This window comes from Sciurus carolinensis, chromosome 4, assembly GCF_902686445.1.
Source record: "Sciurus carolinensis chromosome 4, mSciCar1.2, whole genome shotgun sequence".
NCBI lineage: Eukaryota > Metazoa > Chordata > Mammalia > Rodentia > Sciuridae > Sciurus > Sciurus carolinensis.
Window position 1 is genome coordinate 62,724,120 of NC_062216.1, and position 72,089 is coordinate 62,796,208.

The 72,089-nt window shown below is 37.7% G+C and overlaps 1 pseudogene; it reads right to left on the bottom strand.

Moving 5' to 3' along the window:
* Window positions 1–31,249: 31,249 nt before the first annotated feature.
* On the bottom strand, window positions 31,250–34,511 carry LOC124982717 (forkhead box protein K2-like; annotated as a pseudogene).
* Between the last annotated feature and the right edge of the window lie 37,578 nt (window positions 34,512–72,089).

Here is a 72,089-nt window from a genome sequence, read left to right on the forward strand (position 1 = left end):
GGGATACGAATAGGAAAAGAAGAACTCAAATTATCCCTGTTCGCTGATGATATGATTATATATTTAGAGGAACCTGGAAATTCCACCAGGAAACCTTTAGAACTCATAAGTGAATTCAGTAAAGTAGCAGGTTACAAGATCAATGTTCATAAATCCAAAGCATTTTTATACATAAGTGATGAATCTTCAGAAAGAGAAATTAGGGAAACTACCCCATTCACAATAGCCTTGAAAAAATAAAATACTTGGGAATCAATCTCACAAAAGAGGTGAAAGACCTCTATAATGAGAACTACAGAACACTAAAGAAAGAAATTAAAGAAAACCTTAGAAGATCTCCCATGTTCTTGGATAGGCAGAATTAATATCGTCAAAATGGCCATACTACCTAAAGTGCTATACAGATTCAATGCAATTCCAATTAAAATCCCAATGATATACCTTGCAGAAATAGAGCAAGCAATTATGAAATTCATCTGGAAGAATAAAAAACCCAGAATAGCTAAAGCAATCCTCAGTACAAAGAGCGAAGCAAGGTATGTTGCAATACCAGATCTTCAACTCTATTACAAAGCAATAGTAATAAAAACAGCATGGTTTTGGTACCAAAATAGACAGGTAGATCAATGGTACAGAATAGAGGACATGGACACAAACCCAAATAAATACAATTTCTCATACTAGACATAGGGGTCAAAAATATGCAATGGAGAAAAGATAACCTCTTCAATAAATGGTGCTGGGAAAACTGGAAAACCATATGCAACAGAATGAAATTAAACCCCTATCTCTCACCCTGCACAAAACTCAACTCAAAATGGATCAAGGACCTCGGAATCAGACCAGAGACCCTGCATCTTATAGAAGAAAAAGTTGATCCAAATCTTCAACATGTCGACTTAGAATCAGTCTTCCTTAACAGGACTCCCATAGCACAAGAAATAAAAGCAAGAATCAATAACTAGGATAGATTTACACTAAAAAGCTTTCTCTCAGCAAAGGAAACTATCAGTAATGTGAAGAGAGAGCCTACAGAGTGGGAGAAAATCTTTGCCAATCATACTTCAGATAGAGCACTAATTTCCAGAATATATAAAGAACTCAAAAAACTCTACTCCAAGAATACAAATAACCCAATCAACAAATGGGCTAAGGAAATGAACAGAGACTTCACAGAAGAAGATGTACAAGCAATCAACAGATATATGAAAAAATGTTCAACATCTCTAGTAATAAGAGAAATGCAAATCAAAACTACACTAAGATTCCATCTTACCCCAATTAGAATGGCGATTATCAAGAACATAAGCCACAATAGGTGTTGGTGAGGATGTGGGGAAAAAGGTACACTCATACATTGCTGGTGGGGTTGCAAATTAGTGCATCCACTCTGGAAAGCAGTATGGAGATTCCTCAGAAAGCTTGGAATGGAACCACCATTTGACCCAGCTATCCCACTCCTTGGCCTATTCCCAAAGGACTTAAAATCAGCATACTACAGAGATACAGCCACATCAATGTTCATTGCTGCTCAATTCACCATAGCCAGATTGTGGAACCAACCTAGAAGTCCTTCAATTGATGAATGGATAAAGAAACTGTGGCATATGTATGCAATGGAATATTACTCAGTCATAAAGAATGATAAGATTATGGCATTTGCAGGCAAATGGATGAAATTGGAGAATATCATGCTAAGTGACATAAGCCAATCTCAAAAAATAAAGGACGAATGATCTCGCTGATAAGCAGATGAGGACATATAATGGAGGGTGGGAGGGGTTAGCGTTAGGGTTAGGGTAGGTTTAGGGTTAGGGTTAAGGAGGGTGGTAAGAATGGAGGAAGGAAGGACTGCATAGAGGGAAAAGAGGGGTTGGAGGGGTCGGGTGGAAGGGAAGAAAATAACAGAATGAATCAAACAACATTACCCTATGTAAATTTATGATTACACAAATGATATGCCTTGACTCCATGTACAAATAGAAAAACAACATGTATCCCATTTGTTTACAATAAAAAAAATACACCACAGGGAATTTCCCCTTTATGCATAAGTATAAAGAACCAATCAAATATAAACAAATAGGTGAGTGAAAGAAGTTTTAGTAGATGAAAGAGAATAGGAGAGGAGGGGAGGGAGAATGGGAGGGAAAGGGAGAGAGAAAAGGGGGTCATGAACTGAAATCAATTTCCTTGCATGTATGAGTTTGTCAGGGTGAACTCAAATCCTATGCATAATTAAAAATCTCTGATAAATGTATAATTGTATATTTGAGTGTGTGTAGAAGGGAGACAGAGGTCAGAGATAAAGTGCTCCTGGGTTCAATCTGTAGTAGCTCTCCCCCAAAAATGGAAAAGAGAAGAAAGGGGAACAGGTACACAGATGAATGAATTAAGAAAATCTAGTGTATATACACCATGGAGTTTTAGTCAGTCATAAGCAAGAAGGGAATTATGGCATTTGCTGGGAGATGGCTGGAACTGGAGAAAAATCATGAGAAGTGAAATAAGCCAGACACAGAAAGTCAAGGGTCAAATATTTTCTCATGTGCTAGAGCAAAATAAGGGGGTGGGGGAGAGGAATGATTTTTTTTAATGGAAAGCATGTGGAGAAAATATTTGCTTTGATTTTCTTTTGTTGGGTTTTGTTTTTGTTTATATTTTTCTTAAAAAACTAGATATGCCTGTGTTTGCCAGTCCAGTGAATACTTAAATAAACCAATAACAGTATAAAGAAGTCAGCTTCCATGGTGTCTCCCAAACATTTACGAATATTTTACAAATGGATCTTAAAGATTTAGTGAAGAAAGATCTCTGCAAAAGTGAGTGAGAACTTTGTTCTTAAAAGAGTTATTCTCCAGTTGATTTTGCCAGTTTAATGAACAGATTACCAAACTGGAAAACCTAAGAAAGTCTTTTTCCATGGTTCTTTAGTACCATTACTGAGACATGCAGATACACCCTTGAGAAGAATAGAGAGAGTTGATGTTAACATGAATCAGAGCATGCTTTCTAAACCATGCATTCTCTCCTTTGTTTTCCCAAATAATCAAATACCTTACCAAACTGCAAACTCTTTAAGGAATATATTTACCCTGGTACTTTATAAACAATTCTAGAATGTTTCTAAAACCTTGCATGTAGGCTTTCAATAAGTACTACACATAGATATTCTAGAACGAAGAATGACACACAGCTTATTAAGATATACTGTGCCCTCTGTTGATCTGGTGAAATAGGCATTGTTTCCAAAGTGGAAACATTATGGGGAAATTGTCTTCAATAGTTATTTAGAATCATTTTTTAGACATAGCCATATAGACATTTGAGAAAAAATATGAAGACCTCCCTTAGAGGGCTTGGAACCATAACTCACCATGCCCATCATAAAAGCTGCATTCTGCCATATATTTTTCCAGGAAATTGAACTTCTTACCACAGAATCCAATCTATATGGCATGCTAATCTTCACTATGCTAAAACTATTTTTTAGAACCACATATATGGTCTCCTGAGAAGCACTATACGGAAAGCTCTTGAAATCAGAATCAGAGTATATTTCCTAAATATTGTATTGTGAAGAGAGTTTGTCCTGTAAATTGAATATTTTAGTGGATAGTGCTATAATGAAAGGTCCTTTGAAGATGATTTGTAACCATTTTTGATCCTAGCATATACATGCCAATGAGAATTAGAACAGTTGGGCATGGTGGTACATGCCTCTAATCCCAGTGACTCCAAGGCTGAGGTAGGGGCATCAGAAGTTCAAGGCCAGCCTAAGCAACTTAACTAGGCCCTCAACTTAGCAAGAACCTATCTCAAAATAAAAAGTAGAAAGAGCTGGGGATGTAGGTCAGTGGTGGAGTGCCCCCAGATTCAATCTCCAGTGCTGAGAGAGAGAGACAGAGAGAGAGAGAGAGAGAGAGACAGAGAGAGACAGAGAGAGAGAGAGAGAGGGGCAGGACAAAGAATTTTTAAAATATGTATGAAAGCATGATTCTTCAAAATGAAATTTACCAATGTTTTCAGAGTGAACTGAGCATTTTACAAGACTGGTCACCCTATAAGCATGACTTTCTCCATGGTGTTTTATAATCCTTTCTATGAATCATGGATATATTCCCTTGAGAGGCAGTGTAGGATGAGAACTTTGAAGTTATGTAATAGAGTGAACTTCCTACAAAAAGCATTGTGACTTGAGTTTCTCCTTCAAAGTCAAAACTGTACCAAACTGCAAGGAAGGTGTTTCCATTTGTTTGACAATCACATATGAATATTTTACATTTAGGTCCTTGAAATATTCTATACACAGACCTTGAGAAAATGCATTAGAGCATGGCTCTTAAAAGGGGGGTTCTGGCTAGTGTTTTTCCCAAGGAATGAATACTTACCATAGTGCAGGTAGGGATTGTGATAGTAAAAGGTATTGACTGCAGTGGTAGCTGCAGTCATACAGGGATAACAACAAACTACCAAAGTTCCTGTAGAACCAAAATAGAAATGTGTCAGAACACAATGTATGGAAAGTGCCACCATGCCCAGTGTGCCATCTATATTCTCTTCATTATTATTATCCTAATCTACATAATCACTTGCTCCTCAGACTCACTTTTACTTCTGTGGTTGCTTTTTCATTTGGGTTTGATGTTAAGTCCACAGTAACCATTTCCCTCCAAACATTTTTACCTCCAAGAGAGATCACATCACCAACATGGTGCTCAAGGACTTGCCCGATACTCTTCTTTGAGAAGACTGAGATGCAGAGATCTGCATGACTAAGGGCCCCCTCACCATTCCTTATTGCCTTGCTTGAGTGCAAGCATGTGTGTATGTGCATGCACACGTGTGAGTGTGTACTTAGTTTGTATTATGATTCTCATCCATCCTGCTGTTCAGTTGTGTCTTTAATAAACTTCCATGATGAAGAAAAAAAAAACCCTATGGTGGTTGTGAAGCCCTGACACCATTTGTCAAACTGATGTCTTCTGATAGTCATGAAATTATTGAAAAAGTGAACAGGCACTATCATCAGGGAAATAAAAACTGTATGAGAGGCCCAAGTCAGTTTGTTAAGAATGAAACCAATTAGGTCAATTTTAGAGAGAATTCTTTAACATATTTTCTCAAAAACATATGTGCACATATGAATATACCACAGTGAATCTCAACATTATGCATATTCACAAGACTGGAATCCTAATTAGAATAAGATGTATTCCATGTTTGTATAAATATGTCAAAATGAATTCTACTGTCATGTATTACTAAAAAGAACAAATAATTTTTTTTAAAAAAAGAGGAAGAAGAAAAATGATGCATGTACTTTACCTAAAAGGTTCACCATTCTAAGAATTCCACTAAGATTCCCAATATTCCATTTGCATCTGAAATTACACTAGGACTGAAGTTAGCTATGAACTTCCTAGATTGGTCAATAAAATTAATAAAGAAAAAATAAAAAACTGAATTTTTATTGTACTTAATACCTGTAGCTCTTTAATAATTTTTTCACATATAGCTGTTTCTTGTATGCAAATTATAAACTAAATTACCTTCTGTTATTTTGCTTAGTAATTAGAGTTGAAATTTGTTTCCTACATCACAAGTTAAGAACATTTTCACAAACTGAGAAATAAATATGCCAACTCATAGATGGTTTTGTCTTATTTTGTGGATCTGACTTTTAAAATTAGAACAATGATGATATAGTAAATGTTGAAATGTTCATCTGAACATGTTCTACAGGTAAATAATGGAGTAAGTATACTCTTAGTGTTTTTTTTTTTAACCTATTCTGGCTGGGTGCAGTGATACATGTCTATAATCCTAGCAACTTGGAACACTGAGGCAGGAGTATCACAACTTCAAGATCAACCTCAGCACCTGACACCCAGTCTCAAAATAAAAAATTAAGAAGCTGGAGATGTGGCTCAGTGAAAGAATACCCCTGGGTTCAGTCCTGAGTACCAAAAATAAAAACAGTGACAACAAAAACAGAATCTATCTTAGAGTCACTGATATCAGTATTACGGTTGTACAAATAACTACATTATAAATATATCTAATTTAAGCAAAGCATCAATTTTTATAACTTTCAAAGAATGAGATGCAATTTCTCATGTGTTCTTTGAAAAACTGCAGTATTGTTCAAGTGTGAAAAAAAGAAAAAAGAAGGAAGGAAGGAAGGAAAAGAAAGAAAAAGGAAGGAAGGAACAAGAAAGGAAAGAAGGAAGGAAGAAAGAAGAAAAAAAAAGAAAGAAAATTTTAAACAGATGTTTGTATTTGAGAGGCTGTATACAGAGATCATGTGGAAACCTGAATCAAAGTGTGCTTCTGAAATTGTATATTCTTGCTGTGGGTCTCCAGTAAAATCAACACTGTACTAAACAACCAGCTCCAGACAGATTTTTTTCTCTACAGTGATCTATAACTGTTTGAGAAAAGTACACAAATGTCTTTTATAAGCAGTACATAAAGAGCACTGGAAATTATAGATTATAAACCGTGCTTCTGTTTTTTTTTTTTTTTTTTTTTTTTTTTTGAGGGGGGTGCATTTACTGGGAATTGAACCCAGAGTACTTTACCACTGAGAAATATCCACAGACCTTTTTTATCTTTTTTTTGAGACAGGGTCTCACTAAGTTGCTTAGGGCCTCACTAAGTTGCTGAGCCTGGCTTTGAACTTGCAATCTCCTTGCCTCAGCCTCTAGTCTCTGGGATTACAGGTATTTACCACCACACTGAACTCTAGGCTTAGTTCTTAAAAAAATGAATTTGCCTGTCAATTTTCCTAGTATACTGAATGGATTACTAAACTGGCAACACTTAGGGACTCTTCATTCATTGTGCTTTAGAAGAACTACTGCATTTCTGAGCTGTGTACAAATAGGCCCTTGAGAGGGAGGCTAGAAGGGGTTCATGTAGGCATAATCACAGCATGCTTCTTAAATGATACATTTTGCCCTGTGTTTACCCAATGAATTAAACATCTTACTAAACTGCAAACTCTGTAAAAACATTTCTTCCCTACCGCATTATCAATAATTCTGAGAACTTTACACACAAAGGCTTTCGATAAGTACCGTACAGAGATATCTTGAAATCAGGAATTGCAGTGCTCCTATCAGCTCTAATTCTTTTTCAGTGAAATGGTTTGGAGAAATTGTCCATGGTGTTTTCAGACCATTTCTGAGATTGGTGCATAGAGGCAACTGAAAGACAATATGAAGAGTTCTCATGGAAGCTGAAGTCCTAGTGCCCATTTATAAATTCATATTATGCCCTATATTTTTCTGATCTCTTTACCAAAGTGGGCATTATGTAAACCAGTGTTCCTCCAGGGGACCATGGAGGAGCAGAGTGGAAGAGATAATGGGGAATAAAATTGACCAAACTATGTTTACATATATATGAATATTCCACAGTGAATTCTGCCATTCTGCAAAATTAATATGCATAGTTAATAAAATAAGTCTTCCTCTATGGTGTGTTAAAGCACTATAAAAAGATCACCTAGGACAGGAATTAGAGTGTACTTCTTAAATGTTGCACCATGAACAAATTTGTCCAGTAATTCAACACTTTAATAAGTAGATGAGACTGAAAGAAACTTATTTGAATGTGATTTACAATGTTTTTCATCCTGGCCCAAATACAGCTTTGTAAGACATAGAGAAATTTGGTGGAGAAGGATGAGAGCATGATTCCTCAAAGATGCATTTTAGCAGTGCTTTCACAGCAAGTTCAGTTCTTCATTAAGACTGTCAGCTCACTCAGTAATTGTGACTTTCTTCATGGTAATTCAAAATCCTTTCTACCAATCCATGAGAGGCAATGTAGTATGAGTACTTAGCAATCTGAACTAGAGTATTATTTCCCAAAGATTTAATCTGCTCTGAGCTTTTTCAGTGAATTCACCACCATACCAAATTGTCAACTGTGCAAGTAATGCTTTTTCTACAGTACCTGACAACCATATACAGAATTTTGCATGTAGGCCAAATACTGGTTTTTCTTGATCTCTGTATTTAATCTCAATCTCTAAGTTTGATCTTAACCATATAGCAAGCTAGTCTCACCAGTCATAAAGTAATGAGTACTGGGCTTTAACTTTGTTGTCTATAACTTTACAGTTACTTACACTTTTATTTAACTGGAGTCTGTATTAGTACTGGAAGTTACCATTATATACTACCTGTTCTATTGGTGATGGTTTATTATCACAAGTTACCTAGGTTGTGCGTTCTTGAAGAAGTACCTATGCAAAACCAACAGGAAACAGTTTTATAAAATGAAATTAGCAAGAGTAAAAATATATTTAGCTTGTATGATAGCTATTTTGAATTTTGGCTGAGCTATACATTATATCCCCTGTTTGAGATCAGAGTAATTCTACAAGAAAAACCAATCTTTTGAATATAACTTTAAATAAGCTAGAGTCTGACTTATTTTGGAGCCACTCCAACATGCAGTAGGGTGGGAGGCAGAGCCTTATCTCAGGTAAGGTGTGACTCTTTACGAATCTTAAGTGAAGTGTTCTAATACTGATGCTGATCTTTGCTTCTTTTTTAAATGTCATTTTAAAAAGTTTACATATATTGTTTCCTGAGTCTATATGAACATTAGTTAACACAATTTAACATTATATCTAAATCATGAATTGAAGAAAGGCTGAGAGAACTTTTAACTTTCCTTTTGTGTGGCAAAGTGGCAAAATGCTTTTATGTTTCATGATATTAACCTTTAAACAAATCGGGCTTTCACTAACTTTTCGAAGTACATTTACATTTACAATTTTTTATCTCAGTGTAAAAAAGTAACAAATTTTACATATAACATACTGATAACAGGTAATAGAGCATTAAATGATATAAATAAATCTTCAATAAAATTTACTCTTTATAAGTTTAAAATTACCATTACAGACAAGTTTAATTTGGAGAATAGCAAGGTTGATAAATTTCCTGCTTTAAAGACTTGTATATTTGGAAGAAATGAACACATTTAATATATCAATAATGACCATTCCAATTACCTTGATACTTTTATATTAACCAAATTTAGTTTTTAAAGAAAAATTTAGACTCTGTAATGTAGTACAATACTCTAACAGTTGTTGTTTAACCATAATTGTTTAACCCAATTTTTAAGACTAATTGTAGAGAATAAAACTTAACAGACATAATGTTAAAAGTAGATTAGTGTTTCTAAGAAATCCTTGTCATTTTAACATATAAACTTTGGTTTATATAAGTACATTAGTATTTGACCTTAGGAAAAATCTTAAATAGCTTTAACTGATTATCTCATATACATATAACCAACTTAGTTACACACAAACTTGTTGAAATTTGCCCTTTACTTACACAGACTTTCTTAGTACTTATTTAAACCCTCATGAATTTTATCACACAGAGACTTTCTTACCCAGAAACATTTTCTTTTCACTAAATATATTTCCATATCTAGAACCTTTTATTTTCTCTTTCAAATCTGTTGATTGCTTTTTGTTCATATTCTGAAAAAACTCTTATAAAATTTCTAAATTTAGATAAATTACTCAATTTTAATAAGATTAAATATTTTGTTATTTATAGTATTTTAATTGAAACATTTGGAACCCTTTGTATATAGAATTGTGCCTGTTAGGATTTAACTCTTAGTAATATTGTTTTTAGTGATGACACAAAACAATTTTAAACCCTTTTTATTCACCAATCTATGAAAACACCAATAATATTTATGTTACCCCATGGAATTTAAGGAGTTAAGAGTACTTGATGTTATCTAACAGTTAGCATTTTAACTTTGTAAATTAATCAGATGTCTCTAACAAACATTTGAATAATCCTACGTATGTCAAATCTAATTCGCTTATTCTGTAAAAACCAAGATATCAGACAGGCGAGTTGAATAGTATCTGCCGTCTCTTTCTTGTAGAAGAAAGTTCTAGGAACAATTGATATTAGACATTTTATAGACATCAACATTTTATTAGTTTGACCACATAGAGAATTTTGAGTTAAGTAATTTTAAAGACATTTTACTGGCCCGCCTGTCCCCCAAGCAGAGGTAGGATGCCATCGTGGAGCTAGCTGGCCTGCTTGACCCGCACATCAAGGTTGAATGCCATCACTGAACCTGCCTGCCTGCCCCACTACTGCTGAGGGACACTGCACTTGCCTCTGTGCTGACTTAGTGCACCCTCGCTGGGGTTCCCCAACCTCTTTGAAGGCTGGTGCAGGCATTTTGAATTATTCCTGAGGGTGTGGCCATCATCATCAAAAGGGCGGCTCCCTTCTTGAGACACCTACAGGAGACTGGAGACCCTTTGACAGAACTCAGGATTCAAGAAGAGGAGGTATTGAGAGACTTGGGACCAACTCAGAGCAGCTGGGTGAGACTCTCTCACTGGGCAAGGCTCCCTGGATGGGCCAGTAGTCCCAGAATGTAGTGAAGTTCATGGAGTAGAGTTGCCCAATGAGACTCCCCCACTAGAACTGTGAATCCAGACAACCGGGAGCATTGTAGAGGAGGACTGCCCAACAAGAGGCTTTGGTGCAGAGCGATGGTTCCAGGCCTGGGCAGTAGGTCCAGTCCCCAGGGAATGTCATAGGAGAGGGCCACTCAGAGAGAGAGTCCCTCACAGGGCCAGGACCCCAGACGAGGTGGTATTTCCAGGTCCCAGGGAACATTGCAGAGGAGGGCTGTCCATGGAGAGTCTCAATCACAGAGTGAAGCTCCCTGGCCCAAGAGATTGGTCCAGACACCTGGGAACATTGCAGAGGAGGGCTGCCCAGCCCAGGGGATAGTTCTGGACCAAAGGGAACTTCTCAGAAGAGAGCTGCCCAGTGAGACTTCCCCACTGGGTGAGTCTTCCCCGATGGGTGAGGTTTTCCCACCATGGTGGTAGAACCAGAGACACAGGCCCAGACCAGCCATGCCCCAGCCTGTAGTTTAGTCTCCCTTTTGACTGACCATTAGTCAATAAGTGGAGGTGCCTCTTCCCACCAGCTATACACCACCAGAAGGCCATTACCCCTACATGGGCTGCTTCCATGTGTATCACTGCATTATCAAGTTCCTTCAAGAATTCAGGCTACTGAGCGCTAGGAGGCAAGTTATTGGAAAACTACAGAGAAACTATAAGTCAATAGAGTTTCACTACTAGAGGGGTAGATACCTGACCAATATGAGAAAACAAGGGAATAAAATGCCCCAAACAAACCTAGAAGCTACATCAATAAAATCCAATAACAGCATGGCAGAAGAAATGACAGAAAGGGAGTTCAGAATGTACATAATTAAATGATCAGAGAAACAAACGAGATGAAAGAGCAAATGCAGGCTTTGAATGATCGCACCAATCAACAGTTAAAAGAGCAAATGTGGGAAGCAATTCATTTCAATAAAGAATTGAGATACTGAAAAAAAAAAAAAAGACAGAAATCCTTGAAGTGAAGGAAAAAATAAACCAAATTTAAAACTCCATAGAAAGCGTAACCAATAGCATACAACACCTGGAAGACAGAACCTCAGACATTGAAGAAAACATATTTAATCTTGAAAACAAAGTTGACCAAACACAGAAGATGGTAAGAAATCATGAACAGAATCTATAAGAATTATGGGATATCATGAAAAGGCCAAATTTAAGAATTATTGAGATTGAGGAAGGCACAGAGAAACAAACCAAAGGAATTAATAACATATTCAATTAAATAATATCAGAAAATTTGCCACATCTGAAGAATGAAATAGAAAACCAGATACAAGAGGCTTATAGGACTCCAAATACACAAAATTACAACATACCCACACCAAGGCACATTATAATGAAAATACCTAACATAGAAAATAAAGACAGAATTTTAAAGGCCACGAGAGAAAAGAAACAAATTACATTCAGGGGGAAACCAATACAAATATCAGCAGAATTTTCAAATACAGATGCTAAAAGCTAGAAGGGCCTGGAACAACATTTATCAAGCCCTGAAAGAAAACGGATGCCAACCAAGAATCTTATACCCAGCAAAACTTACTGTCAGATTTGACGACCAAATAAAATCCTTCCATGATAAACAAAAGCTAAAATAATTTACAAAAAGAAAGCCATAATTACAGAACATTCTCAACAACATATTCCATGAAGAAGAGATGAAAAAAAATGATGCAAATCAGAAACAGGAGGAACTAGCCTAAAGGAATAGCCAAATAAAGGAGAAAACAAATCATGTCAAAAAACAAAAATGAGTCAAATGACTGGGAATACAAATCATATCACAATAATAACCCTGAATGTTAATGGCCTGAAATCATCAGTCAAAAGACATAGACTGGCAGATTGGATTAAAAAGAAAAATCCAATAATATGCTGCCTGCAAGAGACTCATCTCATAGAAAGAGATACCCATAGACTAAAGGTGAAAGGATGGGAAAAAACATACCATGCACACGGACATAGCAAAAAAGCTGGAGGTCCACCCTCATATCAGATAGTGTGGACTTCAAGCCAAAACTAGTCAGAAGGGATAAAGAAGGACATTATATACTGCTTAAGGGAAGCATAAATCAGCAAGACATAACAATCTTAAATATCTATGCCCCAAATATTGGCTCATCAATGTACGTCAAACAAATCCTTCTCAATTCCAGAAATCAAATAGACCACAATACAATAATACTAGGCAATTTTTAACACACCTCTCTCACCACTGGATAGATCTTCCAAACAAAAATTGAATAAAGAAACCATAGATCTCAATAACACAATCAACAATTTAGACTTAATAGACATATATAGAATATACCATCCAACAAAGAATGAATACACTTTCTTCTCAGCAGCACATGGATCCTTCTCTAAAATAGACCATATTTTATGCCACAAAGCTACTGTTAGCAAATACAAGAAGATAGAGATACTACCTTGTATCCTATTAGATCATAATGGATTGAAATTAGAAATAAATGACAGAATAAAAAACAAACTTCTCCAATACCTGGAGATTAAATAATATGCTATTATATGATGAGTGAATAACAGAAGACATCAGAAGGGAAATAAAAAAATTCTTAGAAGTAAACGAGAACAAAGACACAACTTGTCAAAATCTCTGGGACACTATGAAAGCAGTACTTAGAGGAAGATTTATTTCATGGAGCGCATTCAGCAAAAGAAGTAAAAATCAACAAATGAGTGACTTAACATTACAGCTCAAAGTCCTAGAAAAAGAAGAGCAGACCAACACCAAAAGTAGTAGAAGACAGGAAATAGTTAAAATCAGAGCTGAAATCAATGAAATTGAAACAAAAGAAACAATTGAAAAAATTAACAAAGAGTTGATTCTTTGAAAAAATAAACAAAAATGATAAACCCTTAGCCACACTAAGAAAGAAAAAAGAGCCACACTAACAAAGAGAAGGAGAGAGAAAATTCAAATTATTAAAATTTGGAATGAACAAGGAAATATCACAACAGTCACAAGTGAAATACAAAACATAATTAGAAGCTATTTTGAAAATCTATACTCCAACAAAACAGAAAATCTCGAAGATATCAACAAGTTTCTAGAGACATATGAAGTACCTAAACTGAACAAGGAGGAAATACACAACTTAAATAAATCAATTTCAAACAATGAAATAGAAGTGGTCATCAAAAGCCTACCAACAAAGAAAAGTCCGGGACCAGATGGGTTCTCAGCTGAGTTCTACAAAACCTTTAAAGAAGAGCTCATTACAGTACTCTTCAAAGTATTCCATGAAATAGAAGAGGAGGGAACCCTCCCAAACTCATTCTATGAAGCCAATGTCTCCCTGATACCTAAACCAGACAGAGACACATCGAGGAAAGAAAATTTCAGACCAATATCCTTAATGAACATCGATGCAAAAATTCTCAACAAAATTTTAGCAAATCGCATTCAAAAATATATGAAAAAGATAGTGCACCACAATCAAGTGGGTTTTATCCCAGAGATGCAAGGTTGGTTCAACATCAGGAAATCAATAAATGTCATTCACCATATCAACAGACTTAAAGTCAAGAATCACATGATTATTTCAATAGATGCAGTAAAAGCATTCGATAAAATACATCATCCCTTCATGCTCAAAACACTAGAAAAAATAAGGATAGTGGGAACCTTCCTTAACATTTTAAAGGCCATCTACACTAAGCCCATGGCCAATGTCATTCTAAATGGAGAAAAACTGAAAGCATTCTCCCTAAAAACTGGAACAAGGCAGGGATACCCTCATTCACCACTTCTAGTCAACATTGTCCTTGAAACTCTAGTCAGAGCAATTAGATAGACCAAGGAAATTAAAGGGATATGAATAGGAAAAGAAGAACTCAAGTTATCCCTATTTGATGATGACATGAATATATATTTGGAGGAACTGGGAAATTCCACCACAAAACTTTTAGAACTCATAAGTGAATTCAGTAAATTAGCAGGATATAAGATCAATGCTCATAAATCTAATGCATTTTTATTCATATGTGATGAATCCTCAGAAAGAGAAGTTAGGAAAACTACCCCATTCACAATAACCTCAAAAAAAAAAAAAAAAACCTGGGAATCAATCTAACAAAAGAGGTGAAAGACCCCTACAATGAGAACTACAGAACCCTAAAGAAAGAAATTAAAGAAAACCTTAGGAGTTGGAAAGATCTCCCATATTCTTGGATAGGCAGAATTAATATTGTCAAAATGGCCATACTACCAAAAGTGCTATATATATTCAATGCAATTCCAATTAAAATCCCAATGACATACCTCACAGAAATAGAGCAAGCAATCATGAAATTCATCTGGAAGAATAAGAAACTGAAATAGCTAAAGCAAGCAGGGGGTATCTAAATACCAGAACTTCAACTATACTACAAAGCAATAGCAACAATAACAGCATCGTATTGGCACCAAAATAGACAGGTAGATCAATGGTACAGAATAGAGGACACGGACACAAATCCAAATAAATACAATTTTCTCATATTAGACAAAGCTGCCAAAAACATGCATTGGAGAAAAGATAGCCTCTTCAACAAATGGTGCTGGGAAAACAGGAAATCCATATGCAGCAGAATGAAACTAACCCCCTACCTCTCACCCTGCACAGAACTCAACTCAAAATGGATCAATGACCTTGGAATCAGACAGGGACCCTTCATCTTATGGAAGAAATGTAGGTCCAAATCTTCAACATGTTGGCTTATGATCAGACTTCCTTAACAGGACTCTCATAGCACAAGAAATAAAAGCAAGAATCAATAACTGGGATAGATTCAAACTAAAAAGCTTTCTCCCAGCCAAGGAAACTATCAGTAATGTGAAGAGAGCCTACAGAGTGGGAGAAAATCTTTGCCACTCATACTTCAGATAGAGCACTAATTTCCAGAATATATAAAAAACTCAAAAAACTCTACATGAAGTTTACAAATAACCCAATCAACAAATGGGCTAAGGAAATGAACAGACACTTCACAGAAGAAGATCTACAAGCAATCAACAGATATATGAAAAAAATGTTCAACATCTCTAGTAATAAAAGAAATGCAAATCAAAACTATCCTAAGATTCTATCTCACCCTAATTAGAATGGCGATTATCAAGATTACAGGCAACAATAGATGTTGGTGAGGATGTGGGGAAAAAGGTACACTCATACATTGCTGGTGGAGTTGCAAATTAGTGCATCCACTCTGGAAAGCAGTGTGGAGATTCCTTAGAAATCTTGGAATGGAACCACCAATCTTGGAATGACCCACTCCTTGGCCTATATGCAAAGGACTTAAAATCAGCATACTACAGCCACATCAATGTTCATAGCTGCTCAATTCACAATAGCCAGATTGTGGTACCAACCTAGATGCCCCTCAATTGATGAATGGATAAAGATACTGTGGTGTATATATATACAATGGAATATTACTCTGCCATAAAGAATAATAAAATTATGGCATTTGCAGGCAAATGGATGAAATTGGAGAATATCATGCTAAGTGACATAAGCCAATCTAAAAAACCAAAAGATGAATCATCTCACTGATATGCAAATGATGACATATAATGGGGAGTGATAGGGGGTTAAGAACGGAGGAAGGAGCGACTGTATAGAGGGAAAGGAGGGGTGGGAGGGTTGGGGGGCAGGGAAAAAAGTAGCAATGATTCAAAAACTATTACCCTATGTAAATGTATGATTACACAAATTGTATACCTCTACTTCATGTACAAACAGCGAAACAAAATGTATGCCATTTGTTTACAATAAAAATAAATAAAAAAAGAACATCTTTGGAATTTATAAAAAAGACATTTTACTTTTATTTGTTTACCCATTTTAAATTGAACCTTTTTAAATCACATGAATTAAAATATCTGGATCCATTTTTTAAATTTTAATTTTATGAATGCTCAATTTTTGATATGTACATGATATTTAGATGCACATACAGACAAACAACATGACATAAGACAACATGATATACACATAACACAAAACAAAGGCCTTGTACCTTTATAGGTGAATCTCCATTACAATGTAATTAATGTTCAAAACTTCAGTTGAATAAAAATAGGACTGATCAAAAAATATTAATGTCATGAGTTCAAAAAATATAGAATTTAAGGAAAAAAACAAGAGTCCTGGAAAAATGATATGACCATTAATTATTATAGTAAAGTGTTGGGAGAAATCCTAGATCTTGGCTCGCAGCAAGTTAATGTCTCAAATATGTAAACTTGCAGAGAGGACAATTCCACTGTTACCATCTAGGAATGTAAACAAGTGCCCCAAATTTACCTAGTGTTACCAAGGTAATCTGTATAGGGGCCTGGTGGTCTGATCTCCTGTGGCACCTTGTGATTGAGTTAAAAGTCTACAAATTATATGGTTTTTCCTGAAATAAACGAGTTTGCAGTTTGCTCACTACAAGCCTGTTGTACCCAACTCCCGGAGTCTGGGTTCTGACTCTGTGGCTCTTACCTGTGCCTATGCTAGCCTGGCACACCCCACAGTAAAGCATCATACAATTTACTTTTGCTGGAGTTCAGGTAAGACTCTTTTTCCTTTTTTTCCCCTTGGGTTTGAGACTGGTCTCCTACTGAGCCTTCAGGCTTATTCGATTTACATTTCAGTCTTGACTGAGATCTGATAGGAGTTGAGAGATAACAGGTTCCAGCAGAAACTTGATGCCTAGGGCATTTTAACTATTTCTATCAGGACAAGTTTGAATGTCAAATAAAATCATGAGACCTTATATTTCATTACTTTTGAGAATGAAGTTACTATGCTAAGCTCCTCACTGAGATAGGTCATTGGCTATTGAACTGGTTTGTCCATGGCTCCCTATCCAGTATTTATTTTCCTCTCAGCAACAAACAGGTTAAATCTTGCTTCATAGGTAAGCTGAGGACAGGAGCTTGAAGTAAGTTCCCTTTTGGATATTCCTGGGACAGAGGATATTTATTGTCTTATGGTGGTTATTTTTCTGTCCTATTTTGTGGGTTCATTGAGACAGTTTCAATCCTAAGTATTGAACCTGTTGGCATAATTAAGCTTTATTCTTTGAGATCTTATAATCCCTATTAGCTAAGGAGTTTAGGAGCTCTCTAATGGCCTTTTGATATTCCTCCTGGGTGGAGGCACATAAAGGGTGTCATTTACATATTGGAGAACAATTACAGATATTTTATCTCTGAATTTTTTAAGTCCTTAGCCAGGGTTTGCCAAGAATAGATGAGGGCCATCTCTAAATCCTGAAGCAACACTGTCCAGGTTAGTTGAGATACATTATCTGGTTCCTCAAAGGCAAACAGAAATTGAGATTGAGAGCCTAGTGTATACAGGAAAAGTCATCGTTTAAATATAACTTAGTAAACCAAGAAGCAGCTGGAACTTCAGATAACAGAGTAAAAACTACAGAGTGGGGGGAAATTACTGCCTCATTAAATTATTCTAAGGTTTTGGACTAGGAAGTTTGCTTTTCAATTCCTATAATGGGTGAATTGCATGGGCTGTTGCAAGGCATTAAAAGTTGTCATTTTGAATGATCTTTAAGGTTTTGAATGATCTTTAATAAGCCCTTTTTCTTATCTTTATGCTCCCTTTCTTTTTCTTTTGATCTGTGTTACAAAAAAAAAATGGAAGATGCAAGCTGAAGAAGATCATCTAAGGATTGATCAGGGACATATGCCAATTTTTGTAATTTCCTCTAAATGTTTGGGACTGTGAATTATAAATTTATCCTTTAAAAGTAGGTGGCCTTCTGTGGATTCAGGATTCTGGGTGGTGTATTTTCTTATTGCTTTCCTGAGTCTCTCCATGAAAATAGCAAAACTTTCCTGAAGGCCTCATTTAATAGTTTTCCAGGCATCCCACTCGTTAGTTGAATCCCAGTTAGGATAGTTTCTGGGAACTGCCTGTGCTCTAGATGGTTAATAGCATAATTTTTCCAGGTTAAGTCAAATACCTGGCATAAGTTTTGAAACATCAATATATTTATTTGGATCCTCCAAAAACCTCCCCTAAATTTATTTTTATCTGTCTGAATTTGTGTGTGGGGGTCCCCTTGATTTTTCTCCCTCAGTAGGTGATTCCTCAATGGTAGAGATTATTGATGTCAAGCATAGTAACATACGAAAGGCAATTTTCTTGACATTTATAATTTAGCAGTATGCAGGCTAGTGGTGAACCTGGCAATACTGTTGAGAGAGAAGCTCCCTTCTGAGTTAGAAATATTAGGTACATCTTCCTAACTTTGAGCTTCCTTACAGTCCAGAAAAACCGTCTCTCACTACCTGGCTTTGCCAAAGTGATTTCTGGCCTTCTTTGGCAAAGTGCTAGGGTTCTAGTTTGCCCTATACTAGAGATCCTTGGAGGATTCAGACTTAAGGGTCTTACTGCTTTCCTCCCTGCTACTATAAACTCCTAATTATGAAAAAATGATGACAAAAGTAAAAAGTGTGCATTTTTGCCTATCTTTTTGCCCTGTAGACTAAAGGAATCTCTGGAGGGTGAGGGGACATCTATTGGTTCTTAGGCATATAATGCCCTTTTCCTGGAGGGTCTCACAGGAGGAGTTGATTTTAAATGCCTCCCTCTTGCAGCTTGAAGAGAACATAGTGAGCACATTTAAGCACAGAAACAGTAATGGGGAGACTCTAAATAGACTAGTGAAGGCTAACTATGTGAACCCAGGGAACCTGGGCATTTTCATACTAATCATCCCAGGTCTTTCTTTTAATCCTACAATCTGAATTCCTAATGTCTGACTGGCAAGGGAAGGGGAGCATCCAGGAAGGAGTGGATGTGGGGGAGTTTTGTGCAGCCCATACGGAGGCAAAGGTAATTGGCATTTTCCCTCAGTGCCATTCCTCAACAGATCACCCTAGATTACTCCTTAGGGCAGTTGAGAGGGGGAGTCAGGAGAAGGAACCTTTGGGATTCACCCAAGAGCAGCCCAGGCCAGAGACACCACAGTTGTTCCAACCCTTCATCCACCTCCATGCATCCTGGGTAGATCAGGACTAGGGACACTGTGTACTGATGACAATTGCACTCTGGGCCTGAACAGAGAAACAGGAAATGGCTTCAGCAAGACCCAACATACCTGATATTCATAGAGCAGGTGATCAGGAACTGCCTGGGCCAGGAAACCTCTCACCTGAGTCTTGAAGGATGGCGGCTGCACTGGCTACATTTAAGTAGCCGATGGGTGCCCAGTTTTGCCCTTCAAAAGGAAAAAGACAGAAAGATGCACCTCAAACAGATGTGGGGTGTGTGGAGAGAGTTCACCTCAGCATAGATCTCAGTGGGACCTCCAAACCTGATGTTGCTGTTTACTGGTGATGACTTCTGTTTCCTCAGGTGTTGAAATATAACATAAGAGAAGCATGCCAAGGCAAGCATATTAAGCAGGTTTTATTTAAAGGTAATAATACAGACTTTTCCCCGGGAGGCAGAAGGGGGCCATGGCTGATGTTCTGAAGTCCCTTATGATTATCTTATACAATTTATTTCATGAATAGTTTCATTTTTGTCTGTCTGTAAGGATAATAAATAATAATTTATGTAATAGAAATAGCTGTTTCAATACATATGTGTATATATGTATGTGAATTTTACATGATAATCAAACATTGTATTACAGTTTAATTAGGAGTATTTTTTTCTCTTTTTTAATGGAAAAATTGATAGTCTCTGAGAACCAATGAAATTTGGTAAACATTTGAGGTAGATTGTACCTTTTGGTGCAATCCTTTATATCTATATTCTTTGTGACTTTAAAGTGCCCAACAACATGTGAGTAATCAGTTTTGCCTCTTGGGCCTGTGTTTGTAATGACTCAATTTGGTCAATAGAATGTTAGCAGACATGAGGCAAGCAAAGAATTGAAAAAGTACATACATGTTTCCACATGCTTTCTTGCACTTCAGTCTTTGCCATGAGAACATGCCAGGACTAGACTTATGGAGGATGAGAGAAAACTAAAGAAGAGCCAAGTTGCTCTAAAGGCTCTATCTAAGGGCAGCCTCCTAAATATAAGGCAGCCCAGCTCAGGTAGCAAAACAACGAATCTATTTACTGCTACCCAGATGTGTGAGTCACTAATACCTATGGTTATATGCCACTGATGTTTTGTGGTTGTGTTTTGACCATAAACACTAATATAGTTAGCTAATTGGGATGATTGTCTATGCTTTTAAGATTTTCCAATGAAGTTCTGAAGTTCCTTGGGGGGAAAAATTATATATATATATATATATATATGTATATATTTATATATATTTATATTTATATACATTTAGTTGTAGATGGACACAATGTCTTTATTTTATTTATTTATTTGTTTTTATGTGTTGCTGAGGATCAAATCCAGAACCTCACGTGTGCTAGGCAGGAACTCAACCACTGAGCTACAACCCCAGCTGATCTCAGTGAACTTTTGATTTGCATTTCTCTGATGAATAAAGATGTTGAGCATTTAAAAATATTTTTACTGGCCATTTGTACTTCTTTCAGAAGTATTTGTGCAGGTCATTTGGGCATCTATTGATTGGATTGCTTGTTCTTTTGTTGTTAATGTTTTTGAGTTCTTTATATATTGTGGATATTAATCCTCTGTCACATGAATAGCTGGCAAAGATTTTCTCTCATCCTATAGATTGTCTTTTCACTTTAGAGTGTTTCCCCTATATTTCCCTCTGACCATTTAAAAGTTTCAGGTCTTAGGGCTGGGGTTGTGGTTTAGTGGTAGAGTGCACGTGTGAGACCCTGGGTTCCATTCTCAGCACCATGTATACATAAATAAATAAATAAAATAAAGGTGCATTGACAACTAAAAATATATTTTAAAAAAGTTTCAGGTTTTTCTTTACGTCTTTCATGCACTTTTAGTTGACTATTGTACAATATGAGAGATAGGGTTCTAGTTTTAATCTTCTACATATGTATTCCCAGTTTTTCCAGCACATTTTATTGAAGACACTGTCTTTTCTTTAATGCATGTTTTGAATACCTTTGTAGAAAATCAGATGACTAGAGGCATGGGTTTATTTCTCAGGCCTCCATCCTATTCCATTGATCTATATGTCTGTTTTTATGCCACTATTGTTCTATATTAGTAATTATGGCTCTGTAGTGTCTTTTGAAGTCAGGTATTGTGATGCTTCCTGTGTTACTCTTTTTGAGTAATTGCTCAGAATTACTTTAGCTATTACTTTGGCACTTCATAAGAATCTTAGGATTGTTTTTTCTACTTCTGTGAATAACATCATTGGTATATTGATGGGGATTATATTGAATCTAGATATTGAATAATATTAATTTTCCCAATCTATGAATACAGGTGATCTTTCTATTTCCTAGTGTCTTCTTCAATTTCTTTCTTCAGTGTTTTGTAATTTTTATTTTACAGGTCTTCCACTTCCTTGGTTAAATTTACTCCTAGGTATTTGAAGGCAGGGGTGTATGAATGGGATTGTTTTCCTGATTTCTTTTTCTGTGGGCTTATTATTGGTGTATAGAAATCCTACTGATTTTCATATGTTGATTTTGTATCCTGCTACTTTGTTGAATTTGTTTATTAGTTCTAAGAGTCTTTTGGTGAAGTTGTTAGGATTTTCTAAGTATGTATTATCATGGATAATATGACTTTCTTCTTTTCTATTTGCATCCTTTTCTTTCTATTTCCTGATGGCTCTTGCTACAATTTCAAGTACTATATTGAATAAGAGTGATGAGAGTGGACACCCTCACCCCATTCCTGATATTAGAGAAATGCTTTTAGTTTCTCCATTCAGTTTGATGTTGGGTAGGGTTTGTCAACCTAATAAAGGCTGTGATATGGTTTTTCTATATCTAGTTTTATCAGTGTTTTTGTCATGAAGTGTCGCGCTCCCCGCCCGCAGAGAGACACGACACCTGGTTCTTTTCAGCCTTTTTATTGCGCGCACCCCCTTCCTCTCAGTTCTTTCTTTGTTCTCTGTCTTTGAGGAACTTACACTCCAATATATACATTACTGTAACCAATCAACATTTGAGCACGAGGGGAGAGCATGAACAGATACAGGCAGTAAATGCAGACATGCAGTTATCATGCACTGTCCACGAGGGAACTCAACCAATCCCTGGAACTTCCTCAAAATAATGTCAGTTGTTTGTGCAAAAGTTAACTGCTCTGGCTCACTGCCAGGCGCCATCTTAGCCACACCTAGGGCCAGGGGTCCCGGGTACCCCGACAGTTCCCCCTTTTTTATTATAAAATTAAAGCTTGGGACCGTGTCTGTCTTAGGTTGAGTGGTCAGCATATGTCCTTACCCGTCATCAGAGTCTGCAGAGCATGCTGCAGCTTCTGTCTTAGGTTGGTACATAGCCACCTCCTTCATTACCCGTCTTTGACTACCGGTCCAGCATCGTGAGCCATACTTGTGGGGAACTGCCGGCCTCTAGGGCAGTCATGGCCTGATGAAAAATAATCTGGTCCCTGTTTTGGCTGGCTCGTAGATGCACAAACAGACGAGTGAGGAAAAAGATACCAAAGAGGAGTAAAAACCCCAAAGTGCCAAGGCTTGCCCACTGTTTTACAAAATCGAAAGCAGAAGAAAACCATTTAGCCATCTCAGATACAGAAGCAATATGTACCCTAGTAGAATTAACTTTGACAATTTTAGCCCTAAGTCGTGAGGTAAGATTATCAAATTGAGACGACCAAGTAGAAGTAAGATAGGCTGACAATTTTTTAGATAACCCAGCTGTGGTGCTGGAATTATCATATACAATGGGGGTAGCACAAACAGCTCTTAAAGAGTAAACACATCCCAGTCCCAAAAGTTCTTGTAATATGTCCACTTGTTCTTGTAATAGGTCCACTCTCTGATTCACCAGGAGAATGTCTGTTCTTAAATGTTGGTTTAGAGTTTCTTTAGTCTGTAAGGCTGCAGCTGTATTTTTGGCCAAGTGATTGACTGCTGTTGTTGTAGGTATGGCAGTTGCTAGTGCTGCTGTTGCAGAAACCACTATTGCAGTGACCATAGCCACTGTGATGTCAAATTCTCTCCTGTTTCTTGATAGTAACACTGGCAATTCTGCATCTGTAACAGAGACTGGGACTGGTGGGAAGGTAGGAACACACATTAAGTCTGCCAGCAGGAACCTAGAAGTATATTAACATTGAGAGATAGCACAAATCTGAAGTACAATTGAGAGAAGCAGTTGTTTTGTTATATAGTTGAACTGTTCCTCCTAAGAGACTAAAAAGAGGTTGTAAGTTAGTTTATTCCGTGGAAACACACAAACTGAGCCGCAGCTCCAGTAAAGCACCGGGTTACCCTTATTACCCAGAGTTAAAAAACCCCAAACAAAGAGACAAAGAGAAAGTTTATCTTTAGGGGACCTGAAGGTCTCCTCTATTTTTTTTTTGTTTATAAAGAGTATTTTTGAGGGTGAGATGTGTATGTTTAACAATACCTTGTTTTTGTGGGTTATAAGGTACATCTGTGGTTAGAGTTATTTTAATTTTAGTGAGGAATTGGTTCTTACCAATTTTAGTTTTTAAAGAAAAATTTAGACTTTATAACGTAGTACAATTTTTAACAGTTGTTTAACCATAATTGTATAAACCCCTATTTTTAAGATAATTGCTTTAAAGAATAAAACTTAATAGACACAAAGTTAAGAGTAAATTAGTGTTTCTAAGAAATCCTTGCCATTTTACCATGTCATTTTACCATATAGATTAAACTTTGGCTTATATCAGAACATTAGTATTTTCACCTTAGGAAAAACCTTAAATAGCTTTAGCTGTTTTACATACATACAACCAACTTAGTTACACACAGACTTGTTGAAACTTGTCCTTTACTTACACACAAACTTTCTTAGCACTTAGACCCTTATGTATTCTATCACACAGGCACTTTGTTACCCAGAAACATTTTTTTTTATTTGTTGACCTCTTTTTGGTTCACATTCTGAAACAACTCTTATGAAATTTTTGAATTTAGATAAATTGTTCTAATTTAATAAGATTAAATATTTTGTTGTTTATAGTACTCTTAATTGAAACACAGTTGAAACTTTTGGGACCCTTTATATATAGAATTTTACTTGTTAGGACATAATTTTTAGTAACCTTGTTTTTAGTTTAGTGAGGACACAAAGTAATTGTAAACCCTTTTTATTTACCAACCTATGAAAACACCAATAATGTTTAAGTATGTTACCCCATGTAATTTAAGGAGTTAAAAGTACTTGATGTTATTTAACAATTAGTATTTTAACTTTGTAAATTAACCAGACGTCTCTACAAACACATTTGAGTAATCCCATACATGTTAACTCCAATTTATTTATTTTATAAAAACCAAGATATCAGACAAGTGTCCTGAACAGGATCTGTTGTCTCTTTTCTGCTGAAGAAAAGTCCTAGAAGCAATTGATATTAGACATTTTATTAACATCAATATTTTATTTGTTTGACCACCTAGAGACTTGTGAGTTATTTTTAAAGACATTTTATTTTTATTAGTTTACCCAATTTAAATTGAACCCTTTTTAAATCACGTGAATAAAAGTATTTGGATCCATTTTTAAATTTTAATTTTAAGAGCGCTCAGTTTTGACAAAACATGACATTAGACAGCACGACATACAGATAACATAAAATCAAAGGCCTTGAAACTTTATAGGTAAATGTTCATTGCAATGAAACAGATGTTCAAAAACTTCAGTTGAAATAAAAATAGAACTGATCAAAAAGAAAAAAAAATCATTAACCTAGGTATGTAGGGTCAAAATTATGAGCTCAAAAATACAGCATTAAAGAAAAACAAAACAAACGAAGAATCCTAGAAAATAAGTTAGTTAAGTTTAAAACGGACACCTCTTTTTTTTTTTTCTTCAGGTTACCCGCCCCTTCCTGCTGAGACTACTGTAGTTTACATTCCATTGCAAGCTTTGACAAGGCCAGGCAGGGGGGAGGGAGGATCACCCAGGACTTTTTAACCCTTTTTTTCCTGGTTGAGAAATCAGGTTAGGTTTGAATGCAGAAAATCATGAAACAATTATCTCCCAATACTTGTGGGGACTATGGCTACTATATTATGTTCCCACTGTGGAATATTTAATAGCCCCTCATTTAAAAACCACGGAGAGACCTTCTCTATGGTATCAAGGAACGTTCGAGCTGTTTTTGCTTTTAGTGGCGTTCCATGACTTTTTAGCAACTCCCTAAGAGGCTGCTGCATTCTAGTCTTAGACAGTTCTGTTCCTATGATTAAATCTTACAGCACTAAGAGCTCCAAGCACACAAACAAGCCACACAATTGATGTAACAAAGACACTTACTACACAGAAAATCTACCATCACTTCATACACACAGATAACATAAAACCCCTTGGCTAGTCACTGTTCTGTGAACCTTTATAACTAGTCGCTGTTCCGCGAACTTTTATAGCTAGTCACTGCACCGCGAACCTTCTTTAACTAGTCGCTGCTCCGCGAACCTTTATAACTAGTCGCTGCACCGCGAACTTTTTTTAACTAGTCGCTGTTCCGCGAACTTTTAAGGCCTTTTTACTGTTTAATTTACTTTATTAAATACTTACCTTATACTTACTCTAGAGTTATTTTTAGGGCTCCCGGGTTTCGGCACCATCTGTCGCGCTCCCCGCCCGCAGAGAGACACGACACCTGGTTCTTTTCAGCCTTTTTATTGCGCGCACCCCCTTCCTCTCAGTTCTTTCTTTGTTCTCTGTCTTTGAGGAACTTACACTCCAATATATACATTACTGTAACCAATCAACATTTGAGCACGAGGGGAGAGCATGAACAGATACAGGCAGTAAATGCAGACATGCAGTGATCATGCACTGTCCACGAGGGAACTCAACCAATCCCTGGAACTTCCTCAAAATAATGTCAGTTGTTTGTGCAAAAGTTAACTGCTCTGGCTCACTGCCAGGCGCCATCTTAGCCACACCTAGGGCCAGGGGTCCCGGGTACCCCGACAATGAAGGATGGTGAACTTTGTGAAAGGATTTTTCTGCATCTATTGAGATAATTATGTGGTATTTTTACCCTTGATTCTATTTATGTGCTCTTATGTTTATTGATTTGCATGTCTGGAATCATCCTTGTATCTCTGGAATGAAACCAACTTGACCATGCTGCGTTATCTTTTAAACATGCTAATTTGATTTGCAAGTATTTATTGGGGATTTTTGTATGTACGTTCATCAAGGATATTGGTCTGTACTCTTCATTGTTATTGTCTGTGTTCTTAACTGGTTTTGGTATCAGGGCAATGCTGGCTTGGTAGAATGAGTTTGAAAGGGTTCCTTCCCTTTCTGTTTCATTGAATAGTTTGAGGAGCATTGGCATTAGTTTTTATTTTTATTTTTTTAAATCAGTAGTAGATGTAAAGATGATGTAATGTGAGAGAGATCTTTGTGGTGATAGAACACTTTCTTATCCTGACTGGTGCATTAGTTACATAAACCTACACTTTCTTATGCTGATTGGTGCATTGGTTACACAAACCTACACATGTAATAAAATGTTGTTGAGGCATGCACACATTATGTCACTGTAGCTTTCTTGGTTTTAATACTACATAAAATGGAATCACTTAAGGAAATGGGTTAAGGATTCTCTCAATCTCTCTACTATCTTTGTAACTATTATTTCACAACAAAGGAATTTTTGTTTTTATAAAAATGTTGTGGGCACTTATATTGGGTTGTGTTAAATGTATTAAGTAACAGAATAACATGTGCTTCACTGAGAGATACTATCTAATAGTAAGAAATATCTTTAAATATACTAACCTACTTTTGTGTCTGAGTTTTTCCCCTAAGGACTTCTAACATTTCCTAAGTTATTATTTTAACTATTTAACCTTTTTTTCCTTTGCTATTCTTAATGCTCAGGGCCTCGTTACATAGGTGAGGCTAGCTTTGTACTTGGGATCCTCTTGCCCCAGCCTCCTGTGTCACTGGGATTACAGACATGCAACACTACACCCAGCTTCTACTATTTTCTTCTACTAACTGGTTATTGTCTTTAAAAAAATTACTTAGTTTTGTCTGAGTCTTATCATTGATTCCATAGGATTTTCCAGGTCTGTTTTATTACCTACAAAGAGAGAAGAAAGCCTTAAAAAATTAATAAAAATATTTTATTGAATTTTAAGAACTTGTTAATTTTAAAAATTTTAATCTTTGCACGTGGATCACCACTCAACTTCCTGGGACAGCAGAAGTCTGGATTTAAAGACTGTCCCTCCCTTCCTGAGCTCAAGTCCAGCAGGCCCTCCCCTGCCCTGCTGCACTCAGGTCATGATCCTGAGGGGCACAAGGGCAGGCCAGATGGGACCAGCTGTCAGGCACACTGTAGCCCTGCTAGGTGGGAGAGCACAGGCCTGTCTGTGCTTGTCTGGTTCAGGGCAGAGCTGCTGCAGTTGTGTGCAGTCCCTGAGATAGCTGGGAATTTGGCAGAGGTCTGTCTGAGACTTCTGAAGAGTGGAACGCTGAGGAGCTGCTATGCAGCTGGGAGCATCGCGACCCCTGGTGGACGGGAAGGAGAAACCCGGGGGCCTGGTGGTGCACTGGCCCTTCTTTTAGTCCTGGCGAAACACAACCGAGAGCCCTCCTTTCTGGAGGTCCAGCACCCTGCGTCCTGCCCACCTTCATAACTGGCAGCAGAAACACTGCAGGCCCTTGTCATCTGAGTGCGGCCAGTCTGGATTGGGCATGCGCTGCCTGGACTTTCCCCAAGGCTTCAGGTGAGGACCAGACCTGCCATGATAGCAGCTGGGGTCATCATGATGCAGGGTTGCTGGCCAAGACAGCAGGGGTAAGCTCGCATAGCCTCACCTTTATTTTTCAGCACCCTGCTGGAGTCATGATTCCAGCGTGTGCAGTCACCTCGGAGTTTTATGTGCATCACCTGCAGAAATGTCTCGACAGCACCACAGGGCGACGCACAACACTTAGGACAGATCTGTCGTATTTGGTCTTTATATAAGTAATAAGTGATTTAAAGTTGCCTAAATATACCATTCTGATGCAAATCAAAACTGTTCTAAGATTTCATCTCATTTCAATCAGAATGGCAATTATCAAGAATACAAGCTATAATAAGTGTTCACGAGGATGTGGGGAAAAATGTACACTCATACATTTTGGTGGGACTGCAGATTAGTGAAACCACTTTGAGAAGCAGTATGGAGATTCCTCAGAAAACTTGGAATGGAGTCACCATTTGACCTAGCTATCCTACTCCTTGGTTTATACCCAAAGGACTTAAAATCAGCATACTACAGTGATGCAGCCATATCTACATTCATAGCAGCTCAATGCACAATAGCAAAACTATGGAACCAAACTAGATGCCCTTCAACAAATGAATGGATACAGAAAATGTGGTACATATACACAATGGACCATTACTCAGCCTTAAAGAAGAATGAAATTATGGCATTTGCACGTAAATGGATCAAACTGGAGAGCATCATGCTATGTGAAATAAGCCAAAGGCCAAATGTTTTCTCTGATAAGCAGATGCTGATCCATAGTGTGGTAGGTAGGGAAGAATGAAGGAATTTTGGATAGTTCAGAGAACAGTGAGGGGAGACAGATTGTGAGACAGACTATATTAACCTATATACATGTGTGAAAATAATTTTTTAATATAAAAAGTAAATAAATAAAGATAAAATATTTATGGGTCTGCAGTTGTGGCTCAGTGTAGAGCACTTGCCTAGCATGTATGAGGCACTGGGTTCAATCCTCAGTACTACATATAAATAAATAAATAAAATTATTGTATCCATTTACAACTAATAAAATTTTTATTAATTTAAAAATAAATAAATAAATCAACCATTCTAGCCATTTCATTCCACCAGGGAAATACAGGGTTTTTTCTTCTTTAAAAATTTTTTAAATAAAAAAACCACTACACTTAAATTAGTTATGCTGATGACACTGAACATTCACAATAGGCTGGAGCCCTGTCTGCTCTGCAGCGGGCCCTAACCCAGAACACTCTGAAGGCCAGAGCGCTGCCTCTGACTTCCTGCTATAGGAGAAGCCGTACTTCCCATTGAACTCATTCCACAAGGTCAAAGAAACTCCTACTGCAAACCAGAGGGCCAGCTGCTGCTTGCCTCCAAGACCCTGTGAGAACTCGGGGAAACCTGTGGTACAGCTGGCAGTACCACACCGAAGGCCAGCAAGGACAGGTGTTACCTCTACTGCACAACGGAGAGCTGGGATATTTGAAGGGGGTGATAAAAGATGGAGTACTTTCCGAAAGCAGGAAGGACTCTGTCATCATAGCATATGCAACACTCAGAGACTCGCTTTACTTAAATGGGAAATTATGCCAGGGCCCAAGTCAACATAAAGATACAAGACTAGTGGGAGGTGGGAGCCAGCAGGTGCCTCTACCACTCATCTGCTGCTCCCTGCCTGGAGGGGCAGATCAAATTCGTCAGATAAATGCTCTACATGGGTCGGGGAAGGCATCCTGGGAGCCCCACTCCCCGCAAGGTCCGTAGGACAGCCAGAAGTAAAAAACAGAAACCAATAAGCTAGGCTTCCCCAGAGTCTACATGGAAGGTCCTGAGATTGCAAGGTTTCCAGAGTAGAAATAGAATGCTTCAAAATTTCCAGGGTCCAGCCCTAGCAGGGGTTGGGGGTCACAGGTGGATGGGAGGCGTAGGCATGGTGGAGAAACAGTGCACAGAGACACCAAGTATTCTGAGGCTGAATCTGTCTTTATTTTTCTGCCAGTCCTTTTATAGATATTTTTCTTTAGTAATGATTATATCATTTTATGGTTAGTTTAAAATAAGAAAAACCTTCAAAAATACAATCTATGCTTCTTCTCAAAGTACACATGACAGCCCAGACCAAAACAGCCTTATTTCCCAGCTAGATTAAAATAACCTTGTCTCCCAGCTAAATTGAGGGCACCATGATCTGCCAGCCTTCAACCTTCAGAACAAACACATCACTAGATTTTCTGAAAACCACCCCCACTATAAACTTCCCATTTAACAGTGAAAAGTTTTTACTATTATTAAAGGACAAAGAAATCAACTTATAGTTAATATTTAGTCTATTCTATTTCATATAATGGTGGACTACAATCTTATTTTGATTCTCAAAGAATTAGACTAAACATAGGAAAAACACAAATTATATTTCTGACTAACCTAAATATTTTTATTATGTAAAGCATCTCTAGATTCAACTATTAAAACTAGGAAAGCAACAAAGGCTAAACACCACATCCAAGTTCAGAGGAATGCCTCTTTATTCATTATTATACTAAAGCAACCACAGGCTCCTTTTAACTTGAGCAAAGCTACAATTGTTTCTTTTCATATACATTATCTATGTATTACTGATAAATTTTTATTGTGTACTATTTTGTGTCCCAATATGATAAAACGTTCCTAATGTTTTTCAATAAGTTTCTAATGATATATTGATTATTAATATTAAAAAGCAACTACACATGGAGACATGCCTTGCCTATGGCCCCCAAGAGGGAAGACACTCAACAGAACTGTGTCATATGTTGAGTCCTTTATTCCAACAGACCATGTCAAGTGTCAGAGTGTCAGGAAATAGATGAGGCACTAAGACCCCATTATTTTGTGAAGAATGTATACCTCAAAATATTCTAATTCTATGTGTGAACAACAAAATACTTTCCTGTCTCTCAGCCTCAGCTGATGCCAAGCATGTGTACAGGACTTGCTGTGGCAATGTTCACCTGGCCATGCATCCCAACAGGCATGGACATCACATGGGTCCCATGTTGCCTTACAGTTTTTATTGGAAGCTGATGTTGACTGAGAGGGGCCTGTTGCAATATGGTGACCATCTGGGCTGGGGTGACCTGCGATGTCTGAATGATCCGACTGGCAGCACCCAGTGTGGAGTGGTTAATTGCAGGAATGGGCTCCACTTTTCACTTTGACTTCCCTGTTGTCTCCATTCTCTAGTGGTTCTACCTTCGGAGCAGCCAGACCACAGCCTGAGTGACCACGACTGGGCCAGCAACTGTGTATGGCTGCTGAGGCTAGTCCAGCCACGTTGGTGACCTATCCTGCTGGTATCTGGTGGACTGTGTGCACTCTCTGCACAACGGGTGACTGAGACTCAGAGGTGGTCATGGGTTACACAGTGTAGGTGACAGGCTTGACTGCAGGGGGTAGCTGCCACTGGATGGTGATTAAGACTTGACAGGGGCGAGCCTGGTGTGCTCTGGACAAACTGGGCCTCTTGGATGACAGCGAGTTTGGACTGTCAGGTGCTGGGCTCAGGCTCCCAGGAGACTAGCAAATGGTCCTGTGACAGGTTCTCAGAAGTCTGGGCCCCACTGGAGCGAGCAGACAGCACTCCCACATGGCTGGGAGAGGCCGAAGCACTCAGAGAGAGAGGTCCCAGAGGAACATTTTAAAGCAAGGCAGCCCTAGTCCGTCTTTTTCTAAGGCCTGCTCAATTTGCTCTCAGAGGCTGGGTCTATCTTCCAGAAGGAGCCTTTGCCTTGCTCTTCCTGGGTACACGGGATTTAGATGAAATGAAGTTCCGAGACAGATTGTGGCGAATTGAATTATGCCAGCCCTTGTCCGCAGTCCTGTAGTATGGATAATTTTTAGTGACGTGTGTATGAATTCTATTTAGGGTGAGTTATTTACCAGGAGCATTGTAATCGCTTGTACTATTAATTGTGCACAGGAATAGGTGGCTATGAATCATCCTTTGGACTGTCTCCAACTGAAGCTTCCTCTTCATTTTCTGACTGAATTATCAGTCATTAAGTTGAGGTCAGATGGTATCACACGGCACATTTTGTATCCTGAAGACCAGGCCCCCGGGGGGGCTGGATGGGCAAGAGTTTGCAGCATTGTTGGTGCCTGTGGAGGAAGGGAGGGGGGCTGATAATGTGGTCCATGGTGTCTGGAATGTTGATGGTCAGGGGCAAGTTGTGCTCTGCACAGGCTTCACCAGGCACTGGAAGCCTCCAGCTTCTCCCTTTTCTTGCTGGACAAGGCTGTGAACACTATCTTGATGTTTGTGCTCGGAAAACTGAATGTGCACTCACGCTGCAGCTGCAGCGGTGGCGCCCTGCGCTGCTGGAACACACTGTCCATGCACAGGCGGTTCTTGCCCAAGCAGTGCAAGTAGAAGTTGCGGCCCGAGTCAGGCAGGGGCTTGGCGGGCAACTGGGCGGCCGCGTCATGTTAGCGGCCCAGGGCGGTGAAGCTCTCCAGGTGGCGTCACGAGATGAAGCTCCAGTGACCCGAGCCCTGCGACGAGTTGTGACCCATGATTACCGAGCGCTTCTTCATAAAATACTCGAACTCGCTGCCTTCCAGTAGCGCCACAGCTCAATCGCCAGGCGGCGACCCGCCACCCTTGCCCCTCGGCCGCCATCGCCTGCGAGGAGCCAGGGCGCCCTGGCGGGCGGAGGCCTGGATGGGTTCGTGGGCCCGCGAGTCTGGGATGGGTGCCCGAGGCTATGGGTCGGTGGCGCCGAGAGTCAAGACAGAGATGTTTATCTTCATATTAAATTATCTTCTTTTGATCGTTTTCCTTATTTAAATGCACTAGGTAATACTTCAAGTACAATTTAAATGGTACTTGAGATTCAAGACATCCATCACTCTTGACTTATTCCTCAGCTTACTGCAATGTCCTTAATGTTTCCCCGACTGGCACAATGACTTTAAGGTAGATGGAATTTCTAATACTGAATCGTGGTTGAATTCCTGTAATAAAAACCTCTGGGTCATACTGTATTTTCAATGTGGTATGGAGTCTACTTACTAATATTTTGCTAATTATTTTTGCATTGACATTTATAAGTAAGACCATTTTATGTGTTTTTATTTCCCCCCACTGCAAGATAATGGAACCTACTTAGAGAGACTATGTTCGTACTGACCATAGCCTAACAGGCAGTCTTACATTTTAGACTTTAGTTCCTAATTTTCAAGCATGGTGTATATAAGTTTTCATGAGGGACCCATACTGCATATTCATGAAAAAAAAAATGGATAAGTGAGGGCTCACCTTTACCCTTGAGTATTCTGTGGCATAAGAGAAGAGGAATAGTTGAAGCACTACAAAATTTAATTAGTTCAGTATTAATATCCCTTTCAGTCCACTCATCCTTTCACTCTCATCATTCTTAAAACAACCACAAAAATTTGCCAGAAGAGATTTAAAGAGCAACTTATGGCACTATTTTTTTTTTTTTAATTTTAATGTGGTGGGTTTGGGTTCACAAAATGAAAAAAGGGAAAATTTCAATCCCTTTGCTAGATGTGTAGCCTTCTTGCTAGGCACCCTTATCTCCCATTCTAAAACTCAGTGCTTTAATACTTCTATTTTCTGAACAGAGTCTAAAAGCTAAGCAGTGCTAAGCAGTGCTAGAGGCACTCAAAAAATGTATGGTTGGTTTTAAGGCAGGAATATACATATCTTCATTACCTCCCCCACACACTCTGCAAGAATCTCAAAATGATTGAGGGTTGAGAAGGGCTAGAGATTGGACAGGGACTCAACAAAAGGAGGAAAAATGGAAGGGAAATATGATGGGGAAGGAGAAACATCTTCATTCCTTACATATCATCCCCCAAACTTTCTGGCAGCCCCACCCAATTACACATACCTCTTTTTTGTGACTTTGTCATTCACTTGTATTTTAATGTAATTCACATACATCTGTAAGAAAGGAACATAAATGATTCGCCCCTGCACTAAACCTGGCCTATGGGGTCATACACTCTCAGAAGTCCATTGAGGCTTATTCAGATCCATCAATAGGTCTTTCATCTCCATCAGGAGAAAATATGCCTTTTCCTGAGATGGGGCTGACTGCTCCTGACCCAAATTCTCTTCAAAATGCCGATGTATACACCTGTGGGACTTGCTGGTAGGTCCTCTGACTCGTCATCTGTGTCTTCTCTGACTTCCATATCCACAGAGGCACTCCTCCAATACTTTCTCTCATCAATTTCACTTCATATCAATTAATACCATTTGACACAATCTGAATAATTTATTGGTATTTGTAAGCTCGGGGGCATGGCTAGTAGCCAAATAAAATCAGACAGAAAGTGACTGAAGCAAACTTTATTGGAATTTGGCTCTCGGGTAAAATTCCCAGCCCTCCGGGGTACAGGTCAGGGTAGGGAGCCGGAGAAAATCACACATGGCTCCGGCTTCCCAGGGTCTTTATAGGCTGAAATGGGCGGGGGTCCTGCTGAGTGACAGGTGGACGTAAGGGTCAGTTGAGTTTTCCTGCCCATTTGATTGGTGGCCATGTGGTGCGCTGCCCTTTGCTTCAGTTGCTCGGCTTTCCTCATATAGTCGCCCAAATTTCGACCTACGAGTATTTATGAAGGCAGGAGTGTCTGTCTTATCACTAACTCTAGCTTTTGGAACAGTGTCTAAAACAGAAGGTGTAGAGTGGGCCCCCTTATCCTCAGGTTTATTTTCTATATTTAAATTTCCCATGGAAAGAAGAATGAGTACAGTACACTAAGATATTTTGAAAGAGAGATCATATTTACATAAGTCTGTGTGTGTGTGTGTGTGTGTGTGTATTGCTTCAGAATGAACCCAAAACTCCACACATGCAAAGTGCACATTCTACCATAGATTTATATCCTCATGTAAGTATGATTACAGTATTTTGTTGCAATTGTTCAATTTCATTTGTAGTGCATTTTACTGTATGTAATTTATAAATTAAACCTTATATAGGTATGCATGCATAGGAAAAAGCATGCTATCTATACATTTTGTTACTCTCCATGGTTTCAGGTGTCCAGTAGGGTATCTTGAATGTGGCCCCTGTGGATAAGGGAGATGACTGTACTCAAATACTTGGATGAATGAATGAATGTGGGGGGAGTCCAGATGATGCCTGGCCTTGCTACAGGTATGTAATGTGAATTCCTGTTCACTCTCTCCCTGGTACCTTCCCAGTGCCCAGATATTTCCTTTCTCCAAGTGTTTTGTCATTCTCTGACCAGCAGGAGGGCCCATTGTGCAGCAGGAGGCCCATTGAGTGCTTTGTCTTAGCTGTCCTAAGAGCTAGGAAGTCAGTGATAAACAAGAGGTATATTTCCTGCCTTCATAAATATCTATAAATGAATGAGATCAGGTCAGATGGTGTTAAGTGGGGTGAACCCTGCCTAATCTGGAATTAAATACCTGATTAGGCCTCTTCCCATGTGTAACTTGGCCTCACCTTCAACCATTTTCTTTAGTGACAAAGCAACTCTTGGCTTAAATGATGGTCTGAAAGAATTCAACATCTGTTTTTGGCCAGTCACATCACCCATAGGTAACTGGAATCAGGTGCACTCCTCCTATGTAAGACAGGAATTGGGCTGGTGTTGAGAGAATGGTCTGTTATTCTCAACTAGTTAAGTGTGCTTTGAGTGGAGCAGCATAAATAAAGAGATACAGCCAAGGGGAAAATGTATATTTAAAATTCCTCCCCTTCATTTTCTTCTTTAAATGAATCAGTCCTTACTTTTTCATAATCCTTCTTTATGGCATCCAAATACTCTCAGGCCTCAGAAAATTCTCCTTCTTCCATTCTTTCTCCAAATACCAATGCACAAAGACCTGGTTGGTATAATTAGGTCAAACTTATGATCAAGGTGGGCCTAGGCCTCTGCAATTGCTGTGGTGATGCTCAGCATGCAGAAAGCCCCCTGGACTTCGGCTAGATCTCTCCTGGCACCACAGTGGGTGGCTAATTGATACCTATCTGGGGAACAAAGGAGGCAGAGCAACAGCAAAATATGCAAGTCAGCCAAAAGATAACTCAAGACGGTGTGTCTTGTAAAAAGTTGTGTTAATAAATCATGATCATGTGTGTGGGGATGGGACTGCAAGAGGAAGAAATCAGGAGGTTGGGATAGTGGGCAAATAAAAAGAAGTAAGCACTGGAGAGAAAAGCAAATGGGATTGTACAAGCATATTCAAAAGCAAGAACTGGAGGAAAGGTCTAGAGAAGAAAAAGGGAGGGTTGATACTGGAAGAAATGTTAGTGGAAAAGAGCAAAGAGACAAAGGAAAACAATGAATAAAATTATTGTTACATGGGAATTATCCAGTATGCATTCATCTCTAAAGAGGATATACCTTCCCTTTTAGAGGCAAATCAGTCACTGGAATTGAAATTATTTTGAAGGTTACTCTTCCCAGATGGTCTCTGAAGTTCCTCTTAGTTAGGCTGCAAATAAATATGGGGAATGTTCTCTGACAAGGGTGAGGGGATGTGTAAGAAGTCATTCAGTAATCCAGAGCAATAATTAAAAAAAAATCCAAAGCCTACACTCAAAGGACTTAAAAATCAGCATACTACAGTGACTCAGTGACATCAATGTTTATAGCAGCTCAATTCACAATAGCTAGATTGGAGAACCAAGCAGAGAGTGACTCTACTCACCAGATACAAATAAATACCCCAAAGCCATGCCCCCAATGTCCCATCTCCTCCAGCCACTTCCCACCTGCTTTTAGTTACCAATAAATTAATCTCATCAGGTGATTAATTCACTGATTGGGTTAAGGTTCTTATAACCCAATAATTTCTTCTCTGAACCTTCTTGCAGTGTCTAACACATGGCTTTTGGGGAACACCTCATGTCCCATATCATATCATATCAAACCGTAACAGTAGCTCACTGTGGGGGGACAGTTTCTTGGGCAAAATGACAGTTATGCCATAGGTATCACCAAGGGGCATCTGGGTTACATGCACTTTTTTGAGAATTTGCCCTTCAGCCATATAAAGGAGAGTTCAGAACTTTGTGACCACACCCATGCTCACATTAGCTTGTCAAAGAACTGCTCTTTTAGGAGCTGGGGAGGAGAGCACAATATCCTTTTATTTTTCTCCCAGCGAGTGCCTTCCCTTGTAAGTAAGCAGCTCTCTGCCCCAGATCCAGTCATGTTTACATCATAGGTTGTAGCAGATCTCATGCTGATTAAGGCCTGGATGTCACTCTTCATGAATTCTGGTTATTAGTGATCCATAATATTGGGGGTGGCCAATGGCACAGTTCCCTCAAGAACTCAGGTAGTTTTTATGAGGTTGAGGGATGAAGACAAAATGGAGTTTTTATTATGTATGTTTTCATTCTTCTACCTTATTTTTCTGCATTAGAAGAATTTATTTATTTATGCATTATGTAGCATGCTCATGTTTTTTAAATAAAATGTAAATAATAACAATTGCTTTCTCTTGCTATATGTTAATGCTCAGCCACACTCTCATCCTCAGTTTGGTTTATCAAAAATAGATGGGACAGTCAGCACTATGACACGCACCTATAATCCTGGCAACTCACGAGGTTGAGGCAGGAGTATTGCGAGTTCAAAGCCAGCGTCAGCAAATTAGTGAGGCTCTAGGCAACTCAGTGAGACCCTGTCTTTAAAGAAAATATAAAAACGTGGCTGGGAATATGGGTCAGAGATTAAGCACACCTGGGTTAAAACTCTAGTACAAAAAAAAAAAAAAAGATAAAACAGAAGGAATAGTTCCTTAGAAATATATTGCCTGGACCAGTCTCAGTAGAAAAGGCCACTTTGGATTCCTGACAGTTTTGTAGTAAGACTAAACGTTTTTTTGGCCACAGTGGTAACATTTTCAGAACTGACCTTGGTGGATCTTATTTGCTCTACACTTCGACCCTAAAATTGTGTCAAGAAATAGACAGTTTTCAGACGATTTCTTGAAAATGTTGCTAAGGAATATTTCTATCTATCTCTTCCTATGGATGTGTTTCAGGATTTATACATAAATCCTTTTGTATACTGCCATGTGATTTTGTTCATAAATCTATGGTTTGTAAAATACTAGTTCTTTGCTACTTTAAGAATAATTTTAACTTGGAACTGATACAGAGAGTGCTTCATATAAAAAATCATCAGTAGGATTGAGGTTTAGAGAATAGTCTTCAGGGTGCTGCTTAATACATATTAGTAGAAAATGAATATCCTCATTCTTCAAAGTGGGAGTTAGTGATAATGACATAAATCATTGTTTATTTTCTAAAAGTTAGAGATTTTTTGAGATTAATAAATCATACAATTAATTATGACACCGTCCCATATTACATACTGCCATTCACCAGTTAGAAGTCTATCCCAGGCTGAGGCAGAAGGCAAAATGAGCCAAGACACATGAACACCATCCTTGACCTCTGCAGCCAGCCTCACCTGAAACCTGTGCATGTTTTCCTCCTGGAAAAGTGAGAGACAGTGCAAGGACTGGTGGGCAACCAGGTCTCTTGACCTATTTTGGTACCAAGCAACTTACAGAAGAAATGGAATCTGTCTCATATTTCCCCTTATTTCATTGGTCTGGCTTCTGTTTGGGTGCCTTTAACATTGTAATTTCCAGAAACTTTATGTGAGAGAATAGAATGTCCCAAGAGAATACTGAAGCAGAGGCAGCCAAACACATTACTGACCCTCAAGTTATGAGAGCAAATACCAGCCCAACTGTTTGCCAGGCTAAAAGGACTTCCTTGCGGAGGGAAGAACAAGGCTGTGGAACAGTGAAATGTACTTGACTAAAAGTATTCTTTGTTTTTCATCTGAATGATATTTCATGATTTCACATCTTAACAGTTACCAGGCCATTTGTTTAAGCTGACCGAATCCAGTATAGAATCCACCTAGACCCTCCCCCACTTCTCCATCTCTGTCTCTGCAAAGTGGAAAACTTACCAAATTCTTAATACAATTATCCAAACACTTAAGAAACAAATGGCTCCCTAATCATTTTAAATTCACCTATTGCCTGTCCATGATAAAACTGCAAACCCCAAATTGTGTTCTGTTTTTATATGGTGTTTAAATCACTGAAACAACAGGTTCAGTGAAAGCAACCTTTCAATTACAAATTGAAACATCTGTTCAACTATCTAAGTAAAGGCTGAAAAGACCTAGGTAAATGCATTGTAGGGTGCACTATGGTGCTTCGTCCATCTGCACAAAGATTAAGGTAATTTACAATCAGTCTGTGAAGGTTGAGACAATGTTACATTATGCTGTATGTATAATTAAATGTGCCTAAAGGGATAACCAGAATCAGCTTCTCTATTATAATTTTAACAAATAGGAGCTGGCGTTGTGGCTTAGTGGTACAGCACTGTCTAGCATATGTGAGGCACTGGGTTCCATTCTCACCACCACATATAAATAAATAAAGAAAATGAGGATTCATCAACTTAAAAAATTATAAAAAAAACCAAATATGACTAAATTCTTTTGCTGAGAGATATTAATCAAAGATGATGTTGATTCTGTAGGATTATAAAATACTAAACTTTAAGAATATTTCCTTCTTTATATGTTTTGATTACAGGTATTTTTTTAGATAATTTGTTACAGTATGTTTTTAGAAATGCAGTCCCAAATTCGCATACTGCATACAAATGAAGCAAATATTGCCAGTAGTATAAATCTTACAGCCTTTTGTTTGCAAAAATACATGCCAAAGCTGGGTACAGTGGCACACACCTGTAATCCCAGTGATTTAGGAGGCTGAGGCCAGGGATTGCAAGTTCCAGGCCAGCCCCAATAATTCAGCTAGGAGCCTGCCACATTGTTGCATTAACTGCTGGCTCCAGGTTCAGTGGTTCCTGCTGTGGGGATGTGTTTTCAGTAGGTGCAAAGCTAGACCCACTGGTCTCTGAAGAGCCTCCAGTGTTTCCTAATGTCCCCAGGGCTTGAGTCAGTCCTGGGATTAGTAGGCTCTAGGGCGGCTTAGACATTGCTGAGAGAGTGTCAGTATTCTGCGCTTTAATGGAGGAGAGTTGGGAGCTGTTGTTGTCTTTTTTTTTTTTATTGTAAACAAATGGGATATATGTTGTTTCTCTGTTTGTACATGGAGTAAAGGCATACCATTTGTGTAATCATAAATTTACATAGGGTGATGTTGGTTGATTCATTCTGTTATTTTTTCCCTTCCCCCCACCCCTCCCATCCCTTTTTTCCCTCTATACAGTCCTTCCTTCCCCCGTTCTTGCCCCCCTCCCTAACCCTAACTCTAACCCTAAAACTAACCCCTCCCACGCCCCATTATGTATCATCATCCACTTATCAGCGAGATCATTCTTCCTTTGGTTTTTTGAGATTGTTAGCATGATATTCTCCAATTTCATCCATTTGCCTGCAAATGCCATAATTTTATCATTCTTTATGGCTGAGTAATATTCCATTGTATATATATGCCACAGTTTCTTTATACATTCATCAACTAAAGGGCATCTAGGTTGGTTCCACAATCTGGCTATGGTGAATTGAGCAGCTATGAACATTGATGTGGCTGTATCTCTGTAGCATGCTGATTGTAAGTCCTTTGGTTATAGGCCAAGGAGTGGGATAGCTGGGTCAAATGGTAGTTCCATTCCAAGTTTTCTAAGGAATCTCCATACTGCTTTCCAGAGTGGCTGCACTAATTTGCAACCCCACCAGCAATGTATGAGTGTACCTTTTTCCCCACATCCTCGCCAACACCTGTTGTTGCTTATATTCTTGATAATCACCATTCTAATTGGGGTGAGATGGAATCTTAGGGTGGTTTTGATTGCATTTCTCTTATTACTAGAGATGTTGAACATTTTTCCATATGTTTGTTGATTGCTTGTAGATCTTCTTCTGTGAAGTGTCTCTTCATTTCCTTAGACCATTTGTCGATTGGGTTATTTGTAGTCTTGGTGTTGAGTTTTTTTAGTTCTTTATAGATTCTGGAGATTAGTGCTTTATCTGAAGTATGATTGGCAAAGATTTTCTCCCACTCTGTAGGCTCTTTCTTCCCATTGCTGATAGTTTCCTTTGCTGAGAGAAAGCTTTTTAGTTTGAATCTATCCCAGTTGTTGATTCTTGCTTTTATTTCGTGTGCTATGGGAGTCCTGTTGAGGAAGTCTGGTCCTAAGCTGACATGTTGAAGATCTGCACCTACTTATTCTTCTATAAGATGCAGGGTCTCTGGTCTGATGCTGAGGTCCTTAATCCATTTGAGTTTAGTTTGTGCACCGTGAGAGACATGGGTTTAGTTTCATTCTGTTGCATATGGACTTCCAATTTTCCCAGCACCATTTGTTGAAGAGGCTCTCTTTTCTCCATTGCATATTTTTGGCCCCTTTGTCTAGTATGAGAAAATTATATTTATTTGGGTTTGTGTCGGTGTCCTCTATTCTGTACCATTGATCTATCTGTCTATTTTGGTACCAATACCATGCCGTTTTTGTTACTATTGCTTTGTAGTATAGTTGCAGTTCTGGTATTGCAATACCCCTGCTTCATTTTTCCTGCGAAGGATTGCTTTAACTATTCTGGGTTTCTTATTCTTCCAGATGAATTTCATGATTGCTTGTTCTATTTCTGTAAGATACGTCATTGGGATTTTATTTGGAATTGCATTGAATCTGTATAGCACTTTTGGTAGTATGGCCATTTTGACAATAATAGTTCTGCCTATCCAGGAACATGGGAGATCTTTCCATCTTCTAAGGTGTTCTTTAATTTCTTTCTTTAGTGTTCTGTAGTTCTCATTGTAGAGGTCTTTCACCTCTTTTGTGAGATTGATTCCCAAGTATTTTATTTCTTTCGAGGCTATTTTGAATGGGGTAGTTTTCCTAACTTCTCTTTCTGAAGATTCATCACTTATGTATAAAAATGCATTAGATTTATGAGCAATGATCTTATATCCCGCTACTTTACTAAATTCACTTATGAGATCTAAAAGTTTTCTGGTGGAATTTCCTGGTTCCTCTAAGTATATAATCATATCATCAGCAAACAGGGATAGTTTGAGTTCTTCTTTCCTATTTGTATCCCTTTAATTTCTTTGATCTGTCTAATTGCTCTGGCTAGATTCTCAAGGACGATATTGAATAGGAGTGGTGAAAGAGGGCATCCTGCCTTGTTCCAGTTGTTAGGGGGAATGCTTTCAGTTTTTCACCATTTAGAATGATATTAGCCATGGGTTTAGCGTAGATGGACTTTACAATGTTAAGGAACATTCCCACTATCCCTATTTTTTCTAGTGTTTTGAGCATGAAGGGGTGCTGTATTTTATCAAATGCTTTTTCTGCATCTATTGAAATAATCATGTGATTCTTGACTTTAAGTCTATTGATATGGTGAATGACATTTATTGATTTCCTGATGTTGAACCAACCTTGCATCCCTGGGATGAAACCCACTTGATCATGGTGCAATATCTTTTTAATATGTTTTTGTATGCGATTTGCTAAAATTTTGTTAAGAATTTTTGCATCGATGTTCATTAAGGATATTGGTCTGAAATTTTCTTTCCTCGATGTGTCTCTGTCTAGTTTAGGTATCAGGGTGGATATGGCTTCATAGAATGAGTTTGGGAGAGTTCCCTCCTCTTCTATTTCATGGAATACTTTGAAAAGTATTGGAATGAGCTCTTCTTTAAAGGTTTTGTAGAACTCAGCTGAGAACCCATCAGGTCCTGGACTTTTCTTTATTGGTAGGCTTTTGATGACTTCTTCTATTTCATTACTTGAAATTGGTCTATTTAAATTGTGTATGTCCTCCTTGTTTAGTTTAGGCAATTCATATGTCTCTAGAAACTTGTTGATGTCTTTGAGATTTTCTATTTTGTTGGAGTATAGATTTTCAAAATAGCTTCTAATTATGTTTTGTATTTCAGTCATGTCTGTTGTGATATTTCCTTGTTCATTCCGAATTTTGGTGATTTGGGTTTTCTCTTGTCTTCTCTTTGTTAGTGTGGCTAAAGGTTTATCAATTTTGTTTATTTTTTCGAAGAACCAACTATTTATTTTGTCAATTTTTTGTATTGTTTCTTTTGTTTCGATTTCATTGATTTCAGCTCTGAGTTTGACTATTTTCTGTCTTCTACTACTTTTGGTGTTGGTCTGTTCTTCTTTTTCTAGGGCTTTGAGCTGTGGTGTTAGGTCGTTTATTTGATGTGTTTTACTTCTTTATTTTTTTTTATTTATTTTTTTTATTGTAAACAAATGGGATACATGTTGTTTCTGTCTGTACTTGGCTTAAAGGCATACCATTTGTGTAATCATAAATTTACATAGGGTAATGTTGTTTGATTCATTCTGCCATTTTTTCCCTTCCCCCCTCCCCTCCCACCCTTCCCCTACATCTATACAGTCCTTCCTTCCTCCATTCCTGCCCCCCTCCCTAAACCCAACTCCAACCCCAACACTAACCCTTCCCACACCCCATTATGTGTCATCATCCACTTATTAGCGATATCATTCTTCCTTTGGTTTTTGAGATTGGCTTATCTCACTTAGCATGATATTCTCCAGTTTCATCCATTTGCCTGCAAATGCCATAATTTTATCATTCTTTATGGCTGAGTAATATTCCATTGTATATATATACCACATTTTCCTTATCCATTCATCAACTGAAGGACATCTAGGTTGGTTCCACAATCTGGCTATGGTGAATTGAGCAGCAATGAACATTGATGTGGCTTTATCTCTGTAATATGCTGATTTTAAGTCCTTTGGGTATAGGCCAAGGAGTGGGATAGCTGGGTCAAATGGTGTTTCCATTCCAAGCTTTCTGAGGAATCTCCACACTGCTTTCCAGAGTGGCTGCACTAATTTGCAACCCCACCAGCAATGTATGAGTGTTCCTTTTTCACCACATCCTCGCCAACACCTATTGTTGCTTGTGTTCTTGATAATCGCCATTCTAATTGGGGTGAGATGAAATCTTAGGGTAGTTTTGATTTGCATTTCCCTTATTACTAGGGATGTTGAACATTTTTTCATATATCTGTTGATTGCTTGTACATCTTCTTCTGTGAAGTGTCTGTTCATTTCCTTAGCCCATTTGTTGATTGGATTATTTGTATTCTTCATGTAGAGTTTTTTGAGTTCTTTATAGATTCTGGAAATTAGCGCTCTATCTGAAGTATGGTTGGCAAAGATATTCTCCCACTCTGTAGGCTCTCTCTTCACATTACTGATAGTTTCCTTTGCTGAGAGAAAGCTTTTTAGTTTGAATCTATCCCAGTTGTTGATTCTTGCTTTTATTTCTTGTGCTATGGGAGTCTTGTTAAGGAAGTCTGATCCTAAGCCAACAAGTTGAAGATTTGGACCTACTTTTTCTTCTATAAGATGCAGGGTCTCTGGTCTGATTCCGAGGTCCTTGATCCATTTTGAGTTGAGTTTTGTGTAGGGTGAGAGATAGGGGTTTAATTTCATTCTATTGCATATGGTTTTCCAGTCTTCCCAGCACCATTTGTTGAAGAGGCTATCTTTTCTCCATTGCATATTGTTGGAACCTTTGTCTAGTATGAGAAAATTGTATTTATTTGGGTTTGTGTCCATGTCCTCTATTCTGTACCATTGATCTACCTGTCTATTTTGGTACCAATACCATGCCGTTTTTGTTACTATTGCTTTGTAGTAGAGTTGAAGATCTGGTATTGCAATACCCCCTGCTTCGCTCTTGCTACTGAGGATTGCTTTAGCTATTCTAGGTTTCTTATTCTTCCAGATGAATTTCATAATTGCTTGCTCTATTTCTGCAAGGTATATCATTGGGATTTTAATTGGAATTGCATTGAATCTGTATAGCACTTTTGGTAGTATAGCCATTTTGACAATATTAATTCTGCCTATCCAGGAACATGGGAGATCTTTCCATCTTCTAAGGTTTTCTTTAATTTCTTTCTTTAGTGTTCTGTAGTTCTCATTGTAGAGGTCTTTCACCTCTTTTGTGAGATTGATTCCCAAGTATTTTATTTTTTTCGATGCTATTATGAATGGGGTAGTTTTCCTAACTTCTCTTTCTGAAGATTCATCACTTATGTATAAAAATGCATTGGATTTATGAGCATTGATCTTGTAACCTGCTACTTTACTGAATTCACTTATGAGTTCTAAAAGTTTTCTGGTGGAATTTCCAGGTTCCTCTAAATATATAATCATGTCATCAGTGAACAGGGATAGTTTGAGTTCTCCTTTTCCTATTCATATCCCTTTAATTTCTTTGGTTTGTCTATTTGCTCTGGCTAGAGTCTCAAGGACGATGTTGAATAGAAGCGGTGAAAGAGGGCATCCCTGCCTTGTTCCAGTTTTTAGGGGGAACGCTTTCAGTTTTTCACCATTTAGAATGATATTAGCCATGGGCTTAGCATAGATGGCCTTTACAATGTTAAGGAATGTTCCCACTACCCCATTTTTTTCTAGTGTTTTGAGCATGAAGGGATGCTGTATTTTATCGAATGCTTTTTCTGCATCTATTGAAATAATCATGTGATTCTTGACTTTAAGTCTGTTGATATGGTGAATGACATTTATTGATTTCTGGATGTTGAACCAACCTTGCATCCCTGGGATAAAACCCACTTGATCGTGGTGCACTATCTTTTTAATATATTTGTATGCGATTTGCTAAAATTTTGTTGAGAATTTTTGCGTCGATGTTCATTAAGGATATTGGTCTGAAATTTTCTTTCCTCGATGTGTCTCTGTCTGGTTTAGGTATCAAGGTGATATTGGCTTCATAGAACGAGTTTGGGAGGGTTCCCTCCTCTTCTATTTCATGGAATAGTTTGAGGAGTATTGGAATGAGCTCTTCTTTAAAGGTTTGTAGAACTCGGCTGAGAACCCATCTGGTCCTGGACTTTTCTTTGTTGGTAGGCTTTTGATGACCTCTTCTATTTCATTGCTTGAAATTGGTTTATTTAAGTTGTGTATGTCCTCCTCGTTCAGTTTAGGTAATTCATATGTCTCTAGAAATTTGTTGATGTCTTTGAGGTTTTCTGTTTTGTTGGAGTATAGATTTTCGAAATAGCTTCTAATTATGTTTTGTATTTCACTTGTGTCTGTTGTCATGTTTCCTTGTTCATTCCGAATTTTAGTAATTTGAGTTTTCTCCCTCTTTCTCTTTGTTAGTGTGGCTAAGGGTTTATCAATTTTATTTATTTTTCCCAAGGAACCAACTATTTATTTTGTTAATTTTTCCAATTGTTTCTTTTGTTTCGATTTCATTGATTTGGCTCTGATTTTAACTATTTCCTGTCTTCTACTACTTTTGGTATTGGTCTGCTCTTCTTTTTCAAGCACTTTGAGCTGTAGTGTTAAGTCGTTTATTTGTTGATTTCTACTTCTTTTTTTGAATGCGCCCCATGAAATAAATCTTCCTCTAAGTACTGCTTTCATAGTGTCCCAGAGATTTTAATATGATGTGTCTTTGTTCTCGTTTACTTCTAAGAATTTTTTTATTTCCCTCCTGATGTCTTCTGTTATTCATTCATCATATAATAGTGTATTATTTAATCTCCAGGTATTGGAGAAGTTTCTGTTTTTTATTCTGTCATTTATTTCTAATTTCAATCCATTATGATCTGATAGAGTACAAGGTAGTATCTCTATCTTCTTGTATTTGCTAACAGTAGCTTTGTGGCATAAAATATGGTCTATTTTAGAGAAGGATACATGGGCTGCTGAGAAGAAAGTGTATTCGTTCTTTGTTGGATGGTATATTCTATATATGTCCATTAAGTCTAAGTTGTTGATTGTGTTGTTGAGATCTATAGTTTCTTTACTCAATTTTTGTTTGGACAATCTATCCAGTGGTGAGAGAGGTGTGTTAAAATCGCCTAGTATTATTGTGTTGTGGTCTATTTGATTTCTGGAATTGAGAAGGACTTGTTTGACGTACGTGGATGAGCCAATGTTCGGGGCATAGATATTTATGATTGTTATGTCTTCCTGATTTATGCTTCCCTTAAGCAGCATGTAATGTCCTTCTTTATCCCTTCTGACTAGTTTTGGTTTGAAGTCCACATTATCTGAATTGAGGATGGATACTCCAGCTTTTTTGCTGTGTCCATGTGCATGGTATGTTTTTCCCCATCCTTTCACCTTCAGTCTATGGGTGTCTCTTTCTATGAGGTGAGTCTCTTGCAGGCAGCATATTGTTGGATTTTTCTTTTTAATCCAATCTTCCAGTCTATGTCTTTTGATTGATGAGTTAAGGCCATTATCATTCAGGGTTATTATTGTGATATGATTTGTATTCCCAGTCAATTGACTCATATTTGTTTTTGACATGATTTGGTTTCTCCTTTATTTGGCTATTCCTTTAGGCTAGTGCGTCCTGTTGCTGATTTGCATCATTGTTTTTCATCTCTTCCTCATGGAATATTTTGCTGAGAATGTTCTGTAATGCTGGCTTTCTTTTTGTAAATTCCTTTAGCTTTTGTTTATCATGGAAGGATCTTATTCATCGTCAAATTTGAAGGTAAGTTTTGCTGGGTATAAGATTCTTGGTTGGCATCCGTTTTCTTTCAGGGCTTGGTATATGTTGTTCCAGGCCCTTCTAGCTTTTAGGGTCTGGATTGAAAAATCTGCTGATATTCTTATTGGTTTCCCTCTGAATGTAATTTGATTCTTTTCTCTTGCGGCCTTTAAAATTCTGTCTTTATGTTGTATGTTAGGTATTTTCATAATAATGTGCCTTGGTGTGGATCTGTTGTAATTTTGTATGTTTGGAGTTCTATAAGCCTCTTGCACTTGGTTTTCCATTTCATTCTTCAGATCTGGGAAATTTTCTGATATTATTTCATTGAATAGATTGTTCATTCCTTTGGTTTGTTTCTCTAAGCCTTCCTCAATCCCAATAATTCTCAAATTTGGCCTTTTCATGATATCCTATAATTCTTGTAGATTCTGTTCATGATTTCTTACCATCTTCTCTGTTTGGCCAACTTTGCTTTCAAGATTAAATAATTTGTCTTCAATGTCTGAGGTTCTGTCTTCCAGGTGTTCTATCCTATTGGTTATGCTTTCTATGGAGTTTTTAACTTGGTTTATTGTTTCTTTCATTTCAATTATTTCAGTTTGCTTTTTTTTTCAGTATCTCTAACTCTTTATTGAAATGATCTCTTGCTTCCCGTATTTGGTGTTTTAACTGTTGATTGGTGTGATCATTTAATGCCTGCATTTGCTCTTTCATCTCCTCCTTCAATGCCTGCATTTGCTCTTTCATCTCCTCATTAGCTTCCCTGATCGTTTTAATTACGTACATTCTGAACTCCCTTTCTGACATTTCTTCTGCTGTGCTGTCATTGGGTTTTATTGATGTAGTATCTAGGTTTGTTTGGGACATATTCTTCCTTGTTTTCTCATATTGGTCAGCTGTCAGTGGGACTCTGAGATATTGCAGATTTCTGCTATTGGCTTATAGTGTCCCAGTAGATTTCCAGTGTATCACCTCCCAGCCTTTAGTAGCCTGATGTCTTGGAGGAATTTGATAATGCAGTGCATCCAAAGAAAGCTGCCCCTAGCCCCCTACTGGTTCCAGGGTTTGGAGCTCGCTCTGTGCGGAAAGGCTCTCAGTGGGGCCTGCACCGTGCAGCTGACCGTGTGGAAGGAGCCCACTGCCGGAGTGTGGAATGCTACCTGGGGAAGACTCTGGCTGCCCTGCCCTGCTCTGATAAGCCACCCCTATCGGTGCCTGCCACCTGGGCCGAGCTTTACCCAGTGGGCAGACTCACCTGTGGCTCTATTTCAGTCCGAGTCTCTCAATGCCTCCCCTTCTTAACTCCTGGGTTCTGGAGCAACTGGGGGTGCAGTCACCCTCTAGGCCGCCATCTTGGATCACCCCGTGAAAAGAGCCTGTGGCCGGAGTGGGCAGAGCCGCCTGAAGAGGTCTCTGGCTGCCCTGCCCTGATCTCAGAGGCTGCTTGCAGATCGAAGCTCTCCGTTGGTTTGGGGACTTGTGGCTGGCTCTATGTAGAAAGCCTCTCACTGGGCGGTCTGGTCCGAGAAGCTAGCCTTGAAAGGCACCTCCCACCGCAGGGGTCCAGGCTACTTGGGGAAGTCTCTGGCTGCCCTATCCTGGTCCCTGAAGCTGCTTGCCTGCCGGAGTACGCTGTGCTGCACTGGCTCTGGGACTTGGAGTTTGTTCTGGTCAGAAAGGCTCTCACTAGGGGGCCTGCTCTGAGAACCTGGAGAAGCTGGCTGTGTGGGCGGGGCCCGCTGCCGGAGTGCGCAGGGCTGCCTGTGGAAGACTCTAGCTGCCCTGCCTGGCTCCGATAAGCCACCTCTATCTGGGCCTGCCCCCTGGGCCGAGCTTTACCCAGTGGGCAGACTCACCTGTGGCTCTATTTCAGTCCGAGTCTCTCAATGCCTCCCCTTCTTAACTCCTGGGTTCTGGATCGACTGGGGGTGCAGTTACCCTCTAGGCCGCCATCTTGGATCGCCCCCTTTATTGTTGATGAATCTTTATTTATTTATTTGCATGTTGTACTGAGGATTGAACCCAGTGTGCTGCACACATGCTAGGGAAGTGCTCTACCACTGAACCACAATTCCAGCCCCTGATAAGTTTTTAATTAATGCTGGCCATAAATAAAATTTATTTCTCACTTAAATCCTATAGTTTTTCTGACTGAAACTGCCCTCTGGACCTCATATATCCAGGATGAAAATCTCATACTTATCTTATTCCCTTCTATAGTTCCCAAAGCCCACTCTCAATCAGTTGTAATTCCTGATTCTATGGTGCAGATGAAACTGACCACTACCCACTGTTGCCACCCTGTTCAGGTTTCTTAGTTCTCAATTCAATCTAACCTCATTCCTTCTTGTGAGTCCATTCTCCATTCCCTACAGTACATCTCTGAAACAGGGAGAGGCAACACCAAGTGGGGTCATTAGGGGGCAGGCAGGAGGGGGGCAGCATGAAGATTAATGCACTGGCCAACCTTGGTATCAAGAATCCCCTTAAATTCTATGGGAATGAAGGGAAGGGAGGGGGATCAAAATAGGAAAGACAGTCAAAGGAATTGGACATGACTTTCTTATATTTATATGTGAATATATGACAAGTGAAACTCTACATCATGTATAATTACAAGAATAGGATTCTATTTAAAATAAGGTATTCTCTATGTATGAATAATAAGTCAAAATATATTCCATTTTCAGGTATATTTAAGAAGAACAAATAAAAACATTACTTTGAGAAGAGATCATGGGGAACCTGCTTGCACAGAGGGGGTCTCTGTTCTCAGTCACAGAGGCACTCAGAGCTACTACATCTGTCGTCCCAGAAGGCATGGCTACTGCTCAAGATGGCAGCAGATCTTGGCATCATTTATGTGGTACTGGTCCTCTAGGAATGGAGGAAGCTGGAGATATGGGGCCATGGAAGCTTCCACCAATTTTGCAAAGAAAGGCCTGGGAGGCCAGGAAAAGAGTAGCAGGGTTGGAATCCTTGAAGACAGCCCCTGAAAGATCAATGTATTAAGATGTGAGAAAAAAGCTGGAGCTTCAGTGGGGATCCCCAAGACTAAAGAGATGTCAGTAATGTGGAACATCTGCCAAGGTAAGCCGCAGGAATTGAGAAGAGACAAGTTAGGGGAGAGGTCACATGATCTGCAACCAGCAAGGCCATAGGGGTGGAACTATACAAGCTCTTTGATGAGAACATTATGATGCTATGTGCCCCAGATGTTGGATGTGGAGCTACAGGTCTTGTTTGCCCAGCTGGATTTTGGTCTTGCTTTGGTCCCATCCCTTCTTTCTATGCCCCTATGTCTCCCTTTTGGAATGGAAATATTTACTCTATGTAATTGTACATTTGTTATTTGTAACTTGCTTTTGATCTTTATGGGGACTTAGAGCTAAGAGTTTACCTTGCATTTCAGATGAGATTTTGGACTATGCTGGAAACATTAAGATTATGAGTATGCTTGGAAATGGACTAAATGTTTTTCATTATGAGATAAGCATAAGAATTTGGAAGGAGAGGGTAAATCTTATGGTTTGGATATATGATTCCCCAAAAAGCTCATGCATGAAACAATGCCAGAATGTCTAGAAATGGAACAGATTATGAGAACTGTAACCTAATCCATGGATAATTTACTCAAATGAATTAACAGAGGTAACTATAGGCAGATAGGGTGTGGCTGGAAGCAGTAGGCCTCTGAGGGTGTGACCACATGGTTTATATTTTGTCCCTGGCACCTTGCTTTCTCTGCTTCAAAGCTGCCATGAACTGAGAAGTTTTCTTTTGTCACAACCCCTCCACCATGATATTTTGCTTCACCTCAGGCCCAGAGCTATGGAATAAACCAACTATGAAATGAACCTCTGAAATTATGAGCCCAAGTAAACTTTTCCTGCTCTAAGTTGATCTTGGCAGGCATTTTTATCACAGCAATGCAAAGTTGACTAACACAGTGAGTCCACAAAAAACAAAAACAGGTGGACATTGAGTTGGCAATATCACAGCATATAAAGTAGATGAAAAATTTTTAATAATTAAAGAAAAATGTAGAGTTGCAAAAATAGACTTCACATTATCTGGGGAAAGTGTTAATAATCACCCCCCAAAAGTAAGTGACTTCACCTTTTAAATATGCTCAAAACACAAATTAAGAAATCAAAAGTTGTTGGAGAATCTTGTTAACTTAGGTTTATGGAATTTAAAGGGCATGTTGAAAAAGCCAATGACATGAACAAGTTATTAGAAAATATCAGGAGTCCAAACTTATTGAACTGGTCAAAGTCTCAGACACTCTCAGCCAGGTTGACGCCAGCTGAGCTTTCACAGAATGGACAGGTTTGACCTGAGAGGAAGTGGTGGAGGGCTACATATGAGGCCATAAATGAGATGGTAGGGGGATACACAGCGAGTCATGAAATGAGGTGCTGGAGAATAACACAGGAGAAGGTGAGGAAAAATAGAATGCTACACAGGTTGCATGAGGTAGTAGACGTGACACAATATATGGAATAAGGTGGTAGAGAAGATAAGAGGAGTAGATGAAGAGATGCACAAAATTGTAAGGAAATGGTAGAGAACTAAATTGAAGGCCAGAAGAACAGGTAGTGGAGAATTTGAGAGGAAGTGGTGCAGTGGAAGGATTCACAGGGGCTGTGACAGTATACAGTGGAGGGCTAACCAGGACAAGATAGAGGAAGTGGTGGAGGGCTATCTAGTAAGTGATGACAAAGTGTCATGGAGGAATACACAGGAAAATATCAGAGTAGGCACTGGAGGGATAAACAAAGGCCATGAGAGGAGGAAATAGAAGGCTATGCCATGTATAAGAGGAGGTGGTAGAGTACCACACAGGAGATTGCAAGTGGTGGTGGTGGAGGATTTCAAAGGAGGGCATGAGAGGAGATGATGGAGGGAAGACCAGGAAGAGGTAGAGGAGATAGTGCAGGGTCCCATGGGAAGATACGAGAGGAGGATGTTGGGTAATACATAGATGAAAGGAAGTGGTGGAGGTTTTCATAAGGAATGAGAGGAATTGGTAGAGAGTTATACAGAGTGGAGAAAGAAAAGATTGTGGAAGTATACACAAGAGGCGGTGAGAAGAGGTAGGGGGCTACACTAGAGGAGATTAAGAGCAGACCATGGGGAGATATGCAGGAGGAACTAAGAGAAGGAGGTGAAGGTTACATAGGTCACACAAGGTGGTGGAGGGCTACACAGGGACCATGAAAGGAGGTGGTATAGGGGTGCACAGATGAAATAAGATGGTGGTGGGATTACACAGAAGATGACTGTTGATGGGAAGACAAAATAGGGGACCATGAGAGGAGATAGTGCAGGACTACACAGTGGAGATGAGAGGAGGTGATAGAGAGCTACATAGGGTACTGTGAGGGAAGGTGGTGGGGTGCTAAACAGGGAGCTGATAAAAAGGTGGTGGAGGGCCACCCTGGAATATAGGAGAGGAAATGTGGAGGGATATGCAGAAAATGAGAGCTGTTGGTGAAGGAAGACACCAGAGTTGAGACATGTTGTTACAGAGGAGGGAATGAGAAAAGATGGTGGAGTGCTACAAAGAGACAGTGAGGGAAGATAGTCAAGTGCTACCCATAGGAACTTGAGAAGAGGTAATGGGAGGGTTTACAGGAAACACTAAGGAGATATGATGGAGGCTTCACAGGATGTTGCTAGAGGACGTTCTGGAAGACTACAAAGGTAAAGACAAGAGAAGGTGGTGGTGGGATACTTAGGTAGACAAGTGAGGATGGGGTGAAGGGCAGGACAGCAGGGCTGAGAGGAGGTTGTCAAGGGCTACACAGAATCTGTGAAAGGAGGTAGGTAGTGCAGGGTGCACCGGAGGCCATATGATACATGGTAGAGGGTTACACAGGAGGCTGTGAGACAAGTAGTGGAGGACTATAGACTAGGTCTTAAGAGGGAAGGACAACACAGTGTGAAGGAAAGTATCTCAGAGTCACTGAGGTCTGAGGAAGCCTTGGTCTGACCCTGCTACTGACCTCTAGTGCTTATCCATAACCATAAAACACTAACACCATTCCTTATCTCCTAAGACCACAAACCATGCAAGTCTGTATAACATAACCCATAAACCCTGCTGACCTATGCTTCACCCAATAGCTGGGTACAAATTCAGAGCACAAATATGCTCAGGCCTGACCCCAAACATAATCTCATCTCTAACCCTAACGGCTCCCCATACAATTTCACCTTTATGTTCCTGACCTTGAGGATGGGCTAACCTTGAGGAGGGACTGACCTCATTGTGGCTGACCTTTGAGAGCAGACTTCTTTTGTCCCTCTAGGGTTCATTGGTTGGATCTGCTCAGTTCTTGGAGTATATTCTCTGGACAAGGTTAGAAAGATCCAAGGCCTTCTTTGTCAGAACATGAATTTTCCCTGAAACAAGTATTTTGAATATTGCACCTGAGTGTCACATCAGCCCTTGTTCCAGGATATTTTTATAGCCTAAATTTGGTGTAGAAACAGGCTCTGAGCAGTTAAGAGGCTGCCCTGGGTCACATGCTGGTGAGCAGCACAGCCAGAGTCCTAAGCACAACCCCAACCCAAACTTTCCCACCATCTTGCACCATTCCAAGGCAAGAAATGAGGGACTCCAGTCCTTCCTTTGCCCCTGTCCCATTGATGACGAGTGTTGTTCTCTTGGACAGGTGTTGCTGCTAGGGATGGGATACGGGGCTATAGGACAGGTTGAAGGGTGATGAACCATGAGGAAGCAGTGTCTACCTGGTTGCATCTAATTCTTGTCCTCAGCCTGAACCCCACACCCAACCTCACTCCCTGTGGGACCCAACTACAGAGCATCATAGCCTGGAATGGGCTTCAGGTCTGGCTGCAAACTCCCCAAATAAGGGAGTCTAGGCTCTTACCCAAGATCATTTGTTCATTTCAAACACACTTTCCAGCCTCCTGGGAGCCAGAATCAGACTTAGTCAGACCTTTCAGGAATGTCCTAGCATGTCATGGGCTCCAAACATAGCTTCTTCTCTGCCCAGGGTGGCCACTGTCGAATCTGACAAGTCCCATGTAGGCCTGACCAAGAGTCATCTTTCTGGGCTAAGTAAGGTTGTGACAGGAGGATGTTAAATCTTTTAGGATTACCAACCTCCCTGGAAAGTGAGGAGAAAGAAGCTGGCTCTGTTGGTCCTTTGGAACTATGAGGGCCCAACATAGTCAAATATGCACACCCAGTATTCTTTCTATAAGGTTCCTTCCACCTGTGAACCTGGTCCCAAGCTCCACAGAGCACAAAAGTGGAATCAGAAATTGACATGGAGTTCTGACCATGGTAGAGGTTTTGCCAGGTTCAGAGAATCTCAGGAAACTTGGAGATTTACCATACAGGTGGAAATCAGACTGCTCCAGGCTCAGTATCTGGAATGCTTGATATCTATCATACCTGTTTCTTATCTTGGAAGGTCCAAATTATACTCTGATGTATTACTCTTCAAGGTACAGAAAACTGTATGTTCCCCAACAATGCCAAGGGCAGGAAAGATAGCTGGAGGCACACAGAATTGTTCATCTAGCCTAAAGAGGGAACCCAGATTCCCTTTTCGTACTCTTGCATGTGCTATTTTCATGTGTAACTCCAAAGAAACCCTGGTTGGTGACCATGGAGGCTGAGGCAGGAGAATAGAATAATGGCATGTTCAAAGTGATTCTGGAAAGCTCTTGAGACCCTGTATCCATCCCCCAAAAGAAGGAAGATGGGGCCACAAGAGAGCATGCACCTGGGTTCAATCCTCAGATTTAGAAAATAATAATGTTCTGTTCTCCTTCCTTCTCTCTTCCACTCCCTCTTTTCCATATTTGTATCTTCTGTGCAGCCTTTCTTCCTGGAAGGAAGATAGCATGAAGAGAAAGTTGACTTTTCATTCTCTGTTTCTTTCATGATTTTCCATCTCTCTCAACCCTATTTAAAAAATGGGGGGGGGGAGTTCCTTATTTTTCCACTGCAGGATCCTTCTCTGTTCCCCCCTTGCTGAGCAGGAACACCTGGGCTCCCACAATCCCCCAGCTTGAGCTTCTGTAATCATGGGTACCACAGGCTATTGCACCTACCTGCTTTTACTTTTGAAAGTTCTGAATAATCTTCTAATTTGTTCACCCTGATCCTACATAATATTTCTCTTCAAAGATTGGACTTGGGCCATCTTGAACAAATTTTGATGTTGGTTGTTTCTTTTTTTCTGACACCACCAATAGATAATCTTTCAGTTATAAAAAAAATTATAGATTACTAGCATCTCACAAATGTTTTTGTTTTGCCTGATAGTTTCTTCATTGTCATTTTCTCATTTATGCATTAACTCATTTGTATTACAGTGCTGGGAATCCAACCCTGAGTATCACACATCCCAAGGAAAGGCTCCACCACTCAGCTCCATCCTAGCCCTGGGAGGTTACCTAGAACTCTAGATTAAGTTCTCCCAAAAAGGACAGCCCAAGGCACACAGGGTTTATTTATCTAGGCTAAAGAGGGAGGCCAGATCCCATGTGGTACCAGTGCAAATATTATTTCCATGTGTAACTCAGAAGAAATTCTGGTCAGTAAACGGGGAAGCCAAGACAGTAGAGTTGGAGGACAGCACCTTCAGAATGCTCCTAGTCTATCATGGAAGTCCCTGTATCAAAGTAAAACTGAAAACAGCTGTGAGTTAGGTGAGTTTTGGTTCAGTCCTTGCATTGACATAATAAATCAATCATGTTCTGCTTTCTTTCCATCTCTTTCCCTCAGTTTTTTTTTTATTTCTCCCTTTCATGGTTCCATGGTGCCTTTCTTTTTTTCCTTACAAATTAATTTATTCCTTTAGTTTTTAATGACACATCAAAATATGTAGACATAATTATAATATTTATAGGGTGCAGTTTGATATTTTGATACTAGTAGGATACATTGTATAATGTTCAAAGAAGGGTATTTAGCATATGCATCACCTCATGCATTTATCATTTTTTGTGGTAAGAATATTTAAAAATTCTCTCTTCTTGCTCTTTGGAAATATTCAGTACAATATTGTTAAACCCAATCATCTCACTCCACAAGAGGATAATTGAACTTATTCCTCTTATCTATAACTCTAACTTTATACCTGTTGACTAATCTCCACCTATTTTCACCTCCTCCTGCTTTCTTCAACCTCTGGTCACATAACCATTTTTCTACTCTAATTCTGAGATCACTTTTAAAGATTCTACATGTGAGTGAGATCATACAGTATTCGCTTTTCTGTGCCTGACTCATCTCACTTAGAACAGTTTCACCTATGTTGACACAGGATTTTACCTTTTTATAACTGAATAGTGTTCACTGTCTATTTATAACATATAACACATTTCCTTTTTCATTCATCAATTTCTTAGCTACTGTGAATCGTGCTGCAATAAACATGCACAGGCAGATATTTCTTCAACATAATGATTTCATTTCTTTGAATATATATAGTCAATTGCAGAAGTGCTGAATGATTCAGTTGTTGCATTTTTAAGTTTTTTGAGAAATTTCCACTCTCTTTTCCATAATGGCTAGAGTAATTTACATTCCTCATAACGGCACATAAGATTTCTCCTTTCTCCACATTTGTTTTAGGATTTGTTATTCTGTGTCTTCAATAGTAGAATTCTAACTATAAGTTAAACATTCAACTGTAAGCTGATATTTCATTGTCTTTGATTTGCATCTCCTTGATGATGATTTTTCATTTTTGTACCTGGGATTGAATCCAGGGGTGCTTAACTGTTAGCTGAAAACTCCAGTGCTTTTTTTTTTTTCTTTTCATTTTAGATTTGAAACAGGGTATTGCTAAGTTGCTTAGGGTTTCACTAAATTGTGGAGGCTGCCTTTAAACTTACAATCCTCCTGCCTCTGCCTTTGAGTTGCTGGGATTACAGGCATGTGACAATACACCAAGCTCCTGATGATTATTTTGAATACTTTTTTCATATTCTTATTGACTATTTGTATGTCTTCTTCTAATAAATGTATATTCAGGTGTCATGCTCTTTTAAAAATCGAAGTATTTATTTTACACTGAATAGTTTGAGTTCCTTATATATTTCTGGGTATTAACTCCTTGTCAGATTCATAGTTTGTGACTATTTTCTCCCATTCTGTAAGTGGTCTATTTGTTCTGTTGGTTGTTTACTATGCAGAAGCTTTTTAGTTTGACATAATCTCATTTGTCTATGTTGCTTATGTCTGGGAGATTTTATAAAAAAAATTCTTTCCCATATGAGTGTCATGAGGCCTTTTCTATATTGTCTGCATTTAAGTCTTCAGTCCATTTTGAATTGGATTTTGTACATGGGAGAGAGAAGTGGACTAATTTCATTGTTCTTGTGAATATTCAGTTTCCTTAGCACCATTTCTTGAAGATACTGTCCTTTCTTCACAGTATGTTCTTGGCAACTTTGCTGAAAATAAATTGACTGTAAATGCATGGATTTATTTCTGTGTTTTCTATTCTTTTCCACTGATCTATATTTCTACGTTTATGCCACTTCTGTATTGTTTTTATTACCATAGATTTAGAGTGTATTTTTAGGTCAGGTAGCAGGATACCTCCAGCTTAGTCACACAATTTAATGATGAAAATATTTCGTTCCAATATTTAAATCAAGCAAATAAAAAATAAAATCTGAGATGTTGTGTTCACTTTTTTCTAGTTGTCTGCCATGCTTAGAGTTCATCTCAAAAAAGAAAACATGAGTCATTCATTGTTAAAATTCTCCAGAAAGAATTTCTTATCTTTCATTCTCATGATAAGAAAAGTATAAAGATGACTCATAACAAAAAAATAAATTCCTGAATCATAAGTATTTCTGGACAGCAATATATGTGTGAGTTAAAAGCCTGGTGTCTATTTTATATGTTCCAGTTCTCCTACATAAGAATCCTTAATCAGTAGTTTATACATAGTGGAAGATCTCTCTTCCTAATGATTTTTGATAAGGAGATGCTGTTATTTAGCACAAGTGTGAGAGATATCTGTATGTTTTCACTTAATGTTCTTAGTCAATTTTCTTACAAAATTTAGGAATGAGAATGAGAACTGTAAAACAACTGAGTTACTGAGGTCAAAGTGTTCGTGTAGATTCAAGTTGTTACTAAACAAATTTTTGCCTGAGAAAATCTGTATCAAGATATAATGTGCACTTATTCTGACAGGATGAAATCTGCCATGTCCTGTAAAAAATCTTTGGTTACTCAAAGCCTGTTAATGAATTAACCACATAAAAACTTTCATCAGCAGAACACTTGAATAACCCTTGGACCAAAAGTGCTCCCTTCTTAGGACAGAAAATCTGATTGTGAAATTAAATGGTTTTTTAGAATCAGGCATCAGAAAAGGAAAAGATTGAAATGAAAAGAAAAAGTCTTTGCCAAATTGTGTAAAGAAAAATTTTTCTCTAAAGTATTTTGTGATTCATATGAATATATATGGGCATTATTAACTATAGTACTTCCCTATTTTGACAAATTTGTAAAAGTATAATTTTATAAAGATTCTTTTAAAAGTGATTCTTAGGTAAATATGAAGAGAACAGATGTGTCAAAATGCTAAAACCAATGAAATAACCACTAAGATGCATTAAAAATTCAAAGAGCATTCAAAAAGCTAGGCTATTCACAGGCAAAAATACTATTAGGATAAGAATGAAGGGAGGTAAGTATAAAAAGATTAATATAAAACAGGCATAAAATCTTGGATCATCTGCTCTACCACACAGAAATTATTTACAAATAGTATATGACAAAAAAATTCAACAAGGACTTCAGTAAGTTTGGAACCTTTACTTTACAGTAAATAATGAGATGAATTTAGTGTATTCCTTACTGGTTCTTGTCTCCAAATAACAACAAAAGAATATACTATGATTAATTTAATCTTATTTTTGAATTTCTGATAATTTTTAATAGTTCCCCTCACTAAAGATTGTTTTTAAACTATTTTTATTTATTTATTTTTAATTAATCATTTTTAAATTTTCAGATACCATATTTTGATTCATTGTACATCTTTTCATTTCTATGGTTGCACATGATGTAGAATCATACCATTCATGTAATCATACATGTACATAGGGTAATGATATGTCTCATTCCACCATTTTTCATATCCTCCTCCTTCTCATTTCCTTCTACATAATCTAAAGTTCCTCCATTCTTCTCTCACTCCCCATCCCCCTACCCCCATTATATATCATCATCCACTTCTCAGGGAAAACATTCAGCCTTTAGTTTTGTGGGATTAGCTTATTTCACTTAGCATGATATTCTCCAATTCCATCCATTTATCTTTAAATGTCATAATATTATTCTTCTTTATGACTGAATAATATTCCATTGTGTATATATACCACAGTTTCTTTATCCAGTCATCTGATGAAGGGCCTCTAGGTTGGTTCCACAATCTAGCTGTTGTGAATTGAGCTGCTTTAAACATTGATGTGGTTGCATTACTGTAGTTTGCTGATTTTAATAACTGGGTCAAAAGGTGGGTTCATTTGAAGTTTTCTGAGAATTCTGCACACTGCTTTCCAGAGTGGCTGCACCAGTTTGCAACTCCACCAGTAATGTAAAAGTGTGCCTTTTCCTCCCACATCCATACCAACATCTATTATTGTTTGTGTTCTTGATAATAGCCATTCTAATTGGAGTAAAATGGAATCTTAGAGTTGTTTTAATTTGCATTTCTGTAATTACTAGAGATGTTGAACACTTTTTCATATATTTATTAATCGCCTGTATATCTTCTGTAAAGTGTCTGTCCAGTTCCTGGAATCTTCTCCAAAATACACCATATGCTATGCCACAAAGAAGCCATTAGTTAATACAAAAAAAATAGAGATACTACCTTATATTCTATCAGACCATAATGAAATGCAATTAGAAATCAATGATAAAATAATAAACAAAGACTACTTCTACACCTGGAAATTAGATAATATGCTATTGAATGATGCAATGATAACAGAAGACATCAGGGAGGAAATAAAAGAATTCTTAAAAGTAAATGAGAACAATGACACAACATCTCACAATCTTTGGGACACTCCAAAAGCAGTACTAAGAGGAAAGTTCATTGCTTTGAGCTCATATATTAAAAAATAAAAAGTCAACAAACTAAATGACATAATATTATCCCTCAAAGCCCTAGAAAAAGAACAGATCAATACCAAAAATAGTAGAAGACAGGAAATCATTAAAATTGAGGTGAAATCAATGAAATTGAAATAAGAGAAACAATTAAAAAAATTGACAAAACAAAAAGTTGGTTCTTTGAAAAAGTAAAAAAATCAGTAAGCCCTTAGCCACACTAACAAAGAGGAGAGAGAAAACCCATATTAGAATTCATGATGAAAAAGGAAAGATAATGACAGACACCATTGAAATGCATAACATTATTAGAAGCTACTTTGAAAATCTATACTCCAACAAAATAGAAAATATCAAAGACATTGACAAAATTTTAGACATATGATCCTCCCAAACTGAAACAGGAAGATGTACACAATTTAAATAGATCAATTTCAAACACTGAAATAGAAGAAACCATCAAAAGCCTACCAACAAAGAAAGCCCAGGACCAGACAGATTCTCAGCCAAATTCTACAAGACCTTTAAAGAAGAACTAATACTAACACTCCTCAAAGTATTCCAGGAAATAGAAAAGGAGAGAACCCTTCCAATCTCATTCTATGAAGCTAGTATCACTCTGATCCAAAACCAGACAAAGATGTATCAAAGAAAGAGAACTTTAGACCAATCTCCATGATGAACATAAATGCAAAAATCCATAAAAAAATACTGGCAAATCACATACAAAAACATATTAAAAGGATAGTGCACCATGATCAAGTGGGGTTTATCCCAGGGATGAAAGGTTGGTTCAACATCCAGAAATCAGTAAATGTAATTCATCTCATCAGTAGACTTCAAGTTAAGAATCATATGATTATTTCAATAGATGCTGAGAAAGTGTTTGATAAAATAGAGCACCCCAATCAATAAATTGGTTAATGAAACTGAACAGACACTTCACAGAAGAAGATAATACAATCGATCAACAAACATATAAAAGAAGTTCAACTTTTCTAGCAATTAGAGAAATGCAAATCAAAATTACTCTAAGATTGCATCTTACTCCAATCAAACTGGCAATTATCAAGAATATAAGCAACAATAAATGTTGGCAAGGTTGTGTGGGGAAAGGTACACTCATACATTGCTAGTGGGAATGTAAAGTGGTACAACCATTATGGAATGCAATATGGAATGGAACCGTGATTTGACCCAGTTATCCCAGTCCTTGGTTTATACCCAAAGGACTTGAAATAAACATACTACAGTGATGCAGTCACATAACTGTTCATAGCAGCTCAATTCACCATAGCTAAAATGTGGAACCAGCCTAGATGCCCTTCAACAGATGAATGGGTGAGGAAAATGTGATATATATATATATATATATATATATATATATATATATATATGATAGAATATTACTCAGCTTTAAAGAAGAATGGAATTATGGCATTTGCTGGTAAATGGATGGAGTTAGAGAATATCATGCTAAGTGAAAAGCCAAACCCAAAAATCCAAAGGCCAAATGTTTTCTCTAATAAGTGGATGCTAGTTCACAATAAGTTGGGGGAATAGGGAAGAACAGAGTTACCTTATATTAGGTAAAGGGGAGTGAAGTGGGGAAGGGGTATGGGGATAGGAATGATAGTAGAGTGAAACAGACCCATGTACATATATGACTGCATGACCGATGTGACACTACAATATGTATAATTAGAAAAATGAGAGATTACACTCCATTTATGTATGCTCTATCAAATGGATAAATGCATGCTACTGTCAAGTACAACAAATTAGAACAAATAAAAAATTAATTTAAAGAAGATTGTTAAGTATCAATTAAATATTAGGGTCACACAATTAACTTCTGTCCAGAAGACAGAACATCTTGACTTGGACTTTTAGGAACATCTATAACATGTTATTTTGCCTCCTGTTGACTACAAATATAAATGAATTCCCTTTATATGGAAGCCTCCAACATTCCCAGGGTCTTTGGTTTATAGGGAAACAATCTTCTTTATACTTGAGAAACTTGGATCCCATTAGTCAGGTACCAAGTTCCAAAGGAAAACTTTGTAGGCATTAGCTCCCAAAATATTTCTTAATAATGAAGTGGCAGGGAGACATAGTAAAAACATTTTTTCAGAATTATGATAGAGTCATCAAAATTTATGTGCTATTATTGCCAGGCACAGTGGCACACACCTGTAATCCCAGTGGCTTGGGAGACTGAGGCAGGAGGGTCAGAAATTCAAAGCCAGCCTCAACAACTTGTGAGGCCCTAAGCAACTAAACAAAACCCTGTCTCAAAATATAAAAATTAAAAAGGGATGGGGATGTGGTTCAGTTGTTAAGCACCCCTGGGTTCAATCCCTGGTACAAAATAATACTACTAATAATTATGTGCCATTTTTAAATGTTTAATTTTGTCCATGAAAGTAAAATCTAGATTGGAGATTGAGTAAAAAGATAAGAAAAAAACTTTTCCCATATTCACAAAAGTACATTTAAAATAACACCATGTTTCAAATAAATAACCATATTTTAATTTTCTTCCTTAATTCACTTAATCCTAATTCACTCTTCCTGCTTGATCTTGCATTAAGTGTTCTTTAATGAAGTAGATTTGCTTCAGAACTGAAATGTCTTGGAAATCTTGTTTTAATCCACTGTTAAAACCTGAAAGTTATTGAAGGATTAACAACTCAACAGTCTAAATTCACAGGTCTATTATTTGAAGATATCTGAGGGTTAGGACATCTGATAGGGTCCTTTCCAAAAGTCTTCAGCAAACATAAAGGAACAAAAATATGTTTAAAATTTGATTGCTGTACCATTTTCTAATCCCACCAACATATGTACAAGGATTCCAGTTTTCTACATCCAGAATGGTGATTTGGGGAGGAAGTTGAAATTTAAGAGGCAGAGCCTATTAAGAGGTTCTTAGATCAATTGAAGACACTGACCTTGGGAAGGGATTAAGATATTTCCAGTGCAGACCCTTGCTCTCATGAGAGGTTGTTATGAAAGCTTGAACTTGGCTCCCACCAGCTCACTGGCTTTCTATATGAATATGTAATCACTCCTACCATTGCAATTGGTCATGATGTAATGCAGCCAATAGGGTCCTTACCAGAACGGAGTCAATGAAGGTGTCATGTTTCTGAATCTCCAAAACTGTGAGCTAAATAAACTTTTTATCTTCTTAAGAAGCCATCATAAGGTATTTCATTGTAGTAATAAAAACTGAGTGGTACAATAAGTAATCACTTAATCCTCTTGAAGAGCTATAAAATCTGTATGTCCTTTAATAAAGAGAAAAATCAGATTCTGGTAATACATTAGCAAATATTTGAGAGTAAGATTTTTATAAGCTTTCTTTAAATTAATAAGCTAATCAAAATTGAGCAAATAATGTCATAACAATAAAGGCAGAAGAAAAAACTAAAAAATATCCATTTGTGACTGGAAGATTCAATATTATTAAGATGACAATACTTCTCAAATTGAGCTGTAAATTTAATGCAATCCCTGTCAAAATTTCAGTTCTTTCTTGCAGAAATGGACAAATTGATTGAAAACTCATGTGGATAAGAAAAGAATTCATAATAGCTAACATGATAATTTAAAAAAGGAACAAAGCAGGTACTCATACATCTATTTTTCAAAATTTACTACATAGCTGCAAACAATCAAGATAGAGAAGTCCCATCATAAGCATAGATAAAAAGATCAATGGAATAGAATTCAGAGTCTCTATACTATCTTGATTTCATTATTATACAATTGCATGCATATATCAGATAAATATGTACAATTAAAATAATAAGAAAAATAAAATTCACAATAAAAATAAGAGAAAATTGGAAATCCATAAATAAATCTATCCATTTTCAATTAATTGACTTTTGAAAATGGTAGCAAGAACATTCAGTAGAGGAAAGGATACTCTTCCTAACATATACTGTTGGAACAACTAGAAATCAAGAGTCAAAAGTTAAATTTGGATACCTAACACATGTCTTACATAAAAATTAACTCAAGATGAATTACAAGCTTAAATATAATAGCTAAATTTACAAAGTCTTAGAAGGAACATAAGAATTAGTCTTTGTGACTTTGAATCAGGTAAAAATTTCTTACATATAAAATAAAAGCACAATCAATGAAAAAATTTTAATGATTGTATTTTATCAAAACTAAACACTTTTGTGCATCACAGTACACTTCCATGTATTAGAAGGTAACTCAGACAATGGGAGAAAAATTTTCAAATTTTTCAAATCATACATCTAGTATGAACCAGAATAGATAAGGAACTCTTAAAACTCAGTAATAAGTTGAAAACAACTGAATTAAAAGATGAAAAAAGGAATCGAACAGATATTTCTTTAAATAACATGCTCAAATGACCAATAAGCCCATGAGAAGATGCTCAACACCATTATTTATTAGGAAGTGTAAATCAAGACCATAATGAGATACCCCTTCATGTCTGCTAATATAGATATACTTTTACAAAATTTAAAAGCAGGACAAGTATTGGTTAAGATGTGAATATAATGCTTGTGAGAATTTTAAACAGTTCAGACACCATGGAAAACAGTCTTTTAGTTCTTCAAAATGTTCAATATCAAGCTATCCACATAAACCACAATTCACTCCTGTGTATATCCTCAAGTAAGTTGAAAACATATGTTCATGCAAAAACTTATACACAAATATTCATAACACAATATTGAAAATATACATAACTCAAATATCCATTAACTGATGAATGTATAAACAAAATGTATGAAATGGAATATTTATCACTGATATGAATTGATGGTTAATACATGCTACAACATAAACTTTGAAAATGTAAAAGAAGTTACACACAAAAGACCACATATATTATGATTCTACTTATCTGAAATGTTCAGAATAGGTAAATCCATAAAAATAGAAAGTCTATTATGGTTACCAGAGAAGGAGAAAATCATTAATTTCCATTTATTGACTGCTAAGAGGTATGTGGTTTCTTTCTGGGATGATAGAAATGTTCTATATTTGGATAGCAGTGATCATTGAATAAAACCACAAGCATACTAGCCACCATTGAATTATGCTGTTTAATATTATGAGTTTAATATGATGAATTTTATTTTAGGTGAATTTTATCTCAATGAAAAGATTGGGCAAATATTTATGCAGCCGTGAAAAATATTTACTTTTTCAGATTCAATATTATGAATAAAGTGAAAAATTTCCCTTCTTGTAATCCTTATTCTACATTTATTTTGGTTTTATCTTTCACTGTTCCATTTCGTGTTTTGGAAAAACACACCCTGAAATGGTCCTAAAATTTAGCTCCATCCTGTCTAAACTGCAATCTAAGATCATTTCTGTCTTCCCAGGAGCCTACTGGGAGACATGTCTACATGTGCCCTTGCAAGAAGGTCTGCTGGATTCAATCATATTGTGGATTTTTACATTGCCTGTAAATTACTCCAGTCCCTCTCATTTGTGATCTAAGAACAGGCCTGCCCACTCAGGGATCTTTCAGGAGACATACTTATCCATTAACTCAGAAGAGGCATTCAGACTCGGTCTCAGCTTGTAAGCCCTGAAGCAGTCATGGATTTTGGTTCTCACCCCTCACAGTTGTGATCTGGGACCAGTACTACTTGCTTAGAGACCCACCCAATGACCCAGTCGGAGCCTTCCCAGAAGCCCACTGAAAGCCACATGCATCCACATACCTGGTAAGCCCACCATCTGTGAACCCTGAAGTAGACCATCATCCCGGAAGAGTCCCATTGACCAAGGTCCTGGAAGCAGTCCAATTTATCCAAAGAACAGAAAAACTGGATGTGAGAGCGATCTGGCTGTGACAGCTCTCACCCCATTGAATGCCAGAGTTGATTTGGCTGATCTGCCTGTCTAGGCGGGCGTTTCCTTCCTCTCTCACCGCTCCACATGCGTCCCTCCTCTAAACTGCTCCCGTGGTCAAACACAACTGGATAGAGAAGGACGGTTCTTCTTTCATCAAGGGTATACAAGTACAAGTAGCTGCGCTCCCCTTCTAGAACCTCCAAACAAGCTCTCAAGGACGGAAAAACTCCAAGCCTACTATAAATACTGGTATAAAGCTGAAAAATCGGAGGCCTCTCTGTGGATCTAGCAAAACCACATGACCTGGCTCTAACCATAATTGATCACCAACCTGTTATGCCCAGGGAGTAACAGGAGTAGGCTTCTACCTGAAAAACCAGTTTGTAAAAACTGGAAAATATGTCTGCTCTTTCAAATGCATAGACACAAATGCAAGTCTATACAGATAATATGAGCCAGGAAAATATAAAATTACCAAAGGAAACTAATGAAGTGTCAATAACTGACCTCAAAGAAATGGAGACCTAAAATTTCCTGAAAAAGAATTCAAAACAATCATTTTAAAGACACTCAACAGTTCCAAGAAAATATAGATAGCCAACTAAATGAAATCTGGAGAGCAATTCATAAACAAAATGAGTTTAATAAATATAAAGAAACCATTTAAAAGAACAAAATGAAAATCCTAGAACTTAAAAAAAGTGCTAGCACTAAAAAATTAAATAAAGAGCTTCAGTAGCATAATTCATCATGAAGAAAAAAGAAAAAAGAAAAAAGGCAAGTCTTTGCGAATATATATATATAATATATATATAATGTAATGAGAGGTACAAAACAAAAGAATTAATATATATATAGATATGAGATATAGATATATATATATATCTCACAGTGTCTTTATCCATTCATCAATTGAAGGGCATCTAGGTTGGTTCCACAATCTGGCTATTGTGAATTGAGCAGCTATGAACATTGATGTGGCTGTATCTCTGTAGTATGCTGATTTTAAGTCCTTTGGGTATAGGCCAAGGAGTGGGATAGCTGAGTAAAATGGTGGTTCCATTCCAAGTTTTCTAAGGAATCTCCACACTTCTTTCCAGAGTGGATGCACTAATTTGCAACCCCACCAGCAATGTATGAGTGTACCTTTTTACCCACATCCTCGCCAACACCTATTGTTGTTTGTATCCTTGATAATCACCATTCTATTTGGGGTGACATGGAATCATAGGGTAGTTTTGATTTGCATTTCTCTTATTTCTACAGATGTTGAACATTTTTCCATATGTTTGTTGATTGCTTGTAGATCTTCTTCTGTGAAGTGTATGTTCATTTCCTTAGCCCATTTGTTGATTGGATTATTTGTATTCTTCGTGTAGAGTTTTTTGAGTTCTTTATATATTCTGGAAATTAGTGCTCTATCTGAAGTATGAGTGGCAAAGATTTTCTCCCACTCTATAGGCTCTCTCTTCACATTGCTGATAGTTCCCTTTGCTGAGAGAAAGCTTTTTAGTTTGAATCTATCTCAGTTATTGATTCTTGCTTTTATTTCTTGTGCTATGGGGGTCATGTTAAAGAAGTCTGATCCTAAACCGACATGTTGAGGATTTGGACCTACTTTTTCTTGTATAAGATGCAGGGTCTCTGGTTGAATTCCAAGGTCCTTGATCCATTTTGAGTTGAGTTTTGTGCAGGGTGAGAGATAGAGGTTTAGTTTCATTCTGCTGCATATGAATTTCCACTTTTCCCAGCACCATTTGTTGAAGAGGCTATCTTTTCTCCATTGCATATTTTTGGCCCCTTTGTCTAGTATGAGAAAATTGTATTTATTGGGGTTTGTGTCCGTGTCTTCTATTCTGTACCATTGATCGATGTGTCCATTTTGGTGCCAATACCATGCTGTTTTTCTTACTATTGCTTTGTAGTATAGTGGAAGATCTGGTATTGCAATACCCCCTGCTTCACTCTTCCTGCTAAGGATTGCTTTAGCGATTCTGGGTTTCGTATTCCTCCAGATGAATTTCATGATTGCTTGCTCTATTTCTGTGAGGAATGTCATTGCGATTTTAATTGGAATTGCATTGAATCTGTATAGCACTTTTGGTAGTATGGCCATGTTGACATTATTAATTTTTCCTATCTAAGAACATGGGAGATCTTTCCATCTTCTAAGGTTTTCTTTAATTTCTTTCTTTAGTGTTCTGTAGTTCTCATTGTAGAGGTCTTTCAACTCTTTGTTAGATTGATTCCCAAGTATTTTTTTTTTTCTTTTTTTGAGGCTATTGTGAATGGGGTAGTTTTCCTAACTTCTCTTTCTGAGGATTCATCACTTATGTATAAAAATGAATTAGATTTATGAGCATTGATCTACTACTTTACTGAATTCCCTTATGAGTTCTAAGAGTTTTCTGGTGGAATTTCCTGGTTCCTCTAAATATATAATCATGTCATCAGCAAATAGGGGTAGATTGAGTTCTTCTTTTCCAATTCATATCCCTTTAATTTTTTTGGTCTCTCTAATTGTTCTCTGTAGAGTTTCAAGGACAATGTTGAATAGAAGTGGTGAAAGAGGTCATCCCTGCTTGGTTCCAGTATTTCAGGGGAATGCTTTCAGTTTTTCACCATTTAGAATGATATTGGCCATGGGCTTAGCATAGATGGCTTTTACAATGTTAAGGAATGTTCCCACTATCCCTATTTTTTCTAGTGTTTTGAGCATGAAGGGATGCTGTATTTTATCAAATGCTTTTTCTGCATCTATTGAAGTAATCATGTGATTCTTAACTTTAAGTCTGTTGATATGGTGAATGACATTTATTGATTTCTGGATGTTGAACCAACCTTGCATCCCTGGGATGAAACCCACTTGAGCATGGTGCACTATCTTTTTCATATATTTTTGTATGTGATTTGCTAAAATTTTCTTGAGAATTTTTGTGTCAATGTTCATTAAGGATATTGGTCTAAAATTTTCTTTCCTCAATGTGTCTCTGTCTGGTTTTGGTATCAGGGTGACATTGGTTTAATAGAATGAGTTTGGGAGGGTTCCCTCCTCTTCTATTTCATGGAATACTTTGAGAAGTAATGAAATGAGCTCTTTAAAGGTTTTGTAGAACTCAGTTGTGAACCCATCTGGTCCCGGGCTTTTCTTTGTTGTTAGAATTTTGACTTCTTCTATTTCATTCCTTGAAATTGATCTATTTAAATTGTGTAGTCCTCCTGATTCAGTTTAGGTAATTTATATGTCTCTAGAAACCTGTTGATGTCTTTGAGATTTTCTATTTTGTTGGAATATAGATTTTCAAAATATCTTCTATTTATGTTTTGTATTTCCATCGTGTCTGTTGTGATATTTCCTTGTTCATTCTAAATTTTAGTGATTTGAGTTTTCTCTTGTCTTCTCTTTGTTAGTGTGGCTAAGGTTTACCAATTTTTTTCAAAGAACCAACTTTTTATTGTATCAATTTTTGATTGTTTCTTTTGTTTCAATTTCATTGATTTCAGCTCTGATTTTACTATTTCCTGTCTTCTACTGCTTTTGGTGTCGCTTGTTCTTCTTTTTCTAGAACTTTCAGCTGTATTGTTAGATCGTTCATTTGTTGACTTTTTCTTCTTTATTGAATATGCTCCATGAAATAAATTTTCCTCTAAGTATTGCTTTCACCCAGAGATTTTGTTATGATATACCTTTGTCCTCATTTACCTCTAAGAATTTTTTTATTTCCCTCCTGATGTCTTCTGTTATCCATTCATCATGCAATAGTGTATTATTTAATCTCTAGGTGCTGTAGTAGTTTCTGTTTTTTATTCTGTCATTTATTTCTAATTTCAATCCATTATGATCTGATAGAGTACAAGGTAGTATCTCTATCTTCTTGTATTTGTTAAAAATAGCATTGTGGCATAGAATATGGTCTATTTTAGAGAAGGATCCATGTGCTGCTGAGAAGAAAGTGTATTTGCTCTTTGTTGGATGGTATATTCTATAAATGTTCTTTAAGTCTAAATTATTGATTGTGTTATTGAGATCTATGGTTTCTTTGTTCAATTTTTGTTTGGAAGATCTGTCTAGTGGGGTGTGTTAAAATCACCTAGTATTATGTGTTGTTGTCTATTTGATTTCTGGAATTGAGAAGGATTTGTTTGATGTACATGGATGAGCCACTTTTTGGGGCATATATATTTATGCTTGTTATATCTTGCTGATTTATGCTTCTCTTAAGCAGTATGAAATGTCCTTCTTTATCCCTTCTAACTTTGACTTGAAGTCCACATTATCTGATATAAGTATGGATACTCTGGCTTTTTTGCTGAGTTAATGTCATGGTATGTTTTTTCCCATCCTTTCACCTTTAGTCTGTGGGTATCTCTTTCCATGAGATGAGTCTCTTGAAGGCAGCATATTGTTGGATCTTTCTTTTTAATCCAATCTGCCAGTCTGCATCTTTTGATTGACTTGTTTAGGCCATTAACATTTGGGGTTATTATTGAGATATGATTTGTATTCCTGGTCATTTTGCTCATTTTTGTTTTTTGACAGGACTTGGTTTCTACTTTATTTGGCTATTCCTTTAGGGTAGTTCCTCCCTTTGCTGATTTACATCATTGTATTTCATCTCTTCCTCATGGAATATTTTGCTAGAATGTTCTGTAGTGCTGGCTTTCTTTTTGTAAATTCAGCTTTTGTTTATCATGGAAGGATTTTATTTTGTCATCAAATATGAAGGTAAGTTTTGCTGGGTATTAGATTCTTGGTGGGCATCCATTTTCTTTCAGAGCTTGAAAAATGTGGTCCAGTCTCTTCTAGCTTTTACGGTCTGGCTTGAAAAATTTGTTGATATTCCGTTGGTTTCCCCCTGAATGTAAGTTGATTTTTTTTCTCTCTCAGCCTTTAAAATTCTTTATTTTGTATGTTCAGTATTTTCATTATAATGTGCCTTGGTGTGGGTCTATTGTAATTTTGTGTATTTTGAGTCCTATAAGACTCTTGTACTTGATTTTCCATTTCATTCTTCATTTTTGGGAAATTTACTGATATTATTTAATTGAATAGATTGTTCATTCCTTTGGTTTGTTTCTCTGTGCCTTCCTCAATCCCAATAATTCTTAAATATGCCCTTTTCATGATATCCCATAATTCTTGTAGATTCTGTTCATGATTTCTTGCCATCTTCACTGTTTGGTCAACTTTGTTTTCAAGATGAAATATTTTATCTTCAATGTCTGAGATTCTGTCTTCC